Source organism: Marmota flaviventris, chromosome 10 (genome assembly GCF_047511675.1).
Source record: "Marmota flaviventris isolate mMarFla1 chromosome 10, mMarFla1.hap1, whole genome shotgun sequence".
NCBI lineage: Eukaryota > Metazoa > Chordata > Mammalia > Rodentia > Sciuridae > Marmota > Marmota flaviventris.
In genome coordinates this window covers 20,822,730-20,893,539 of record NC_092507.1, presented here as the reverse complement: position 1 = coordinate 20,893,539, position 70,810 = coordinate 20,822,730, and the positions used below count along the sequence as shown (strand labels likewise).

General features: G+C 41.8%; 3 protein-coding genes across 3 annotated transcripts; 1 reads left to right on the top strand and 2 right to left on the bottom strand.

Moving 5' to 3' along the window:
• Nucleotides 1-1,418: 1,418 nt before the first annotated feature.
• Sesn2 (sestrin 2) lies at nt 1,419-21,290 on the bottom strand. Its single transcript, XM_027937303.2, has 10 exons — nt 20,831-21,290; nt 12,928-12,990; nt 10,525-10,722; nt 9,959-10,141; nt 9,636-9,848; nt 8,450-8,600; nt 7,821-7,939; nt 7,255-7,445; nt 3,812-3,956; nt 1,419-3,259 (listed from the first exon to the last, which is right to left on the bottom strand). The coding sequence occupies exons 1-10, from the start codon at nt 20,918-20,920 to the stop codon at nt 3,173-3,175; spliced, it is 1,440 nt and encodes a 479-aa protein (XP_027793104.1). The 5' UTR covers nt 20,921-21,290; the 3' UTR covers nt 1,419-3,172.
• A 15,875-nt stretch (nt 21,291-37,165) lies between these two features.
• Atp5if1 (ATP synthase inhibitory factor subunit 1) lies at nt 37,166-40,392 on the bottom strand. The gene is made up of 3 exons (XM_027937332.2): nt 40,244-40,392; nt 40,060-40,151; nt 37,166-37,424 (listed from the first exon to the last, which is right to left on the bottom strand). Exons 1-3 carry the CDS (start codon nt 40,328-40,330, stop codon nt 37,283-37,285), a joined length of 321 nt encoding a protein of 106 aa, XP_027793133.2. The 5' UTR covers nt 40,331-40,392; the 3' UTR covers nt 37,166-37,282.
• Nucleotides 40,393-43,186: 2,794 nt separating this feature from the next.
• Dnajc8 (DnaJ heat shock protein family (Hsp40) member C8) lies at nt 43,187-65,407 on the top strand. The gene is made up of 9 exons (XM_027937529.2): nt 43,187-43,299; nt 45,712-45,813; nt 52,990-53,046; nt 56,013-56,079; nt 56,673-56,767; nt 58,401-58,472; nt 61,738-61,829; nt 62,705-62,780; nt 64,596-65,407. The coding sequence occupies exons 1-9, from the start codon at nt 43,222-43,224 to the stop codon at nt 64,716-64,718; spliced, it is 762 nt and encodes a 253-aa protein (XP_027793330.1). The 5' UTR covers nt 43,187-43,221; the 3' UTR covers nt 64,719-65,407.
• Nucleotides 65,408-70,810: the final 5,403 nt, after the last annotated feature.

The window sequence follows — 70,810 nt, the reverse complement described above, 5'->3', positions numbered from 1 at the left end:
GACAACGGTCTAAATTGTTGAGGTTGACCTTGTACTTGTGATCTTCCTGAGCCTCCTGAGCTGCTGGAATTACAGGTGTGTGACACTGCACCTGGTATGGCAAATTTCTTAATACTGAATTGCTCACCAGTACAAGGCAGAGATCCCTGAACTGTGCTAGGTGGCTTTCATGCATTAATTTTTACAACCTTCCTGTAATCCGAAATATAAATTCCTTTCCATACATAAGGAAATTTAGGAGAGAGACCTGAAGTAACTTGCTCACAGTCAAGGCATTGATGTCAAAGCTGGAATTGAACCTAGGTCTACCTGCTAAATTGATGTTCCCTAGATCTCATCTATGGTTCCATTTCCACATCTGTACAGTGGAAACACCACTCCTTTCTCAAAGGGCTGTTGTGAAGATTAAATGTGAAAACATTTGATAACAGCCACATTCCACAATGCTACCTAGAAAAGAAATGGAAATATTTTATTCCAATTTTTGTGGTTAAGGAGACTCGAAGCCCAGTGAAATTAATTAATAGCCTCCCCACCCAGGGATACAAGTGGCTAAGTCAGAGCCAGAATCCAAGCTTTGGACTCAAAGTCTGATTCACATTCTCTCACACTCTCAAATGACTCTAGAAGGAAAAGCCAATGTATAGATATACTGCAAAAATAAAAAGCTACCTCAAGGTAAAAGTGAACTTGAGAGTCAATTGGGGGAGGCTTCCAGTAAGGTCTAGTTTTCAGTTTATGACAGTAGTGTTCAGAGCAAATGGGAAGCCAGAATAAGCTTTAGCTTAGTCATGATGTGGTTTTCCTGATGAACTTCTTAGTTCCTGGTGCCCAGAGAAGTTAAGAAGCTTGACTAAGGTCACACAGCTATAAATGACATGGGCACAATTTAACTCCTTAAACCTGATTCTGTCTCCTTGGTGCCTCTAGAAAGGGAAGGATGAGAAGCAGATCATAATATGGTAGGGTGGGGGACCTCCAGTAGTACGAGAAAACAAAACAAGGTGAGATGCCAAGGCCTCAGTGTCAAACAGATGGATCCTGGCTTCTCCAAGGACTAGCTATGTGGCCTCAGCAATGTCATTTCACCTCCAAGTTAATTCCCTTGCAAGATTGTGGCAAATTCAGAGAAATGGCCGCCACATATCCACCCCAGGACGAGGCTTGGTTGAAAATGACGTGGTCATTGTTAGTTTACCATGCCAGATCAGCTAGATTTGGGTGGCAGGGCTGGACACCCAAGCCACAGAAGTTAAGACTTTCAATGTCAACAATTCCAACCCTGCAATCAATGACACAAGTAATCGGCAGGGCAGGGACTGTCAGGTCAGGTCCATGATGCAATCATAGCTCTCTGCTTGTGTTATGAGATGAACCCTGGCCTTCAGAAAATGGAAAAACAGTCCATTAACAATGAGTACAAAACAAAACCTTGGTGAACTTTTATTTCTTATCATACGTAACTGTTAACAAGGTCAAAGATTTCTGCACTTGAACACTGGATACCCTTCCCACCCAACCCAGGAGACAATAACAGAGGCATCATGTCCCCTCTAGAACTCAAACCCCCATGCTGGGCCCCTTTCCCTCTGGCCCACCTTCTTTGTGGGGAGGGCTTTCAGGCCTTAGGGGGTGCCCAGTTGCTTTCCCGTGCCTGCACGGGTATGAAATGTGGCACACTGGCAGGCTTATCTCCTGCCCTGCCCCAGGGAGGAGGGTCAGAAGCAGCAGCATTGTGGCCCCTGCCTTTCTCAGGTACCTCCAAACTGGATCAAGAGGAGGCACCTACTGCTAAGAAGGGCAAGAGAAGCCATAATTCACAGTTGTTTGCTACAGAAAGTGCCTGGGATTAGTCCTTGGCTGCTTCTGCCTCCAAGCAAACCTAAAATCTAGGAGAGGGGACAGATCAGATGCCAGGATGGGGGTGAGGGTCCTTGGAAGGCAGCCAGGAAAAAACAATTATAGGAATGGGGGTCCCCAGAGGACTTTGTAATATCTTGTAAGAAAAATCAGCTTGCTGTTGACAGGTTGGCCTGAGATCCCAGGGCAAAGCCTCAGACACTGGGGAAACTCAAACCCATCCCTCCGTCTGCAACTGTGGTGGTCAAGGTGGCCTGGCAATGTGGCATGGTCGCCCAATCAGTGGCAGGGCCCAAACGAGAACCCTGGTGTCTGCCTCTCTTACTGAGTCTCAGTGCCACCTCAGCCACCTAGAAAGGCCCCGCTTTTTGGCAAATATCCTTGGCAGAGCTCCAGCCTCTACAGGCAGCACAGCCTAGGGCGAAGAGGCTCCCTCTGCTCCTCCCAGATATCAACTGTGGCTCCAAGGGTGAGGCCGAGAAGAGGACTGACCTCAACCACAAAGGACCCAAACACAGAGAATCTATCATCAAATACTTCTTCTTCTTCAGAGGCAAAGTGACCAACAGTGGCTCCAAATCTCCAGAAACAGTTCACATCCAAAAGGTTGGGTCTGGCTTCTCTCCTGGGGTCTCCCACCTCAAATCACCGGAGAAAGGCATACAAGGGCAAAGAAGGTAAGAGAACTAAACTAGGATTCAGGCAACGAGGGTACCAGGGGGTCTCCATTCTGCCCAACAGAAAAGGCTTTTGGGGAACAGGGCACACAGGCCAGCTGTGACCCTGGCTTTCACATTAATGGGTGAACAGCAAGTGGGAGGTAATGAACTCTGAGAATGATGGGGGAAAGAAGGCAAAGCTGCCTGGAGTGTTAGTCCCTGGAGGTCTTTGGCCCTCTCTCACAGGGGCTAGCCAGGGACTTCCCAGTCCAGGAAGGCCACAGCACTTGTGGTGCCTGGGGCTCAGCCTGCTGGCACACAAGTCCGAGGTTGGCACATTTCCCTTCTATGCCTTCTGCCTCTGGGGGGCAGGGGAAGGAAAAATGCATAGCCCCTTGGGATCTCCTAATCCTCTTCCAGTTCCCAGGGACAGAGCTGGGATCCCAGAGTCAGTGCAGTGATCCTGTCCATTCCAGTGAGAAAAAAAGAGGGTGTGGCTCGGGGGCTGCACATCACACAAGCCCACCCACAGCAGGGTGGGGATGGGCATGGAACTGAAAGGGTCCCAGATCTGTCTCCAGATGGAATTCTTCCAGGGAGGAGGGTATCCCCAGGATCAGCTGCTCCAGGTATGGTTCCTACGTGGGAGGGAGTCAGGTCATGTAGCGGGTGATGGCACGGAGGGCGTACAGCAGGGCAGCTTGCATACGGGCCTCCAGGAGTAGCAAGTTCACATGTACCTGGGATACAGAGCAAGGCTTATTAATGGATCCTCTATCCTCCCAGACTACCACTATCCGTGACCACTCACCTCACCCTTCCCTTTTGCCACAGAGATGTCCTGACCTTTGATAGTGCTCTGAGCAATTTGGTACAATGACCACTGAAGAACTTCCAGTGCATTCTTCCTTATCATGATTAACTTCTTTATCCCACAGGGCTAAATAAGAGCTACCATTAACTGTGCAGGATCAAGGGTTTACAATACATCTTTTCATTTCATCTTCCCAACAACCTTGATGGTGGCAGAATTGATTCCCATTGTAAAGTGGGAAAGCTCAGAGAGGTGAAGAGACTTGCCTCAAGTCACAGTGTTATGATTTGAACTTATGTCTACCAGTCTGCCACTGAGGACACTGGGTGAAGCTGGTACCCGTGTTTCCATTTTACAGGTTTGTTAGCAGCTGAGGAGGATGTAAACTCAAGACAACATGCCCAGGTATCCCACCTCCCTGGCCTCTCCACTGGCTGGGCCCATCTACCTCCATCCTGCTCCTCCCCATGGGTCATACCTTCTCTGAGTGGCGGAAGTGCCTCCAGAAGTGGTTGTACATTCTTCGGGTGGTCTTCTCTGGATAGCAGGCTACTGTCTTGATATAGACCTTGAGGTTCCGTTCCAGGAGCTGGTTCACTTCCCCATAATCATAATCATCATATCTGGAAAGACCAACAGCATTGCTCATCCTCTGTTCCCAAAAGGAAAGCTCATTTCCCACCCCCACCCCATAGAAAGAGGAACAGAGAATGGAGAGAAAAGGCAGAAGGTAGGAAGCAACAAGAAGTCCATTTCCTCTTAGAAGAAGTTAATACCATATATCACAGGCCAACAAACTTGTGGGGGACCAGTCCAAGGAATGCACAGAGAATGAGCATGTTGAACTGAGTACCACCAATGTGCCATGTGACCAGGTATTCATGGAATTCTCAGAACTACTACACACTACTGTGATATACAGCTTTATATACAATACACTGTACTCATGAATCCCACTTTGCAGATGAGAAAATTGACACTCGAGGTGTCACTTTCTCTAAGTCAGACAGCAGGGAATGGGTTTCAAACCCAGCTCTGTCTGTCTCCAAGGCTGAAGTCACACTGAGTCACAGAGAAATTCAGAGAAAAATTTAGAAGCAACGACCATGTTGGAGAGTGAAGACTCCTAAACCTGAGGGCTGGGAAAAAACTACCTTTCCCACATTTTAAAATGCCATCTTGCCATCCCAGAGGTGGAACTCCATAATGATCAGCAAGAGGATGGCCCAGTAGGTATAGCTCATTCAATGAAATACGATTTATAGCTACACAGAAAAACAGTTTTTTTTAATATATATATATTTTTTAGTTGTCAATGAACCTTTATTTCCTTGACTTATTTATATGTGGTGCTGAGGATTGAACCCAGTCCTTCACACGTGTAAGGCAAGTGCTCTGCCACTGAGCTATAGCCCCAGCCCCAAGAAAAACAATTTTTTTACAAGCAACATGTACAGCAGAGCCTATTTTTTGTTGTTGTTGTTGTTGTTTTTTTTTTAAGTTGTAAATGGACACAATGCCTTTATGTGGTGCTGAGGATCAAACCCAGTACCTCACACATGCTAGGCAAGTGCTCTATCACTGAGCTACAACTGCAGCCTCTGGGAATAATTTTTTGATACTCAGTATAAACAATTGAATGAGAAAAGCAAGAAAAAAAATCATATGTTTACTGAACTACACTAATGTTTTTAATATGAGTAAAATATGTAAAAGGAGTAGGCAAGAAAATGGCAGCAGATCTTGTTTTTGTAAAATTATATATATCTTGGTTATTTGTGCATAGAAAAAAAAACATAAAGTATCTTATGGTAATAAAAGCTGGTGGTGTCATGGATATTTTTTTTTTTTTTCCTCCAGTGCTGGGAATTAAACCCTGAGCCTCACTCATGCTAAGCAAATGCTCTACCACTGAGCTACTTCCTGGGCCTTATGTTTTCTAAATTTTCTAAAAATCAAGGTTTTATTTCTCTTTACAAATACCCAGTATATTTTTTCAAGTGAAGTAGCCACTATAATTTGAACTATATAAAAGCAACTACATAAGAAAGAAAAAATAGCAAGAAAAACATCTTGGGATATGGATGAGGTTGAACTGGGGTAGCAGATTTTTGGGAAATTTCTTATTTCCTTAATTTTTTGTTGATTTTTTTTTTCATCATGCTATCAGAGTGACTTTTTGTTTGTTTCTTTTCTTGGCAGTACTAGGAATTAAACTCAGACTTTGAGCAGGCTAGGCAAGTGTTTTACACATTATAGGTGTGTGCCACAGCACTGGCTTTTTTTTTTTTTTTAAAATAACAAAATAATTGTTCTAGGTTTAAATCTGACAAGTAATATCCTATCTAGGATTTATCTACAAGAACTTGTGTAGCCAGGCGTGGTGGTTCACACCTGTAATCCCAGTGATTTGGGAGGCTGAGGCAGCAGGATCGAAAGTTTGGCGCCAGCTTCAACCTAGTGAGACCTTAAGCAATATAGTGAGACGCTGTCTCAAAGTAAAAAATGAAAAGGACTGGGGATGCGGCTTTGTGGTTGAGTGTCCCTGGGTTTGGTTTCTAATACCAAAAAAAAGAGCTTACTTATAAAGCCTAGTCAGTGCACATGGTATTTTTAACATTGAAAAACTGGAAACAGGGCTGGGGATGTAGCTCAGTTGGTAGAGTGCTTGCCTTGCATGACAAAGTCCTTGATTCAATCCCCGGCACCCGCAAAAAAGAAAAACTGCCAACAACCTAAATATCCAACAACAGGAAAATGAATGAATAATTATAATATATCCATAACAGAATACAATGCACTGGTTAAAAAACATTAAGAAATTTATTCATACTGATAAGAAATGTGGTTCACACTACATTATTAGATGTGAAAAAACCAAACTGCAGAACATATTGACTATTGTGCCATTCATTTAAAAACAACACCTACTCAAAAGTCAGAAAAGAGGACCAGAGATGTAGCTCAATGATAAAGCACTTGCCTAGTAGGCACAAGGCCTTGGGTTCAAAACCCAGCACCATTTAAAAAAAAAAAAAAATCAGGGCTGGGGATGTGGTTCAAGCAGTAGCGCGCTCTCCTGGCATGTGTGTGGCCCGGGTTCAAGCCTCAGCACCACATACAAACAAAGATGTTGTGTCCGCCAAAAACTAAAAAATAAATATTAAAAAAAATCTCTCTCTCTCTCCAAAAAAAAAAAATTTTTTTTTAAATCAGAAAATATTTAGAAACAACAAATGTCATTTAGCATGGTGTACTATACAGATAACCACTGTTAAATAACATTTTCCATGAACAAGTAAGCATTCAGAAAAAAAGGAACAAAAAGAAGATTTTGGTTGGTAAGCTTCTTTTCTTTCAAAACATTTTGAATGTTTTCCCATGGCAATATAAATATATCTCTATATTCATATTATAATATTATAATAGTTGCATATTTCTGTTTTTGTTTTGTTTTGTTGTTTTTTTCCCCCAGTGCTAGGGATTAAACCCAGGGCCTTACACCATTGGGTTTTATCCCCAACCCTTAATTGCTGCACAATATTTCACTAAATGGCCATATCATTATTTAAAGTCCCCTATTGATGGGTATTTATGTTGTCTTTATTCACTATGAGAAAATCTGCTATTCAGAATGGAAATATAAACTTAACTCTCTCTAGTGACATGGACATATATGTGTATGCTATATATGTAACATGTTTATGTATAGTTATCTCAGCAGGTAAGATTAAGAGTTTCATTTACAAGGTTCAAGAAAGAAAATGAGCACTCCTATTATCTCTTAAAATTAGTTAAGAAATAAACTGGGCTTTGAAAAATAGTAAGCAGAAAGGAAAGGCAACAATAACAAAAGCAATAAGAGTGAGCTCAGAGAGAAGACTTGTGTGTGCATGCCCTGACAGAAGGACGTGTGCTCACCTGATGCCGAAGACGCAGTGGATGTAGTTCCATATGGCCCTGCGGAGCATGGAGGTGTCCACGCCACTGTGCATGGCGATGGTGTTGTAGGTGAGGCTATAGGCTGCCTGGAATTTCTCATCCAGCAGCTGCCCACCCTCAGGATACAGCCGCTGGATCAGTGAGTAGCCATGGTCTTCCCAGGTATAATCCTGAGGAATATGGGAAGAGTTCAGTTGATAAGTGAGACTTTGGAGCACAATGTTGGCCAGAGACCCTGTCCTCTAGACCTCTAGAGCACACCTTGCCTCTCCATAATGTTTACTTCCTATGCCACAAACCTAACATGCTGCTTGCTCTAGGCCTGAGAAACCAAGGTGGATATACCTCAGTGTTGACTTTCTCCCTGTGATCAGGACTCCCTAAGCTTGGGGAATAGATGGGTCCCTCCAGGATACATGGGGTCCCCACTGCCTTTATGGGATCTTGAGGGGAGAATGTACTCAACTCTATAACCACTCAAACCCTCTGTCCCCTGCCTATTCATAATCTGAAGCAACAACCATGACCATTAGGGAGGGCATTACCTGAGCACGGAAGGTGGGTGGGGCCTGAGCCCCTCGCCGAGTGAAGTCTTCATATCCAAAAGTGGGGTCTTCCACAAAGCACAGCATGTCTGGGTGCGGAGAGGGCTCCAGGATGTCAGCTGAGGACCATGTCAGAAAGAAGTCACTGTGAGGTCGAGACATGGAGCACAAAGGGCTCCACTCCTGATTAATCATCAAAGGGGGGCATGGGGAGGCAGAGCAGAGAGCCAGAGAGAGTCCGTCGCTAGTGAGTGGGAGCAGGACTTCAGCTGGAGCCAGGCCTGGGGGAGGAAGAGGTAAGGCTCCCAGTAACACTAATGGTGGCAGTTCCATGGGGCTGCTCACCCTAGGCCAGGCTCTGGGCTTAGCACTTTGTTTCAGTTACTCTACACAACAAACCTGAAGACCGGCAACAGGAAGTGACTAGTCAGTGGTCACACAGAAAGGCTAAAGTGATGAGACTCAAAGGCAGGTCTGAGCCCAAGGCCCATTCTTGGAACCTCTTGGCAAGGAGGCTGAAGGATGGCAGCCTCTAGAGTTCAGAGAACATGATAAATGGAGGAGTCCATTCCCACCAGATGGTGAAAGAAGGGGCAGCCCATGGACCCTGGGCTACTGTGATCCTCTACCTGAGGGAGTCACCAGCAAGCTCTCCGACTTCTCCAGCTCAAAACGGCTCTCCATCTCCTCCTGGGAGGCTCCTTCATCCCGCAACAGGCTCTCCTGTAGCTGCCTCATGCGTTCCATTAGAGCTTCCACATCCCGGGCAGCCTCAAAACCCTGAAGATGGATCCAGTAGTCACCATTTCTCTTCCCTCGCCCTGTGGAAAACTACTCACCCTTCCCACATACCAGGACTGCCTGGATGATCATAATGACTAGGGCAGCCTCCCGCACCAGCCACTGAGCTAGACAACTCACGTGGTCTATGCTTCCCAAGGGAAAGTTTATGAAGCTACAGCAGAGACATGTATTTTCCCTAAGCAGCTACTTCCCTCAGAAGTAATTTTCAAAGCATCTGTTTTCTTCTTCTTCTTCTTCTTCTTCTTGTTGGTGATGCTGGAGATGGAACTCAGAGCCTCATGCATGCTACAACTGAGCTACATCCCCAGCCCTTCTTGATTTTAAGACAGAGTCTTGTTAAATTTCCAGGTTAGTCTTGAAATTGTAATCCTCCAGCCTCAGCTTCCCAAGTAGCTAGGATTACATGAGTGTACCACTATGCCTGGCTCAGGGTTTTTTGTTTTTTTTTTTTTTGGTGGTTCTGGGGACTGAACCCAGGGCCTCGTGCATGCAAGACAAGCACGCTACCAACTGAGCTATACCCTCAGCCCATCAAACTTTGTATTTTTAAAGTGTTAATACCCACAATAAAAGTCCAGTCACATGATATTTCACTGAATCCTCACAACCCACTGTAAGTAGGGGTCTTTATTCTCATTTAACAGACGAGGAAGCTGAGCTTCAAAGTCAAATAATTTGCTGGGCATGGTAGAACACACTTGTAATCACAGTGGCTTGCGAAGCTGAGGAAGGAGGATCATGAGTTCAAAGCCAGCCTCAGCAAAAATGAGGTGCTAAGCAACTCAGTGAGACCCTGTCTCTAAATAAAATACAAAGTAGGGCTAGGGATGTGGCTCAGTGGTTCAGTGTCCCTGAGTTCAATCCCAGGTAGCTCCCCCCACCAAAAAAAGGTCAAACAATAACTTTTCTGTGGCCTTTCAGCATGAGGACATAAGAAAGTTGTGGCTTCCGTTCAAGGACCAGAGGCCACAACAGCTTTTTGCCCCACTAAGACCCAGAACTGTAACTTACCCCAGAATTGTTCAGTGGGTCCCCACTTGGAGGGCTGCTTTGCTCACTGGGGGGTGATGGTGCCTGAGGGGCAGGACTTCCCTCTGGATCTCCCTCAGGAAGGATGCCACAGCCAAACACAAAGGAGGCCAGTGAGTGGCAGTGAGTGAGTAGGACTAGGGCTTGGATGAGTTCGGCCAGAGACCAGCTATGTTCCCCAGTCTTCAGCAAGGCCTGGAGGGGAAAGAAGGTCAGATCTGCTCAGTGTCTGCCCCTGGGTTTCCTGTCCAGCCCCAGCCTGGCCACTGGGCTCCCTCAGGGCCATGCCTCTCGGCCCACTGCACCTGGATGTGCTCCTTGGTGATGAGCCACGGCCGATGTGCCAGTAACTTGTTGATTTCGCTAAGTTTTCGCAGCTTCTCAGGGGCCCGATGGAGACCCAGCAGCCACTCAGGGTCACCACCAGTCTGCAGAAATTCAGCCATGTGGGAGCCCACCAGGTAAGAACACTGGTGGCGAGCAGCAGCCTGTGGAGAAGGTTGATAAAGTCTGGGTCACCCTTGTCCTTCTGGGCTGTACTCAAGGTGGGTCCCCCTTAGAAAGAGATAGTGTAGGGCTTATTGTTGCCTAAGAGGCAGGAAATTCAGGTCATGCTCTACCACCATCTTGCAAGTCACCTGACCCCTTTGTACCTCAGTTACTCAATCTACAGACACTAGTAGACGAAGTAGACACTAAAGATGTGTCTAAAGATGCATCTATTCAAAGCCTAAAGTGTATAGATAGTTGGACAAAGTGATATTTTCCCCCGTCATCTATGATATAAACTCAAGAAGTCCCCAGCAAAGAGATTCAAGTACAGAAGCCCCATGAGGACATCCCTACAAGCATCCAGCCCAGACAGGCTCACCATGATGGCAATGTAGTGGCGCCAGGAACTGGCCAGGGGCCCATCTGTGTGCAGCAGCAGATAGTGTAAGCGCCAAAAGCTGCTGAGGTAGTCAGGGTGCAGGCCCATCACCACCGCCAGGTTATCCACCCGCCCTGAGGACATCAGCGCCTCCAGTCCCAGGTGCTGCTCAAGGCTCTCAGCCCCCTCCCGAAGAACCTGCCAAACAAAGAGAACATGGTTTCCCTCCTGTCTTTCCCATCTGAGACCAACATATCCTTTGTGGTGCGTTTATAATAGCAAAAGACTGAAAACCACCATCATATCCAAAGAGGGAATGGGGAAGAAAAAATATTTAATTGATTAAATACTTATTTGGTACTTTATATAATAATAGACAAGACTTATAAAATGGTCATTATCTGCCAAGTACTATTGAAGTACTATGAACTTACTTAATCCTTACAGCAACTGGGCTGGAGGTGTAGCTCAGTGACAGAGTGCTTGCCTGGCATGCCTGAGGACTTGGGTTTGATCCCCAGTACCAAAAAATCTAAGATAAAATAATCCTCACAATAATGATAAAACTGAAGTTATATTTTCTCTTATTTTTGTGGTGCCAGGGATCAAACCCAGTACCTCAGACACGCTGGGAAAATGCTTTAACACGGAGAGCTACACACTAGCCCCTTCCCCATTTTTAAACAGGAAAACTCAGGAACAGAGATTACAAGTATGGTTTTGGAGGCGAGGTTGTAGCTAAGTGGCATGCACAAGGCACTGGGTTCCATCCCAGAACAATAGTCGTTTCTCCTGCCTTCATGGAGTTTCTGTCTGAACCTGGCAAATGTACCCAGCCAAGGGTGGAGACGTGCAAAATAGTTCACGTTTCCTGAGCACTCTGTCCATGCCAAGTCCAATTTGGAGCTTTCCCTGCATTATCTCTTCGAATTTTCAGAATATTTCTGTGAGGTGAATCCTATTATTTCCCCCCACTGACAGATGAGAAAATCAGAGAGGTTTTGTTTGTTGCTTGAAGTCACAGATCTGGTAAATGACAGAACCAGGATTCAAACCGAGATAAACTCCATAGCCTATTTTGTTCCTTTATTATAAAAGAGGCTACAGATATAAATAATCATTGTGTGGTTGCTCACCTTACATTTACAAAGGAGGGGGAAATACAGAACTTAGGGGTTTGTTAAAGGTCCTTAACCATTTGGCCCACACATTTGGGAGAGTAAGAGGACAGGAAATAAAAACTTATTCCTCTGTACTGAACGCTGAAGAAAAATGAGCAATCAATTTTTAAAATTTTCTGTGTGTTTTGAGGGTAATTCCACCACACATACACACTAGAATGTAAGCTCCGTGTAGACAGATTTTTGCCTATTTTATTTTCTAGCCACAGTTCGTAAGATGATGCATCACAGATTAATAATTCAACAGATATCTGTATATATAAATGAAAGGGTGGGGGCTGGGGTACAGTTCAGTGGTATAGTGTTTGTCTAGCATTCATGAGGCCCTAGGTTCAATCTCAACACTACAAATTAATAAGTATAAATAAAAAATGAATGAATGAACGAACTCTGTAGGTGAAAGATGTCTCTGTTGTATTATAAAGTGAAAAAACAAAACAAATGAAAAACAAACTGAAAGCTATGATCTTGGTTTTCTGTACAAAAGTAACTATCTGTATGGGAAAAAAAAAAAAAAAAAAAGCCTAAGCTGGATGGGGTGGCACATGCTTGTAATTTTAGTGACTAAGATGGCTGAGGTAAGATGATTTCAAGTTCAAGATAAGCCTCTACAACTTAGCAAGATCCTGTCTCAAAATAAAAAAGGGCAGGTCAGGGCTGGGGATATAACTCAGTTGGTAGAGTGCCTGCCTCACATGCACAAGGCCCTGGGTTCAATCCCAGCACCACAAAAGGCGGGGGGCAGTTCAGCAGTAGAGTACCCCTGAGTTCAATCCCCAATACTGGGGGAAAAAAAATCCAGAAAACAATAGCAAATGGTAAATGGTTAACAAATATAATGACTTGTGTTGGGGGTGTAATTACAAGACACTAGAGGTTTCTGACATACTGGAAGTTTTAAAATAATGAACATACATTACTTTAAAAACAAATCATTTTTTGTAATAGACATACAATCAAGGGTGAGAAGATACACAGAGGTAGTTCTATTTCATTAAGAAAATAGAAGCATTGATCTGGGACACTAAAGTATGAATAAGTTATATTACTTTCTCCAAGCCTACTCTTCCTCAGGAAAATGGTGTTGGTAGTGCCTGCTCCACAGAGCTGTTTTGTGTGTAGATTCAAAGCTGCAAGTTAAGGGATAGGAAAAGACCCTGATCCACAATGTCTCATGTCTTTTCTTTCCAGGTACCAGATTTCTAACCCCTTCCAAGCTTACCTCCTCCACTGGGATGAAGGCGCTGGGCCCTCGGCCTCGACGAGACCGGCTCTCCTTCTGTTCCTGGGAAGAAAAACATAGAGGTTAGCTGGAAAAAGGGAGGACAACGAAGAGGACTGTTATTTCTCAAACCTCCTCCTAAAACCATCTTTCTGGTCTACTCTGCATGGAGGAATCAGGTGGGAAATTTGTACCCATTTACTGGATGGTGAACAGGTAAACAGGAAAGAAGGCTCATCCCAGGCTGAATTGTTTAAGAACTGGACAGGGACCCAGGAGCCCTAGCATTGCTTGGTGGGAGGGATCCAGAGAAAAGAAATATACAACCACCATGTTGGACATCTCGGGACACCACCATCTTAGCAGCCCCAAGAACACATACAAAACTCCCCATAGTGTGTATCCCAAAGCCAGTAATCAAATACCCTTGATGCCTATGAAGCAGCTTCAGTCCCTCTCATGATCATTTGACTACTACCACCACCTCATATACAACTATCATCTACTATCACCCACAACCCCACCAATTGTCTCCTGACCTCCATAGCCCACCTGCCCCTAGTGATCCTCTGTTCAGCAGCTAGATTTTCTCTTTTTTTAAATATATATATTTTTAGTTGTTGATGGACCCTTATTTAATGAACTTATTAATATGCAGTGCTGAGAATCAAACCCAGTGCCTCACACATGCTAGGCAAGCGCTCTACCACTGAGCCACAACCCCAGCCCCAGACTAACTTTCTGAGTGTAAATCTGATCAATTATCTTCACCCCTTCCAAGGTCTTCTAAATCAGTTAGTGGGCCAGGCTCACCACCCTCCCTCTGGCTGTTCCTTTTGCAGAGCTTTTTTGGGAATACTAGGGATTGATCCCAGGAGTGCTTTACCACTGAGCTACACCCTAGCCCTTTTTAATTTTTATTTTATTTTTTAGGGTCTCACTAAATTGCTGAGAGACTCTCTAAATTGCAAAGGTTGACCTGGAACTTGCAATCCTCCTTCCTCAGCCTCCCAAATCACTGGGATTACAAACGTGCATGGCCCAGCTTACAGAGCTCTTTCATAGTCCTTCAGGGACTAGAAACATTTTTCTGACCTTCATCTGTGACCCCACAATCCCCAGTGCTTTTGCTTCTGAAAACACTGCCCTCTGATGATCTGTTTTAAGTTGTTCTTCTCCCAGATCATATTTTGTGGAAAGGAGTGCCAGGTCATTCACCCTGTTCTGTGAATGAAAACAGAAAAAGCAGAGAAGCATGGAGGGAATCAGGGCAGGTGATACAAGGCAGATGGTGGTACTATTCTGCTATGATGGTATTTGAGCCTCTGTAGAAACCACTAGAATCAGCCAGGCATGGTGGTGCACGCCTGTAATCCCAGCAACTCGGGAGGCTGAGGCAGGAGGATTGCAAATTCAAGGCCAGCCTGAGTAAGTTAGTGAGGATCTAAGCAACTCAGCAAGACCTTGTCTCAAAATAAAACATAAAAAGGGCCAGGGATGTAGCTTGGTGGCAAAGTGCCCCTGGGTTCAATCACTAGTATCAAAAAAAAAAAAAAAAGAAAGAAAGAAAAATAAGGCACCAGAATCACACACTCACTAAATCCGTTTCTCCTAGTCCTAGAGATGGGGTTCAGGAAGGATATTTATTTTGTTAATTTAAGGGGGACCCATCACTGGCTTTGGAAAAAATTTACCCAAATAAAAAGTAATGCCTTCATGGGCTGCGGTTGTGGCTCAGTGGTAGAGTGGTAGAGTGCTCACCTAGCATACATGAGGCACTGGGTTCCGTCCTCAGCACCACATAAAAATAAAATAAAGATATTGTGTCCACCTAAAACTAAAAAATAAATATTAAAAAAAAAAAGTTATGCCTTTATTGGAGAGGGAAAGTTCCCCAATCCTCCCTTCCCCATTAAGTTCTAGACTTAATATCTTAGGTGTCCAAGAACTAAAAACTCTACTTGAACCTTTTTTTTTTTTTAGTTGGTCAAAAGCCCCCTAAAGTCTGGAAAACCACAAAGGAGAAACACTATTAGACCAGGAAGTCCCAGATGTGGCCTCCAATTATGCCACTAATTTGCTGTATGGCTCTGGGAAAGTTGTGTACACTCTCTGGGCCTTAATCCTAAACAAAGAAAGGGGCTGAGTTGACTGTTCAGGTCCCTTTCAGCCCAACTTCTAGGAACTAATAGGCCAGGTGTCCAAGGCCAGCACACTGACTATCATCAACCCCAAGCACTCCCTTTCCAGCTTCCCTCCTCCCTCACCAGAGAGAAAAAGCCCAACAGCTCTGTCTGGGAGATAAGGACTGCTGACTCCACAAATTGAGCCTCCCCCTCAGGGAACCTGAGGAGAGACAGAGAACCGCAGAAGGGAGGGCAGAATTGAGATGGGGACATAGAGGGCCTCCAAGAGGTGCTGGGTAGAACCTGGGGAAACTCCAGATTTAACTAACTAACTCCAAATTCTGACAAGGAAGAAGGTTAACCCCTAGATCTTTAAATGATGGGTCCGGATCCATCAACATTTTTATGAATAATGATGATGATGATGGCAAAGATAGATAATGTACAGTATAGAGTACATGTAAAACTCAGGGGCTTTGGACATAAATTGCCAGAGCTCAAATGACAGTTTCATTTGTGAGCCTCAGTTTCCTCACCAAATAATAGCATTAGTACCTACTTTCACTATGTCACCATGGCAATTAAATGAGAGAATGCCGCAAGGCTTACCACAGCACCTCTATCACCATAAGCACTTAATAAAAATCAGATGTCATTAACCTCACTGCTATCCCAAACAAGGGTTTCTTAGTCCAAATAGTACATCAGAATCCCTTGAGAAGCTTTTTCAAAAATATCAAATGCCAAGGGGTTGGGGTTTTGGCTCAGTGGAAGAGTGCTCATCTGGCATATGTGCAGCTCTGGGTTCAATCTCCAGCATCACATGGATGGATGGATGGATGGATGGATGGATGGAAGGAAGGAAGGAAGGAAGGAAGGAAGGAAAGAATTATGTCCATCTCCAACTGAAAAAAAAAATTTTTTTAAATTATCAATGCCAAGGTCCCACCTCCAGCAGTTCTAATTGCATTGGTATGAGGTGGGATCCCAGCAAAATGTACAGCCAGGGTGCAGACCATTGTTTGCACCTTTTATTCATCAGTGTGTCAAGCATAAAGCACCATGCTAAGTGTTTTCCAGGTGGGACTGAAATTAATTTGTTCATATGACAAATAGTTTTGGTGACTATACTATAGGCAGCAAGAATACAGCAGTGAAAATACAAAGTCTCAGGCTTCATATAATTTTGAATCTCGTGGACAAATGAACAGATTTCGAATCAGAAACGTGAATGAAATCTTAGAACAATGATTGCAATGACAAGATGGGACAGTGTGGAATATTTTAGTCTAAGTAGGCAGAAAGAGCCACTGGGGAGGTGACCTTTGTGTTCATATCTAATCAATGAGAAGGCAGCAGGGCCTGTAAAGACACAAGGGACCAGCACTCCAGACAGAGGTGAAGCCCTTAAAGCAAGACGGAGAGATTGGGCTCTACAGCTCTAATCCCTGAAGGCCTCCCCAACTTTGACAGCAGGGGAAGGCCAAGGGACTCAGGCAGGACAGTGTTCACTGCCAAGAGATGACACCTCCAAATCAGCCCTCCATTCCCTGGAGTAGGGAGTCAATAATAATAATGATGATGATGAAGAAGAAGAATAGAAGGTAACAATACTGCTTGCCATTATTTAAGCATTGACTTCAGAGGCACTTCCTAGACATAAAACCACTTTTTTGGGTCCCCATTTTACAGAGTAAGAAGGCTCAGAGAGGACAAGTCACTTTTGGTCATTCAGTCAGGAAAGAGATCTGGCAAACAGACAGCTTCCTAAAGTACAGGAACAATATTCCCCATTCTCTAAATTTCTCAAGGTCTCAATAGTTACAAGACTTTTGCACTTGAGGTTCACTAAGAGAGAAAAGCTCCTTTTGTCTACCCCCAGACCCAGGGACAGGCTATCCCCAATCACAGCACCTGTCATAAAGTTTCTCACCTCAAGGCACATACTAGATCTAGTTCACTGTTGTTACCCCAGTGTGTGGCACAGAATAGGCCAATGGGATTTTCTGTGATGACCCAATGTTTTTGATGGAATGTATTACATCTGCATAAATAAACAGGGTAGCTAGTCACTGTGGCTGAGCATTCCAAACATGACTAGAACAAAAAGTCCTGAAATGTTTACTTTTATTTAAATTTAAATAACCACATATGGCTAGGGGCTTCCATACTTAAGAACACACATTCAGCACACCTGATAAGGGCATGATTCTACCTGCAATTTATAGATGGAGAAAGGGAAACCCAGTGGGGGCAGGTCACTTGCCCAAAGTAACACAGCCAATGTGTAACAGAAGGAGAACCAATAGGAGCTATTATAATTTATAGTTCTAACTCTGGCATCACAGGGGGCAGCAGGAACATTGAAGTCAAACAGCACTCTGGGAGACCACTCAACAGGAGGTCCTCAGACCAGTTGTGAAAAAGAGGATAATCAACTCAGACCTCAGTGCCTGGCTCCTATTGCAATCACTCACTAGATGTTAACTTCTGTATTTGTTCAGCTATGTATAATGCAGGTTCCATCTAATCTTCATCAATCTGAGGGTAAAGGGGACTTTATTTTGCACACAAGGAAAGATTAAAGGTCCAAATGTTAAGCACCAGAGGACAAATATTCAATCTGCAATGTGAACCCAAGTAATACCTATGGCATCAAAGGGCCTTTATATTCTACCATACAGCTCCTGGTAGTGGCCCCAGGCCTGGATATTTAAATGCAGCTCAGTCTGGCTTCCCAGGGTTCTATCCACTACCTGCATTGTCCTCTTGGAGTGGGCCAGCCTTTGTTCTTGGTATGCAGACCCTGGGAGCATTGAGATTCAGCTACAGATTCTTATATATGCTAAGTTTCTACCAGCAGGGAAGGGGCAAACACTCCCTCCCCACCCCCAAGTCAGTTGAAGTAAGATATTTCCCTCTGTTTACACCTGAGAGGAAGACAGCACAAGCAACCCAACCTCCATCCAGCTGTGGGGTGTGTGCATGAGTGGTGTCACACACTTGCACACCCACCCTGTTCTTGGTGCCAAGCTAAGTGTTTGACACACCTGAGCTCACGGATACCTCCCAAGCACCCAGAGGGAAAAAGATGTTCTTGTTTCTTCTTTAGAGACAGGTCACTGAGGCTCAGAAAGGTCCTCTCCCAGCTGGGTACAACTCAGATCTGACTTCAAAGCCTGAACAGTTCAAGAAGGTCAGCTAAGCCAACAAGGGGCAGATAATTGCAAGCATTTATGAGATGCACAGAGCAGGCTGGGGATGAGACCTGCAGTTATGAAACACTTAACTGTTCCACATAATTGCACCCAAAGCTCCTATAATGGAGAAGAGGACTGGAAAAGGCTGTGCAAAGGGACTTCATTTGGTGGGGGAGGAAAAGCTTCCTCAGAGGAAGTGATGTTTGAGGAAGTTATTCTAGAGCCTAACAGAGCTTTGTATTACTAGTATTAGAGTGCAGCACTGGGAAGTTTTTGGAGAGTCTTATATATGAAGGTCTTCGCATCCTGAAAAGGGAGTGTGTGGTGAAGTAAGTTAAGGGGCTGTTCCTTAGGCCTTGAGCATCAGGCTGCGTAAGATCAGCACACTGCTGTCTTCTAAAGATTCCACTAAAAACAGACACCTTCTCATGTCCTCTTTTCTCAAGGGAGAAGAATACATAGAAGCTGGGTGCTGTGGCACACACCTGTAATCCCAGCAGCTCAGGAGGCTGAGACAGGAGGATCAAAGCCAGCCTCAGCTAAGCAACTCAATGAGACCCTTTCTTTAAATAAAATATAAAATAGGGCTGGGGATGTGGCTCAGTGGTCAAGTGCCCCTGAGTTCAATCCCTGGTACACCCCCCCCCCAAAAAAAAAAAAAAAAAAAAACAACAACAAAAACTACAGGCATCAGCAGCTTTTCCCACTGCTGAAAAGTGATTTCCTCTAAAGGCCACTCCCTCAATGTCTACTCAGACTAAGAGTACCTAGGTACTCTTTCTTTTCTTCCTAGACCACTCTCTAAGCACTGTCCCAGAGAGCAATGGACTCATTCTCACCTCAGGCAGGAGGCAACAGGCTCAGGAAGCCCCTTACAAGTCACTCTGAAGAATGGGGAATGTGTGACCACATTCTGACAGTAGCCCAGGATTTGGGGTGCAGTTACTATGTTCAAGTACTATACTTGGTCCTTTGCTCATATTCTGAGTTAATTCTCCCAACAATCTCATATTCTGAGTTAATTTTCCCAACAACCTCTTAGAGATACCATCAATCCCCATGAGAAGAAACTGCAATCAGAGAGCCATCATTTGGCAAAAAGAACACAGAGAATTAAGTGGAGGGCTGGGACCAGACTGGACCATTCGGTTTTTTTGTTTGTTTGTTTGTTTTTTAAATTTTTTTAGTTGTAGATGGACACAATACATTCATTTTATTTATTTATCTATTTTTATGTGGTGCTGAGGATCAAACTCAGTGCCTCATTTGTGCAAGGCAAGGCAAGTACTCTGCCACTGAGCCACAAGCCCAGCCCATCAATGGCCCATTCTAGTACCCAGGTGATCTCAATAATAACATTATTTCCATTTTTTTCATGAACATTAAAGTAACTCAGCTGTGAAGAGGCAGAAGAGGTCATTCCTCTAAATGGGGCTCCTAAATCATGGTATGAAAGGGTAAGGTAACTAAAAAAAAAAAAAACGGTAGCAAACCATTCAGAAATCATGTTACACAGAGCAGAGATTTTCCCCAGGTTACCCCCTTTAAGACTAGAACTCTACCAACTCCCAGCAATACACCTCCATGATACCCCAGATTTGGAAACTGAAGAACCAAGCAAAATTCCCTGTAGTGCCGAGCCCACTCCAAAATCCTAGGCCAAAGAATGAGGTACTCTATGGGGTTAGTGAAAGAAGCCTCTCCTCAAGCCCCTTCTCACCCTGGAAAAAGGGGCTATAGTGTAGCTTGTTTTGCTGTATTAGAAGACTCAAAGCTTCAAGCCTGGCATCTAATAGGTGCTTAATAAATGATAACATGTTCATTATTTCCACTGCTGGTCGCGGGTGAGATGTTAAATTAGGTCTGACCTTATTCTTGCCTCCCTACAAAGCCCCTCCACGCTTTGTGGGGGTAGGAGGAGAGTCCCTGCTAAACAAACTTCGAGGACCCCAGACCACTTAGCAGGGAGCAGCCTAATTAGCACAGTCTTCTTCGGGAATCCTTCTCCCAGCTTGAGCTGCTGCTGCTGCCGCCGCCAGCCAACCCCCCAGAGCACCCGCACCCCGTTTCAAATCCGAGGTGTGATGAGGGCAAGGGGAAGGAAGTCGACCTTAGCCGGCCAGACCCAGGTGTCCCATTCCCCAAGGCTCGGAGCTAGGACATCCCAGAAAGTCCTCTGCTGGCCTGCCACCGCCGAGACAGGGAATCTGCGGAAGGGGGCGGGGAGGAGGAGTGGCGGGGCTGCAGCGGCAGGGATTTGCCTGGACTTGAAGACTCTCTCGACAAGAGCCCAAACCCGGGAGAGCCTCGAGAAGGCTTCCCTCTCATTGGCCAAGGAGTCCGATGAAGCCAGGGAGGGCTCCGCAGCCCCGGGGGGTAGGGGGAGTGGAGAAGGGAGGAAGGGAGGGACGACGGGAGGGGAGGGGAGGCCCAAGGCTGCCGGTTGATGCAACCCTAGTCCAGGTTTACACGCTCCACTCCCCCTTTTGAGCCCGGGGGGCGCACCGACTTAGCTCGGGCTAGCCTGAGGCTTGGACGCGGCTCAGGGAAGAGTGTCGTCGATCCAAGGCAGCTTACCTCTCCGGTCCCCGGGGCGCCTACGCCGCCCCGGGAGAACGGCAGATAGCCCTGGAGCTCCGTGCGGCACTCGGTGTCCGCAACGATCATGGTGTGTGCACCAGCACTCAGTCGCGGCTCGCAGAGATTAGAGCACGGGTGGGGTGTCTCGGACGGACGGACGGACGCACGCAGGAAGCTGGAGCTGGGAGTTGCTGGGGCCGGTTCGAGAACCCCAGGGTGTCTCTCGGGGTTCCAGAACGCTAGAGATCCGGAGACGGCTACTGCTGTGCTGGACTCTTCTCCCAGGCTGGCTTCTGGAACAGTGAATGGCCTTGGGGGCCTGGATTTGGTCGAGATGCAGGGGTTCTCACGGCCTGAGGTGCCTCGGAAGTCCGCAATAGCCAGCGCTGCTCGCGGACCCAGCGCTCCTCAGCATCCCCTCCGCGGAACTGCAAGCGCTCGCCTGGCTCTGACACCAGCAGCGCCTCTCAGCTCGCTGCGGTCCCCGGGGGAGGGCGGGGACACAAAAGCCCCGCGGCACAGCCAATCAGATGCCTGTTTCTCGGGAAGGCGGGGGCAACACCTCCCTCTGGAGCTAACTGTTCCTCCAATCGGCATCTGGCAGCGCCCAGGAACTCTGGGAGCTGTAGTCGGCCTCCGACGAATGCTGCAAACTTTTGCAAGAGGGGTTAGTCAGATCACTGGCAATACCAGACAAGACTGACAGCCAACAGAGTCATTAGGGTTGCATGATGAAACGGGACTTTACCGGGCTGGACCAGACAGCCAGGTGTGAAATCCTCTCAAATGAGTTCTTTAGCTTTTCAGTTCCTGGAGCGACGGGTTAGGGTTGGGAGAGGTTTGGCTCGTCGATTCCAGCGGTGCTAATTACAGCGTCGAATATCAGATATTTGGGGCCAAAGGACGCCACTCTCTTCCCCCAGACCCCGGGGAGGACTCCACCTCCAAGTGTACCAGACACAGGGAATCCACCTTATTCGTGGAGTCTCTGGAAAAGCCTTCATGCACTAAAATGCCACTGGCAACCTCACGTCTAATCTTGATCCCTATTGCTGCCATTTCCCCCCCTCTTCTCCTTTGGTGCCTCCAGTCCTGTATTCCACACTTGCCACCCTCTTTCTCGAAACTTTGTAACAAGGTGTTCTGCTGGGTTTATTCTCACTTCTCCCTTTGGCCACTCCTTCTCTGACTCCTCTTTATCTTCCCACTCCCTAAAACGTGGGTGCTCCCCTAGTTTCAGTTTTTATCACTCTTCTCTCCACACTTCTCTGATCTCATCCATTTCCTGGCTTTCAACTCTCCTTTTGCAAGGAAGTTGCCTCTACCAGCACCTTAGCACCTCAAGGCCAAATCTCCTATTCACTTTTCACAGTTTCTTCCTTCACTGTTTTCTTTTGAACCCTTCTCTTTATTTCAATTTTGAAAGCTCTTGTTTATTCGGACTGGGAATCCTGGCAGGGGCCAGAGTGAACTAGGCCTCCCAGGTCCCTTTAGGCTTATGATTCCAAGATGAGCTCTGATGTGTTCTCTTGATTCCAGCTTCTTGGGAGAAAGAAAATAATCTCACCTTCTCCTAAGCTCCCTCTGCACTTGGGTTGGGTCTCATCACTTTTCACACTCTACTTTGCATTGTAATTTTCTGTGTATATGTCTTATCTGACCTTTTAATTATAAGCTCTTGGAGGGCAGGGTCCACCTTTTTACATCTTTTTCTCCTGTTCTATGCCACCTAGCACAATGTCCTGCCAATAGTATGCCTGTAGTCACTGAATCTTCCTATGAATTAAGTACTGTGTGAGCTGAAGAGGTAGCCCAGTGGTAGAGAACTCCCTTAGAAGCAAAAGGCCCTGGGTTCCATTTCCAGCAAAAAAAAAAAAAAAAAACACACACACACACACAATCACTCTGTAATGTTAAATGTCCAGATCAAAAAGCTTCACTGGTTTCTCATCAGCTACAGAATAAAGACCCCCCCCCAAGATTGATATCAAGGCCTGCCAAGATATGCCTTACCTTACTTTTTCCGGCTTTCTCATCTGCCACACCCATGCTCCTTGTTTGGCCTTCAAACCTTTCTTTTAAGTACTTCTCTTTGCAAATCTCTGCCCATTGAAAGTGTATCTGGCATTCAATGCCTTCATTCCTGTTTGTGGCCTGAATGAAGCCTTTGTTCAAATGCCATTTCCTTGCTTCTTCAGCTCAGCTGAAAGTAGTCCACCCACTCCTCAACACCTTTTTCTATCTCTCTTTTTGTTTTCTTTTCTTTTGGTGGTAGTGCTGGGGATCAAACCCAGGGCATCCTGTATACTAGGCAAGTACTTTACCACTGAGCTAGATTCTCAGCCCATTTTTTCTAACTTTTTATACTGTTGGTCTCCAAACTTGACTCATTATCATGTCTATATGTCTTGCCCCTTTCCTTCAACTAACAATGGAATATCATTGACCATTTATACAAAGTGAGGGAACTTCAACTCAGCAAGGTAAAATTGCTTGTTTTGTTAAGTTCACGCAGTATCGACTTTTGACCGTACCAGGCTGTATTAGAATTCCTTTAAGATAGGAACTGTATTGAATTGTCTCTGTCTTTTAAGAGAGTGGTCCTTAACACTGCATGGTGATAGTATTTCACCACCTCACCACCACACCACCTCAATAGCATAAAGTGAGTTTTCTTTTTCTTTTTCTTGGTGGAACTGAAGGTTGAACCCAGGGCTGCTATACCACTGAGCTACATCCCCAGCCCTTTGTGTTTTTTATTTTGGGACAAATTCTCACTAAATTGCCCAGACTGGCCTCCAACTTGCAATCCTTCTGCTTAGCCTCCTGAATTGCTGGGATTACAGGCATGTGCCAGGCAGTGGTGCTGAGGATAAGACCAGGGACTCAAAAGCAAGCAAGCATTCTACCACTGGGCTATATCTGTAGCACCCCCAGTAAATATTTCTTAATATATGTGATTTACTCTTATAGAATCTGCAGGAAAAAGACTGAATTGTTCCCAAAGTTTTACTTTCAAAGTCAGTGATTTTGTGAAAAGGAAAAGCAACAGGATTGATATTCTAAATTCGGTGATGTTTTGTAATCCAGTCTCCAAGGAAGGACGGAGGAAGAGGCACAAGTATTAATATTTACTGAGCTTCAGTAAAAGTCCAGCATATATCCATTGTTCTATGTAACAAGGCATTATGTCCCCATTTGACAGATGAGGAAACTGAGCTCAAGAGGTATGTTGGTTAAGATCAGATAATTAATGTTGAGTAGGTATTCAAACTCAGGATGACTCTATAGCAGAAACTCCACCACACTGGTGATGACAGAAGACTGTGAATATGTAAGAAGCATGCTGGCACATGTAACTGATGCTTAAAGCAGATATATTAATTGAGAGTGAAAAACATAACTGTCAAGTAGCCTATAATTGATGGGCCAGCACATCCCTTTTCCAGAGAGTCTTCATGAGAAGCTAAGTTATCATCTGAAGATGGCCAGGGCAGCTGAAATCTAAGCAAAAGAACCAGCAAAAAGATGAATCACTGAACCGGCTCTACTCAGAGCAAACCTGCTCTTTCCCTCCCTCCTTTATTCAGTAAATATTTATTGACCATCTAGTGTGTACCAGGTGCTGTGCTGGGCTCTGGAAATCCAGCCTTGAATTTATCAGTTTGCTGGGGCTTGGAGAGGGGCTGGTGATAATGGCAGGGGCACATTCCTCCCCTCCCCCACGCCTTATATTTTTGGTTCACCCAAGATTTCCTCCTCTTGTTGCCATACTCTCTCAACTCTTGCATCAGCTATGTTAAGGCCACTGATTGGCCAAAGCTATTTTTATTCCTCAATCACATTTCAGTCCTGAAGCCACATCTAGATTAGATTTGAAATGTTTTTGAGATTTCTTCAGCTTCAGATCCTGTTTCAGATTATGAACCTAATGGGATTCTCATCTGTTCTGTATTTAGTTTTGCTGAATTAATTTTCTCTCTCCAATTCTGGCATTATAATGACCTTGTACTGCGACCATTCCAGGGGTGATGATTTATCACCCCAGAAGTCATTTTCTGAGCTCTTCGTATTGTTTTCCTTTCCCAGATTCCAATCTCAGAACACAATTTCTGCCCGGGGAGAGTTTTCAGAGAAAAAAACTCTACTCCAATGAGTTTGATAAAGCCAAAGGGGACACACCTGCCAAAGCTTAGTCAAACATTCATTCAATTACTCATTAAGCAGGCACTGTGTGAGGTGCTGAGTGAGGTCCTTCCTGCATGGAGATGACAGGTCCTGAGCTGTTAAGCCGACAACCAACATTGAAACTGTCCCTCAGAGTTGCACATCAGGAGGCAAGTCGTGGTTACAGACTCTAGGGAACAGAGCCAACTGTCTCTTAAAAGCACTTCTCAGGAGTCAAGCAACTCAAGTGTTAGTTTTCAGTCTTTTCGCCCAAAGCGATCCCCACCACCTCATCTTAGAGTCTGTTTATTCATCTGTAAAACAAAGGAACTGAAATGAGCACCAATCTTTAAGATCCACTGTGGAGAGGGCGGGTGTTGGGCCATGCATATAACTCGCTTTCTTCGATTGCATATCAAAGACAGAAATCTTCAAGTTTGGAAAAACTCAATCCTCTTAAGAAAGAAAATGTGAAAACTAACCCACTGGATGCTTTCAGGCAATTTGCTGAAAAGCTCAAGCTTAGTTTTGTCGGCGGAGTGAGCCCTTAGCGCCCCCTGCAGGCCTGACCCTGCTACAGCTTAGCCAGAATAGAAAAATAGTAGGGGGTGGGGGTGGGGGGCTGCAGCCCCAAACCGGTTTCAGTTTATACGTTTGTTAGGTCCCTTGTCAAGGTCTTCAGTTCTTGAAAAGAAGCCAGGCAATAGCTAAGAAAAGCTCGGGTGGTTACTGAAGAGTCTCCTGCTGCCAGCAAGGACCTCTCTATTGTCTTGGCATGTTACCGAGGAATATTGAACCCAGGGTGCTCTAACAATGAGCTACATCCCCAGAACCCTCCCTCACGCTTTGGTCTCGTTAAATTGCCGGGGCTGGCCTCGAACTTGCCATCCTCCTGCCTCAGCCTTCTGAGCCCTTGGAAATACTACCACCATGCAGTGTTAAGGACCACTCTCCTAAAAGACTGCAGCCTAAGCGGACTTCCCATTGTTTGGCTTACTCCCTCATCCTATAAGCAATAAGCCTCAGGTCCAGAGAGAAGGAAGAATTTGCCCCAGCTCCCAGAGAAACCTGCATGCAGGGCTGGGAATGTAGCTCAGTGGTAGACTACTTGCATTGCATCTATGAGGCCCTGACTTCAATCCCCAGCACTACAAAAAGGAAGAACGAAAGAAAAGTTGCCCACAGAGACGAGACTAGAATCTTGAGATCCAAGGGCACCTATGACTTAATAGGGTGCCCTAAGAACCTCACGTTTCCGGAAAGAACAACTTGTCCCTTGCTCTGTTGTCCCGCCCCTCCCCCCAGCCTCCACTCCCAAAAGCTCTAAACATCTCAATTCTCAGAGAGCAACCATGAGGCCTGTTCCTGGCTCTGGCTACAGAATGTTCCACTTCTCCTACCCCTCAAAAACTTCCGTATCTCGCCCCCACCGAAGGCTGGATTTGAAATCAAGGTATTGGAGTCTAAATTTTCCCGGTTCTAACCTGTTCTAGATGTGTGAACCTGGACAAGTCACTCCACCTCTCTGAACCTGTTTCCTGTTGTGTCAAACAGGGCGATAAAGTTTATCTCCACGGGGGTATTGTACGGATGAGAGCTAAGGTTTGACTCGGATTTAAGTGCTCCATAAGTCGTAATTATTATTTATAGTGTTGTGACTCTTTAAGGATCTAGCTCAGTGACTGACAACCAGTGGGTAGTCAAGATAACTATTAATATTTTAAAGTTTGGAGTATGGATCCTGGCATTTAGCAGGAGCTGAATAAACTTGTAGCTTTTTTGTTTCGTTTTGTTTTGACTCAAGGACGCCCAGCAGGTTTTCAGTCCTAATGTCTTCTCAACGAAAGCAACTGCACTTACTTTTTGCTCAGCAACAGGCTCCTCTTACGTAAACCGCGGGGGCCAATGAGGATGAAGGTGGGATGGGTTTTTCTAGCAGCCAATAGCAATCTTCAGCGATGCGCAGGATAGGCTCCAGCAGGGTTTCCAGGCTGCTTACTTACCCAAGCGATCTCTGTGGCTGTTTGAGGGACGGGGAGTGTCTCCAGCTTCTCCAGGGTCTGCCCATCAACCGGACTCTGATTGGTGCAGACCTTGGCGACTCGCCTCTCCCTGTCTTCCCAGCCCCGCCTCTGCAGGAAGCATCCAAGACTGCCCTTCAATTGAGGATTGCTTTTGTTTGTTTGTTGTTCTAATCAGTTATAAATGACAGCAGAATGCATTTCAACTCATTATGCACAAATGGAGCACAATTTCTCATTTCTCTGGCTGTACACGTAATAATACATAGGGTAATAATGTCTGACTCATTTCAAGACTACTTTAAAACAATTTTTTTAGTTATTTATATACACAAACCTTTATTTTGTTTATTTATTTTTATGTGGTGCTGAGAATTGAACCCAGTGCCTCAACACTTATTAGGCAAGTGCTCTACCACTGAGCCACAATCCCAGACCCCAAGACTTACTTTTTTTTTAATATTTATTTTTAAGTTTTGGTTAGACATAATATCTTTATTTCACATTTATGTGGTGCTGAGGATTGAACCCAGTGCCTCATACATGCTAAGCAAGCACTCTACCACTGAGCCACAACCCCAGCCCCCCAAGACTTACTTTTTAATTCTTACTTTGTTCTTCTTCTTTTAAGTAGATATTTGGTTTTAGCTTTATATTTCCCTTCCAAGTTGTAAATGACATAACTATTGCAGAAATCTTGGAAAATACAGAAATATGTAAAGATTAAAAACCCAAAATATTTCCCTTTTTTAATATTTTACATTTTAGTTGTAGTTGGACACAATACATTTATTTTACTTATTTGTTTTTATGTGGTACTGAGGATCGAACCCAGGGGGGTCCATCGCCGAGCCACAACCCCAACCCCCTTTTTTTTCTGTTTTTAATTTTTTTCTTTCAGGCTTTCTGCCCTTAGCTAATATTTATTGCTGTTCATTGCTCTATTATTGTAAATGTGAAGAACTGACAGTGACCAGAATGCTCATCAAAGGGGTATGGTTAGAGTGATAAATTGATTTATTACACAAAGAAATAGAAGGTAGCTGTATATAGACTGAAATAGAAAGTGTGCAGGATTTTTTTTTTTTTTTGTGGTACTGGAGATTGAACCCAGGGCCTTATGCATGCTAAACAAGCACTCCACCAATTGAGCTATACCCCCAGCTCAAGTGTGCAGGATTTAGTGTTAGGTTAAAAGGAAAAAAAGTTCCACAATGATTCATATAGGATGATTCCATTGATGTACATGTGGTTTACACAGAGGAAACAAATCTAGGAAAATGTGAAGTTTGCAGATGTTGTGGATTAAATTTGGAGCAGAGGGAAATGGAGAAGTTTCAAGACTATATACTTCTTTAATTTAAATAAGATTATTACTTTTTGGGGGGGTATCAGAGATTGAACTCAGAGGCACTCGACCACTGAGCCACATCCCCAGCCCTATTTTTTGTATTTTATTTGAAAACAGGGTCACACTGAGTTGTTAAGCATTTTGCTTTTGCAGAGGGTGGCTTTGAACTCGGGATCCTCCTCCTTCAGCTTCAGGAGCAGCTGGGATTACAGGTAAGTGCTGCCGCACTGGCTGATTATTATGATTTCTTTCTTTTTTTCTTTTTTTTAATATTTATTTTTCAGTTTTCGGCGGACACAACATCTTTGTATGTGGTGCTGAGGATGGAACCCGGGCTGCACGCATGCCAGGCGAGCGAGCTACCGCTTGAGCCACATCCCCAGCCCCTGATTATTATGATTTCTAAAATTTTTTTCTTAATTGTTGATAGACCTTTATTTTATTTATTGAACGCAGGGCCTCAATTATTTGCTCCTCCCCAGCCCCCTGACTCTTAATTTTTTAATGGTTCTCACTGGTGCTGAGAATTGAAACCAATGCCTCATACATGCCAGGCAAGTGTGCCACCGAGCCACAGTCCTGCCCCTGATTATTATGTTTTTAATTTAAAAAAAGAGAACATTTTTAACTGTGTGTGGGACCTTCAAATCTGTTTTTTAAAGCTGTAGGTAGGCACAATACCTTTATTTTATTTATTTTTATTTGGTGTTGAGGCCCCAACCCAGTGCTTCACATATATTAGGTGAGGGCTCTACCATTGAGCCATAGTCCTAGCCCCTATCATATCTTAATTTTACTACCAAGACAGAATCAATGTAATGGTTTTTGCTTCCCCCTCCCTCCTGTTCTTGTTCTGGGGATTGAACTCAGGAGTTATATACTACTGAGATTACTACTGAGCTACATGTCCAGACCTTTTAATTTTATTTTGAGATAGGGTCTTCAAAGGAAAGGAAGACCCACAGGAATGGGAATCCTGAGGGGTTTTGGTGGTGCTGGGGATTGAACTCAGGGCCTTGTGCACATGAGGCAAGCACTCTACCAATTGAGCTCTATCCCCAATCTTAAAATAGGGTCTTGATAAGTTGCATCTGACTCTTAATTTTTTTGGGGGGGGGATACCAAGGGTCACTCAACCACTGAGTCACATCCCCAGCCCTATTTTGTATTTTATTTAGAGATAGGCTCTCACTACTGAGTTGTTTAGTGCCTCACTGTTGCTGAGGCTGGCTTTGAACTCAGGATCCTCCCAATCTACTGACTCTTAATTTTTTAAAAAATATTTGTTTTTTAGTTATAGGTGGACACAATATCTTTATTTTATTTTTATGTGGTGCTGAGGATCGAACCTGGTACCTCTGAACCACAACCCTAGCCCCCTGACTCTTAATTTTTAATGGTTGTATAATGCTCATGTGCATTATAATATGTTCATTAATCTTTATTGCTAGATATTTAGATTTTTTTCTCCCAATTTTGTCATTATTTTACATAAAGATAAAATTCTTATATAAAAATATTATAATATATCCCTGATTAATTAAATTCCTATAAGTAAATTCATAAGTTGAATGCTATGCACAAATATATCCAAAACTGCTGATGGAAATTATAAAATTTTATTTTTATTTCTTTCAGTGCTTGGGATTTAATATGCTAAGCACCCTATCACTAAGCTATACCCCAATTCTGCTTATAAAACTTAAAAAAGTTTACTTCTGGGGACTTTATTAATGCCTCATATGGGTGCTTGGTGGATGTGGGGGAGGAGAGTATAGAGCTGAATCATGCTTGATATCTGACAGCCAAGATCAAACAGGCAAGGACACAGAAACAAATATAAATAGCTCAGGTATGCAAAGGCATCTGAAAATACTCTGACCAAGTAACTACCACACACAAACCTTTTTGCTTGTATTGTCCAGGTTGAAGTTGGACATGTAATGGATCATAATTTGGCCTGCTAACATATATTTTTTAGTCCTCTATGTTTAAAAAAAATTGAATAAGTTGTTAAGATTTAAAAATTGGGATACTTCATATTAAAATTCCTAATTCGTGAAGTCTCTTAGAAAACAGGAAGATCTGCCATCAGAGTTTGAGTACCACCAACCATCAGCCAAAATGAGTAAGTGGGCTTGTCTTCTCCAGTTCTCAGTTCCCACTGAGACTGGAATACTAGACTCATTTACATTACCTAGCTGGCCTCTGTAGGAACAACTATACAGGGGACTGGGCATGTACCTCAGTAGGTAGAGTGCTTGCCTCATATGCACAAGGCTCTGGGTTCAATCCCCAGTACTACTGAATAAAAAAGTGAAAATGAAGCACAAGACTATATTAAACCCCTCTAGTGGCTTGATTTTTTTTTTTTTTTTTTTTTTTTTTTTTTTTTTTTTTTGTGGTGCTGGGGATCGACCCCAGGGCCTTGTGCATGCAAAATAAGCACTCTACCAACTGAACTACATCCCAGTCCCTCACCTTTACTTTCTTGTACACTTTTTTTTTTTTTTTTTAATACTGGGAATTGAACCCAGAGGCACTCTTACTAACCACTGAGGCACATCTCCAGCCCTTTTTATTTTTTGAGACAGGGTCTCATTAAGTTGCTGAAGCTGGCTTTGAACTTTTAATCCTTTCTTGTGTGGCATTATGCCTGTCTCTGCTACACTTTTTTCTTTAATTTCTTTCCTTTTTTTTTTTTTTTCTTTTTTTGGTAGTTCTGGGAATCCAACTCAAGGCCTGGAACCTGTTAGGCAAGAGCTCTACCACTGAGGTACAACTCCAGTGCCAGCCCCCTACTTTCTTGGGCTCTTGCTCACCCTCTCTGACACACCCTTGTTCAAGGTCAAAGTGTAAAACCGTGGCAGAATGGGGAGTAGAACCAGCATTTCTGATCTTACTCTCAAGGCTCTTTTAACTACCTTATTTGGTAGTTAAAATAAACACTCATTAACTTTTTTCTTTCTTTCCTTTTTTTCCTGAAGAAACATGTCTAAACTCTAGGGCTCAAGGAATCCTCCTGCTTCAACGCCCCCCAGGTAGCTGGGAATATCAACTGGCTCCACTGCACCCAGCTCTAACACTCATTAACTTCAATGTTCTTTTTTCTGGATAAGACCAGGCCAAAGTCAGCTAGTTTGCATAAAACTAAATGGAATAGAATGTCCAGAAGTAGAAATTTTGCTACTAGTTATACAACCTCACATATAACTCTCACCATTTTTTTTTTTTTTTGTACTGGATAGAACCCAGGGTACTTTACCACTGGGCTACATCCACAGTCCTTTTTTTTTTTATCTATTTTGAGACAGGGTCTTGCTAAGTTGCTTAGGGACTTGCAAAGTTGCCAAGGCTGGCTTTGAACTCTGGATCCTCCCTCAGCCTCCTAAACTGCTAGGATTACAGGCATGTGCCACCACACTTGGTGCCATCCCCTTCTTTTTTTTTTTTTGGTACTGAGGATTAAACTCAGGGGCACTCGACCACTGAGCCACATCCCCAGCCCTTTTTCATATTTTATTCAAAGATAGGGTCTCACTGAGTTGCTTAGTGCCTCGCTGTTGCTGAGGCTGACTTTGAACTCAAGATCCTCCTGCCTCAGCCTCCAGAGCCACTGGGATTACAGGTGTGTGCCACTATGCCCAGCACCATCCCCTTCTTTTTTCCTTGGTCAGTTACATCTCTCCCACCATCAGGTTCCTTTGAGCCCCAGGTCTGGATACTGCATCTGCCCTGTGTCCTTCCCTGGTATTCCATATTTGTTTCCATTGGAGCACTTCTCACATTATTATTTAATTCTCTGTTTAATCATTTGTCTTTTCCAATAGGCTATGGATGCCATAAGGAAAGGAACTATAAATATTTTGTGATTGTATTCCTAGCGCATACCCAATGCCTGGCCTATAGTAGATGCTAAAAGTAAATTTATTGAATGTAATTTTAAAAAAACTGAAAATAAACTCTGTAGGATATGAAACAATGCATGTTCAAGAACAGGAGAATGACCTAAGGGTCCTGTATCTGAGAATTAGGCAAAATTGGACAAGCTGAAGAGATGCTACTCCTAAAATAGAGTATACTGCTTGGCCAGCAGTGTATAGACTGAATTTTAGTCTTTCCTGAACCCCTTTATTCTGGGGCCTTACAGGGTGAACAAACTGCTCAATGATATGCAGCTGAACAGTAGTTCTTTTTTTTTCTTAATATCTTTATTTTTATGTGGTGCTGAGGATCCAACCAAGGGCCTCGCACATGCTAGGCAAGCAGCTCTACCGCTGAGCCACAGCCATAGCCCCTGGATAGTAAGTAGTTCTTTTTTTTTTTTTTTAATAAATTTATTTATTTATTAGTTTTTTGTTTTTTTTTAGTGGACACAACATCTTTATTTTTTATTTTTATGTGGTGCTGAGGATCGAACCCATAGCCCTGCACATGCCAGGCAAGCGCGCTACCTCTTGAGCCATATCCCCAGCCCAACAGTAAGTAGTTCTTAACTCTGGTCACATATTGGGAAAACCTAGGATGCTTTTTGAAAATACCAACACCCAGGCCCCAATCTTGGAGATTTTTTTTATTGTACTAGGGATTGAACTTAGGAGGAACTCTACCACTGAGCTACATCCTGAGCTCTTTTTATTTTATATGATTAAACTAATGGAATTGTCATGGGAAAAGAGTTTATCTCTAGAAGAGGATCTTGAGAAGAGGCGGGAACTAGACTGAGGGGGTCCTTTTTCCACTTCTTCTTCTTCTTCTTTTTTTTTTTTTAATGCTTTTGAGTACTGGGAAGTGAACTCTGGACCCTTTACCACTGAACTACATCTCCGGCCCTTTTTTTGAGACAGTGTCTTGCTAAATTGCTAGGCCTGAACTGAAACTCCCAATCTTCCTGCCTCAGCCTCCCAAATTGCTGGGATTATAGGCATGTGCTCTTTTCTTCTAAAGGAAACTTGGGGAGAAGTATGGGAATATATATAAAGATGACATTAGTTTGTTGATCTCAAGATGGTTTATGGTGGTCTGGTTATTCTCAGGATCCTTAGGCTGAAGTGGATTATCTGATCAATAGATAATGCTGGAAAGTCCCCTAAATTATAAGTTTCTCAAAATATTGTATCTCGGGCTGGGGATGTAATTCACTGGTAGAATTCTTGCCTAGCATGTGTAGGACCCCTGGGTTCAGCTCCTATTTTTTTTTTTTTTATATTTATTTTTTAGTTATCGGCAGATACAACATCTTTGTTTGTATGTGGTGCTGAGGATCGAACCCGGGCCCCACGCATGCCAGGCGGGTGCGCTACCGCTTGAGCCACATCCCCAGCCCCTCAGCTCCTAATACAGAAAAAAAAATCATATCCTGTTTAACTGTTTAATATAGTTATTGGTGAGCTAATTAATAGCACAAAAGTTGGGTTTACAGATTTCCCAGAAAATTGGGAGTGACAGGTCTGGAAAAAAATATATGGTACTTTAAAATTTTATTTCCTTGTCCTTCCTTAAATCTCCTTTGAACCTATTTTTCTTTCCTTTGTCCTACCTTAAAATGTACATATTTCCCAAAAATATCTTGAGATTTAATGAGCAAATAATTGTAAAGTGCTCCATAAATATAAATTTCTGTGCAATTGTTAAATAACTTCATTGTGTAAAATTCCTTAGAATTCTTAAAAAAAAAGTATTCCAATGATTTTGACATAGATGGTTTAGAAACTTCTTAGAAGAATTTAGTCCTGTTGGTCACAGAAATACTCTGATCTCTGTCTTTACTGAGTCTGGTTTGTTCAAGTTTTGAGATTCTGTGAGATAATAGCCCCTATTCTTCCAATAAATAGTTTTTTCTCTCCTTCTTAAGCCAGCCAGTGCTGGGTTTTGTTACATGTAAATACAAAGGATTTTAACTAATGAAATAACCAGTATAGCCTTTCCTAGGTTTTATTACACACAATATTGTTTAAAATGTTAATATGTTTCATAGAACAATTTTGGCCATATTTTTATCTTTTTAATTTTAAAGTAGCATTGATATTAAGAACTAGTCTGGGGGCTGGGGCTGTGACTCAGTGGCAGAGCACTTGCCTAGTATGTGTGAGGCATTGGGTTTGATCCTTAGCACCACATAAAAATAAACAAATAATGGCATTCTGTTCATCTATAGTTACAAAATAAATAAATAGATAAATAAATAGTGAAAAAGAACTAGTCTGGTCATATCACCCTGAATGTGCTTGATCTCAGAAGTTAATTAGGGTTCTGGTTAGTATTTAAACGGGAGACTGCCTGGTAATACTGAATGCTATAGGCTTTAAAAATAATAAACATGTATAGTGTTGTTATTATTATACAGTCATCTTTCAGTATTGGGAGATTGGTTCCAGGGCCCAAAATCCTTGAATGCTCAAGTCCCTTATATAATGGTGTAGTATTTGTATATTGCCTATACACTCTTTCTTTCTCTCTCTCTCTTTTTTTTTTTTTTTGTGGTGCTGAGGATTGAACCCAGGGCCATGTGCACGTGAGGCAAGCACTACCAACTGAGGTATATCCCCAGCCTCTCTTTCCCTATTTTGGCATTGGGGATTGAACACAGGGGCACTTAACCACAGAGCCATATCCCTAGCTCATTTTATTTTGTATTTTGAGGCAGGGTCTCACTAAGTTGCTTAAGGTCTCACTAAATTGTTGAGAATGGCTTTGAACTTGCAATCTCCTGCCTCAGCCTCGAAACTACTGGCATTACATGCATGCACCACCATGCAGGGCTTGAGTTTGTTTTTTCCCTACAGTTGGTTGAATCCTGGAATGCAGAACCCATAGATATTGAGGACCAACTATACTTAGTAATCTGCATTTATAAAAATGTTGTTTGCCCAAGCATGTCAGCAGATTCTGTGAGAAATTGCCTGTACGACAATGATCCTCAAACATCAATGGCTATCAGAACTAACTGGAGGTTTGTTAAAACTAATTTCTGCTGGCTGGGGTTGTGGCTCAGTGGTAGAGCACTTGCCTAGCATGTGTGAAGCACTGGTGTTTGATTCTCAGCACCATATATAAATAAAATAAAGGTCCAATGACAACTAAAAATACATTTTTTAAGGGGCTGGGGTTGTGGCTCAGTGGTAGAGCACTTGCCTAGTATGTGAGAGGAACTGGGTTTGATCCTCGGCACCGCATAAAAATGGATAAACAAACATATAAAAAATGTTGTATCTGTTTAAAAAATAAATTTTTAAAAAGAACATTAAAAATAAAAAACTGATCTCTGGGTTCCCCTCTCCAGTTTGGGGTGGAGTTGGGGCTGAGAATTTGAATTTTTAACAAAGTCCCAGGTCAAGGTAATGCTGCTGGTTTCGGAAGGATTGCAATAGTGTTTTTCAATTTTGCTTGATTCTAAAGAATAACCTGGGGTGCTTCTGTATCCCAGGTGAATCTTATGACCTGTGCTGTGTTGTTTGGTTATTGGGCCATGTCACACAAATTATTTTAGGATTTTCACATGTATTGTTACTCAATATGTATATCTTACTTTTATTGCAACATGAGAAAAATTAAGCACAGGTATGTCATAATAAAAAGACAAGAGTTACCATTTTCAAAAGTTTAAGTATTTTAAAATTAGTCTGCTCTAAAATTACTATTTTCAACAATTCAAGTTATGTTCATCTTCACTTTAAAGTTCCAACTTTTCTTGCTTTGTCCAATCAACAATAGATTTTTTTTTTTTTTTTTTTTTTGGTGCTAGGGATTGAACCCAGGGTCTTGTGCATACAAGGCAAACACTCTACCAACTGAGCTATATCCCCAGGCCAATAGACTGATTTTTATCTAATATTTTAAACTTTTCGGTTTTGTAATGTTGTTAAAAAAATAAAAAGCACAATGTAGGAACTTAGGATTTTTTTTTTTTTTTTTCAGTGCTGGATTGAATTCAGGGCCTTGAGCATGCTAGGCAAGCACTTTACCCAACACTACATCCCCAATTTCAGTGTGATCATTTCTTGTGGTTCATCTTTGAGGTCATGTTATTGCTGGCATTCCCACATCCCAAGTATCTATAAACCTCCCATCAGCAGATTTCAGTGTTCATGTGCAAGTTTAAGTTTTGAAAACAACCATCTGATATCTTGTCTGAACAAGCTAGGTCAATGACTTTTCTTTTGCCATTTTATCACACAAATGGCCCCAAAGGTCTTTGTGTACTATCGTCTTGAAACAAGAAACTCATAATTCTGGGTAAATGATGCATTGAACTGGTAAACTGAAAATGTTTTACTAGTGGCCCAATGTCATCTCAATTTTTTTTTATTTAGATAAGTTACAAGTTTGTATATTTTCAGCCTTATGATCTAATTTGAGGGATGAAGCTTAGTGGTAGAGCTGAGCAAGTTCCTGGGTTTGATCCTCAATACCATAAAACAAACAAACAAAAAGTCTTGGAAAGGAGTCAAAAAAAAAAACTGGATACAAGTCTCAACTCCAAGGTACTAAGTGACTTCAGGCAATGCTGTACATGTTATTATTTTAGTTGTCTCCATTTGCAAAATTAGAATAAGAATGACTAGTTCATGAATCCTTTTAATCCATTTATAAATGCAGTATTCTATTACTGATGCTGCGTCTTTTGAAATAATCATCCTTCTCCATTCTCTACATTGCTTCTGACTTTTAAAGCTTCACATTTTCTGTGAGCTCCCTGTTGCAGGAGCCAATCTAATTCATTCATTTTAGGAGATACATGGAGTCTTTCCCTCTACCACGTGTCTCCTAGATAGAAGAAGGCATCAAACACAGTTCGATAATGACCATTTATTATCTACTGGCAACACACAGAACAATTAAGTAAACCAGAATTATGTTTATGTAGAAGTGGGCAATGATATATGCCATTCTATGGGGAACTGTGTGCACTTAATCATCATTGTGTAGATGTTTAATCTTCTGCTTATGCCGCTCAATTTCTTTCTGCAGACGTTCAATCTCCTTCTTATGATGACTGATCTCATCTTCATGATGTTTCTTCAAGATTGCCAGTTGTTCTCTAGTCTTCTCTCTGTGAGGACACAGTGGCTTCAGGTGTGATTCCAATTTTTTACCCCAAAGAGATTTCTAAGCATAACCTTTAATACCTAAGGTAAAAAACCAGGTGTCCCAGCTGGACATAGGGGTGTGCACCTGTACACCCTCCCAGTGGCTTGGGAGGCAGGAGGATGGCAAATTCGAAACCAGCTTCAACAACTTAGCAAGACCCTGTCTCAAAATAAAAAGGGTTGGGGATGTAGATCAGTGATAAAGCATCCCTGGGTTTAATCCCCAGTACAAAACAAAACAACAAAAAACAAAGACAGGCATCCCAATCCCATAGGAGTCGACTTGACCATCCTCTTTTACCCATAACCCCCACTAGTCAAAGAATACCCCATCCTAAATTAAGGTACATCCACCTTAAGGAGGATCATCAAAATGATTCAATTTTCCTGGTGCTAATGCCTAAAACTCCATCATTATGAACTATTCTTTTCAAATTATTTGTTAACTAGAGAATTCTAGAAAGATATAACATTAGTTTCTGATACCTTATCAGAAAAACAACCCTGAGAGTCAGAAGCCCTTTTTGCCCCCCTTCTTGTGGTACTGGGGATCATACCCAGGATCCTACCACATGGAAGGCAAGCACTCTACCCCTGAGCTATATCCCCCCCATGCTTTTAAATTATAATTTGTTTTTATTTATTTATTTTTATGTGGTGCTGAGGATCAATCCCAGGCCTTATATATGAGAGGCAAGCGCTCTACCTCTGAGCTTCAATCCCAGGCCTTAAATTATATTCTGAATCAGGGTTGCCAAGACTGTCCTCCAACTTTCTATCCTCATGCCTCAGTCTACCCAGTAGCTGGGATTATATTATTATAGGTGTGGGCTAGTTTGCCCAGGAGGAATAAAAGGAGCAAAAGGAGGGTGACAAAGAAGGTATAAATATCCATTAACTATCCCAATTTGACTAGAGAATGCATGGCTCACTGTAAAGTCCAAAAAAGAGGGGATCTCTTGCATGTTTAAGTGTTTAGCAGTTCAATTAGTTCTCAAGAAGGGAGAATATAAAAATGTTGGTATGGCCACATTTAGGCCTGTTTTCCTTAACTGTAGAATGCAGAGGCCCAGGGTTGGGGCTGTAGCTCAGTGATAGAACATTTGCCTCACAGGTTCGATCCTCAGCACCTCATAAAAATAAACAAACAAATACATAAATAAAGATACTGTGTCCATCTACAACTAAAATAAATAAATAAATAAATAAGAATGTAGAGGCCAATTAAATGGTCTCTAAGGGCTGGACCCTGGCTTTCTAGTATGGTGTTGTGATTATTCTACTCATTTTTGGTATCGGGGCTTGAACTCAGGGGCCCTCCGCCACTGAGCCACATCCCCAGCCCTTTTGTGTATTTTATTCAGAAACAGGGTCTCACTGAGTTGCTTAGTGCCTCGCTTTTGCTGAGGCTGGCTCTGAATTCATGATCTTCCTGTCTCAGACTCTGCAGCTGCTGGGATTACAGGCGAGCACCACCACACCTAGCTGGTCTCCAATTTTCCATCCTTCTGCCTCAGCCTCCCAAATTGCTGGGATGACAAGGCATGTGCCACGGTGCCCGGCCCCATGATAACTTTTTAATACCTTTATTTTTTTAACCTTTATTTTATTCATTTTTATATGGTGTTGGATCGAACCCAGGGCGCTGTACATGCTAGGCGAATGCTCTACTGCAGAGCCACAACCCCAGCCCTAATTCCTTTATTTTGTTTATTTATTTTTATGTATTGCTAAGGATCGAACACAGGGCCTCACATACGCGAGGCAAGCGCTCTGTCACTGAGCCACAACCCCAAACTCTAAATGATAATTTTTAAGACAAGGCACAGACCTAACAGAAAAAGAAGCAAGATTAATTCCTTGCTGCTTCTCCCCAGTGTGAACAGACGTCAAAGATAACGCAGGGGCTGGGAAAGAAAGTAGCTTAGCCCAGTACACTCCTTACTCCTAATTTCCAGCCCAGGGTCTGGCCTGGGCTGAGAAGGGCAAAAATCTGCAGCATGGGTGAGCCCAACCATGAGCAGGTGCTACCAATTCCTAAAACCCTCTCAATCAGGCGCAGATAGAGACGCACAGGGTCTAGAAATGGCTGAGTGGGACTGAAGGTTCAGAGAACCCATAAGGGTTTGCAAAGCTAAGGCGTTTAGAGGAGGGGGAGAGGGGATGAAAAGTGGGTGAAGCCTGAAGTGACTGAGTCAGCTCAGAGAGTCTACAAGTAATAAACAGTAGGATCTCGACACCGCGCTAAGAATCTGGAGGCGTTTCGCACCACACGGGGTAAGGAGGATCACCGCAGGCAAGGAGATGGTAAATGGCAAAAGAGGAGTTGAGCCGCGGGCTAGGAATTCTGGAGACCCGTTGGGAAAGGCTTGGGCTTGGGGCCCTGGTGCTGTGGCGAGAGGTCCTCGGAGCGCGCTCTAGATGGCAAAAGTCCGGACCTCAACTGTCACGGTGTAATGAATTGGGGGTCCGGGTTTTCTGCTGAAGGATGGGGCACCCCAAGGCACCAGGTAGGGATGAGTGGGGTGACTGAGGCTTAAGAAGGATGGGAAGGCTCTGGGATTGTTAGCGCTGGACTTGGGACCCGGTGGGCCTCACCGGAAGTATCGTTCCTCTTCAGCCCGCTCTCTCTTCCCGAAGGCCCCACCGGCTTCCCGGATCGCTCCAGCGCTTCTGTCAACATCCTCGGACTGCGGAGAGAGACCCGGATATTGGTAAAGATGTAGAAAGGAAGAGACGATCCGCCCACAGGGATAGGGCAGCAGAAACTGCCGCAGCGTACCTGGTCCGAACCAAAGCCTCGGGTTTGCATGGCTCTTATTCCGAGTACCCCGAGCCGCGCCCTGGCCGCCAGCGCCGTGCCTGCCATTGTTACTAGCGCCGCACCTCTCTGCTCACTGGCTTGGCCGCTTCTCTCTACGCGCTAAGCTCGAGGATGCTCAAACAGCCAATCTATTCGGTGACGGGGCGGGAGGAACATAGGAGTAACGAATCAGGAGAGAGAGGAGGCGGGGCTCCTGAAAGAGAAACCGCAAATCCAGAGAGAGGCTGGTCTATTTTTAGCCAACCTCTAACAAGGGTTGAGATGCCAAAGGGCTGGAGAACACTGATAGAGCAGGTTGGATAAGAGGGTAATAGTGACTAAAGCCGAAATTTCGGTTCTTGGACCCAATGGACTAAGGCGTGGCATTTGCCCTTACCACGTACTTTCAGTCCTAAAGTCGATATTACTGAAAACTCGAAGCGTCCTTTTCCTCTTTTCCTGCTGGCATCGATAAAATGGGGATCAGGAGCGTTTGGAACCTATTTCTAGGATGCTGAGGTCCAGTACACCGATCTCCAACACGCCCCGATTTAATACACAAGAAATCATGTTTATCTCGTAGGAGGTTTCAGTGTTCTCTTGTTGCATTGACATTTCAGTCACAAGTCCCAGCTTAAATTTCACCTTCTTGGAAATCTTTCCTGACCTCCTCAGTCATTCTATGACCAGCGATTCTATCACATCCCCCTATTTTGTGCTCTCTGTCTCTTTCTATTTTCACATTTAAACTTGTGAAGTCATCAGGGCCTTAAGTAGGTAGTGAATTAATATTTGTGAACTGTGTTAATATGCTGTTGAACAGGCTTGATAACTAAACTTTTTGGTAATGTGGTTCAAGAATAGAAAAGAACATTAATATGAGTCTAAAGAAGGCTTTGCCTTGACTTTCCTTCCATCTAATAATGTGAACAAGACAACAGGAGTCTTTACCTTCATGAAGTTCACAGCCTTTGCCTATGTCGTTTTCTATCTCTGGGCCAAGTTTCTTTTTCCTTTAGAAGAAGAGAAAAATGAAAGTGTCAGGTCAGATTATCTATCTTATTCATTATTGTGAAAAAACCTGTTTTCTATGAAATAGAACTGGTTTTTATTGAAAACAATAGCCCTGGTTTGTGTGCCTTCAATGGGAAGAAATAGCTGCTGGGCATATTTTCAAGTGTATATTACAGATAATTTAAGAAAACATGCAGAGAAGGAAGGTTGGAAATAATAATGTGTGTGTGTGTGGGGGGGGGGGCTGGGAATCTTTCTGCCTCAGTCTCCCCAGAAGCTGGGGATTACAGGTGTATACCACTGCTCCTGGTGGAAAAAACAACTTGTGAGACCACTATCTAGTTATAATAATAATTGTGTGTGTTTCTAGATGAGTGTCATGTGTCATTCCAGTTCAGAACTCTCTAGTTCTCAGATACCGTTTTTTTTTTTTTTTGGTACAGGGAATTAAACTCAGGAGCACTTGACCACTGAGACACATCCCCAGCCCTATTTTGTATTTTATTTAGAGACAGGGTCTCACTGAGTTGCCCATTGCTTGCTGTTGCTGAGGCTGGCTTTGAACTCGTGATCCTCCTGCCTTAGCCTCCGGAGCTGCTGGGATTACAGGCATGTGCCACTGTGCCTGGTGATACTGCTGCTTTTTGATCATCTCCTAGGCTGAACGTCCAATGGAAGATCTTGCTGAGCTTGTGCAAAAGATCCATCTAGGCACTGGGATGCCATAATAAAGGATATATAAAGGAAAATAACAACTGTTGGTGAGAAGGTGGAGAAATTGGAACTCTCATACATTGCTGGTGGGAATGTAAAATGGACCAGCTGCTGTGGAAAAGCTCTTAGTGGTGGCTCAAAAAATTAAACATAAAATTATCAGGCTGGGATGTGGCTCAGTGGTAGAGTGCTTGCCTAGCATGCATGAGGCCATGGGTTAAATCCCTGGGATATAGCTCAGTTGGTAGAGTGCTTGCCTCACATGTATCAGGTCCTGGGATAAATCCCCAGCATCACAAGAAATAAAAAAAAAAAAATCCCCAGCACTACAAAAATATAGAGTTATATAACTGAACAATTTCCTTCTAGGTATATATCCACCCCCTAATTGAAAATAAGTACACAGCCTACTGTGGTGGTGCATGTCTGTAATCTCAGGAAGCTGGGGCAGGAGGATCAGTAGAGGCCGGCCTGGTCAACTTAGTAAGACCCTGTCTCAAAATTTCTCAAAATTAGAAAGGGATGGCTGGGGGTGAAGCTCACTAGTAGAACACCCCTGGATTCAATCCCCCAACCAAAAAAAAAAAAAAAAAAAAAGACAGACAAGTGCTCAAATAGTGTACATACCTGTTTAAAGCAGCAATATTTTACGAGAGCCAAAAGGTGGGAACATCCAAATGTCCATGAACTGGTGAACAGATAAACAAACTGCGGTATAAAAATGCTATAGTGGAATATGATGCAGCCATAAATGGAACTCTGATACATAACAGACTTTGAATAAACTTTGAAAATATTATGCTAAATGAAAGGAACATATACAGAGCAGTCACATATTGTATGATTCCCATCTATGTGAAATATCCAGAATAAGTAAATTCATGGAGACAGAACACATCAGTTGCAGTCAAGAACTGGGGAGGAGGGGAATGGAGAGTAACTGCTTTATGGATACCAAATCTCCTTTTGAGGTGATTATTTTGAAAGTAGATAGAGGTGGTGGTTGCATAACACTGTCAATGTACTAACACCCACGGAAATGTTCACTTAAAAATAGCCGACTATATGCTGTGTGTGTTTCACCGCAATTCAAACAATGCGCACTTAAGGGCTGGAGCCCTTTAAGGATCGCGACTGGGTGGAGGAGGTGGGGCCAGAGAGGCGGGCTTGTGAGAATCACTTGAGGCAGCGCCTGCGCAGAAGGGTCACGTGGTGGCTGGGCCGGGGAAATGGCGGCTTCAGGAGAGAGCGGGGCTTCGGCCGGCGGAGGCAGCACAGAGGAAGCATTTATGACCTTTTACAGTGAGGTGAACACAGAATGAGGAATACTGGAGCCTGGAGATCCCACTCTGGCCTTTTTTCGCAGTGAACGGAGGCAGTGGATCTCCTGGCTTGGACCGTTGGCCGGCTCCTCCTGTCCGGCCTTTGGGGCAGCGGGGTCTGGGGGTGTGTGCGCGCCTCTGGCAGCTATAGCTGCTGGGGGAATCCCCTTGCATTGTATGAGTGATGGGTGCCCGACGTTTGGAGGGAGAATACAAATGTGGCCAGCGGGGTGCCTGAGCGCGGGCACAGTGCCCTAAGACTGGAGGCTTGGGCTGGCAGAGGTTGGGCCCTTAGTGGGGGTGACTTAGCTGTCTTATTCTAAACAGAAGCCATGACTCCTCTGTAATGAGTTGTATTAGTGATTATTTCTGTGGTTCACCAACACTAGGCACTGCATCATGACAGGTAGGCATTACAGTCTCCCCCCCATTTTGCAGATAACAAACCTGAGGTGTAGGGAGGTGAAGTAATTTGTTCGGGATCTTATAGCAGGTAACAACTTGGTGTCAGGACGGGAGCATGCTTGGTCCGAGCTTTATTTACTATTGCATCTCCAGCGCCTAGGGTACAGTAGATGCTTGCTAAGTATTTGTTGAGTAAATGAATGAATATATGAAAGAAAAGCATACCGTTTGGACTCAAAGGCCCTCAGGTTGAAGTTTTGCAAGGCAATTAACTTGATTTGGGTTGAATTCTTTCAGGGCCTTAATCTTGACGGTCATCAGTTTACATGACTATAAAACAAGGAAATTAATATTAAAGCAAGAATTTTCATTAGAATTAAGGGAGTTAACATATAAGAAAGGGTTTTACAAAATATAAAGCACAAGAATCTTTCCCAGAATTAAAGTGAAGCTGAAGATGGGATCTCTGTAAGAGGGTATGGATATGAGGAAATAGTTGTGAGCTAATTAAAATTGTGGACCATGCCTCATTTATCTTTTATATCTGGTATTTGTAAACTTTTTTTTTTCCCTTGTGGTGCTGGAAATCGAATCCAGGGCCTTGAGTGCTATGCAAGAGCTCTACCACTGAGCTACATCCCAGCTAACTCTGGGATTTGTAAGGACACTTGTTACATAGTATCTTCTTCATAGTATTACATTTAAAACCATGAATTAGCACATCCTTTTTAATCTGTCCTTTTGAAATACTTCACTTGAGTGTAAATATATACAGGTCCATGCCCTGATACTAAAGTTTATTGACTTCTAGTGACTCAGCAATTATATTGGGACTTGTTTTACTTACCATCTCTTAATTTAAAAAAGTAGCAACCTTTGTTTATTTAAATCCAATGGGAGAAAGTGCCTAAGGAAAGTCTTCAGTCATTAACCACTATATAATGAGCACTTACCATGCACTACTGTTCTGTTTAGGTTCTGGGAATATGGTAGTGAATTACAGGAAAAGATCCTGTCTTCATAAAGCTTGCATTCTGTAGAGAAGGACCATAGACATATACAGTGTAATATGTAAGTAGGAATAAGGGTTATGAGTATAAGTATTGTGAGGAAAATAAGTCTGGGAAAGAGGATTAGAGAGTATGACAGGAGTGATCCTTCTGTTTTAAAGTGAAGAGAGAAGATGGTGAGAAGGAATCGCTTTTTTATGTTATTGAAATTCTTTCCAACCTTGTTTTGACCATAGATGTTATAAAACATACTAGAGATTCATTCTAGCCAGCATTCCAACCCTGACAGTGGCACCTAGGATATTTCCTCAGGACTACCTAGTGTTTGTTCTCCTTGGCATTGTCTCCCCAGACAGGGATTTTTGCTAATTCTGTTAGAGATATGTGGGAGGAGTTATTTGCTCCTTCCCTTATAGTTCATGATTCATGGTAACCATTATATATATTTTTTTAAATAAAAAGTTGTAAATTAAGTGTAAACATATACAAGTGAATCTTCCATCATTAGAGTGGAAACTGAGGGTGGTGGTCATGACTTATTTATCTTCAAATCCTTTTTTTGGGTAGGGGGGAAGGCAGTGCTTGGGATTGAACTCAGTGTCTTACTCTTTGAATCTTTTTTTTTTTTTTTTTTAAAGGGAAAAAGAAGTTTGATTCCTGTTCTAGAGTCAAACTGCTGGGATAAAAATTCTACTTTTACAAAGTTAGGAAAAAGTTGGTTAACCTTTTTAAGTCTATTTTCTTATCTGCAAAATGGGGATAATAGTAATACCTATCAAGTAGGATTATTTAGATTAATAAATACATGTAAAATTATTATGTTATTGAAATTCAATAAATAGTAGCTGTTGTAATTATTCCTCAGTGTTTAGTAAAATATCTAGATGTATAAATAATTGTTTGCTGAACATGTTACTGAGTATTATGTTAAGATAATTTTGAGCTTATTATTGAGGTTAATGAATTGTTTAATCCTCTTTAGGTGAAACAAATAGAGAAGAGAGATTCAGTTCTGACGTCCAAAAATCAGATTGAAAGATTGACCCGTCCTGGTTCCTCTTATTTCAACTTGAACCCATTTGAGGTGAGCTGATTGATGTTGCCATGGTCTCTCTGATATCTGCAGGCAGACTTATGTCAGAACACACAGTTAATTTGTATCTGTTGGGATTCAGAAAATTCTGTAGTAAAGAACTTTATGCAGTAGGTAGGTTGTCTTTGAACTTGAGTAGTTTTACTGTGAGCACAGTTAGGCAGCATGTTAAAGAAAATGAGATGGTCTTTGCCTTCGAAATGTTCTCCATTATCTTTTTTAAAAAAATTTTTTCAGGTGTAGATGGATACAATACCTTTGTTTATTTACCTTTTTTTAATCTGGTGCTGGGGATCGAATCCAGTGCCTCACACATGCTAGGCATGTGCTATACTGCTGAGCCACGGCCCTATCCCCTCCATTATCTATTAGCAACCAAAATATACAATATTTTCAGATGTAAAGGGGTAGCTAGCCTTAAAAATTTAGGATCCTTGATTTAAACTACTCGTAAAACAAGGTGTGTAATTCCAGTGAGTAGGGAGGCTAAGGCAGGAGCATCACAAGTTTGAGGCCAGCCTTGACAAATATAGGCAAAAAATAGAACAAACAAGAATAAATAACTGTGTTTAATCCCATCTAAGAGATATAGTCACTCCTGTTAAACTGTTTTATTTAAAAATAGTATCATACACTTCATAGTATTTTTTGGAGGGAGCTGGAGGAGCTGAGAATTGAATTCAGGTCCTTGGTAATGCACTTCGTCACTGACCTATAGTCCTAGCCCCAACTTTATGCTATATTATATTGTTATAAAAATATTTTCTTACAACATTTTTTTTTTTGAGAATTTTTTAATATTTATTTTTAGTTATCGGCGGACACAACATCTTTGTTTGTATGTGGTGCTGAGGATCCAACCCGGGCCGCACGCAGGCCAGGCGAGCGCGCTACCGCTTGAGCCACATCCCCAGCCCTCTTACAACATTTTTAAAAAGTTTATTATATTTAATAATTTCTTTATTGTGACAGGTTCAAACTAGCTTCTAACTGTTGACATTTATATATAATTTTGAAGTGAATATTGTTATATTCATAACAATATTGAGGTGAGCTGATTGATGTTGCCATGGTGGAAAAGTGAATATTGTTATATTCATAATATTCATAGAGGGAAAATCTGAGATACGTAATGGGGTGATGTTTACATTTAACCTATTCACATTCTCTGTACTGTAGTATATATGCTATTTAAGTGGTCATTATACTATATTGTTTAGGGGATAATGACAGGAAAAAGTCTTTATGTTTAATATAGATGCAGTTTTATTCTGAATGTTGTGTGTTGTTGTTGTTTTTTAAATATTTTCTTAGTTGCCAATGGACCTTTATTTTATTTACTTATTTACATATGGTGCTGAGATTTGAACCCAGTGCCTCATACATGCTAGGCAAGCTGCAACCCCAGCTGTTTTTCTAAATGTTTTTGATCCATATAGTTGATTGAATCTATAGATGTAGAACCTGTGACTACAGAGGGCTAATTGTCATTGGCATTTTCATCTGATTGATGAAAAGTGACAGATTATTGGGGACCAATGTAAAGGCTAGAATTTTAGTGCACTAGTAGTTGATATCATTCTAGAAGTGGAACCAACTGCCTCATAGCTCTTGTTCTGAGCATAGTAAGTAGTTCTGAATATGTGAAGATAGATATGTTAAAGTTGCATCCTCAGGAAGGTGTGAAGTTATGTTTAGGCAAGATTCTATGACTGTCCTTTAGAACTATTGTCTGTTATGTTTCATATGAACATGTCAGCTACTTTGTATATGTGTTAGTATATGTGATTGCCTTACAAAGTTGCTTTTTTTTTGGGGGGGGGGGGATGTTGCTGTTGATTGAAATCACTGAGTTATAGCTTCCCAGCCCTAAAGTTACTTTTTGATTCAGAATTATGTGTTATTAGCCCATTAGAAAAATCTGTGACTTCTGTTTTTTAATGTAGTACCTCTTGAGACATTGAATGAATCAGATCTTCTACAAAGGTATGCATACTGGTCTTTTTTTTAGTTAGAGGAGACACTGCAGTGATGGCTGTCCTCAAACTTTTTTTTTGAGTTGATACTGGGGATTGAACCCAGGGGTGCTAACCACTGAGCCACATCCCTAGACTCTTTTTTTTTTTTTTTTTTAATTTTTGAGACAGGGTCTTACTAAGTTGCCTAGGGTCTTGTTAAGTTGCTGAGGCTGGCTGTGTGAACTTGCCATCCTCCAATAGTCCTTACTGAGCAACAGATAGAAACTGGGAAAGTTAGATTGGAAGTCTGAGAGTTTTACTGCAGAAATCTCTATCTAGGGAGTATTGTTCATGTGTTTTTCTTTCCTTCCTGCCATTTCTTTCTTTCTTTCTTTTTTTTTTTTTAACATGGTACTGAGGAACCAACCCAGTGCCTCACTCATGCTAGGCGAGCACTGTACTACTGAGCCATAACCCCACCCCCTCCTTCCTACCATTTCTTTATTTGGACACATTTCTTTAAGCCATTATGTAAGCATCTTTCTTAGGAATTCTATAGTTGTTACTATTATTATTTTCATTACTGGGGATTGAGCCTAGGGATACTTTGCCACTTAACTACATCCCCGGCCTTTAAAAAAAATTGTTTTGAGACATGGTCTTGCTAAATTGTGGAGGCTGGCCTCCAATTTGTGATCTTCCTGCCTTAGTCTCAACTCACGGGGATAACAGGTGTGCCTGGCTCTACAATTATTCTTTTTTTTAAAAAATTTGGTACTGGAGATTGAATCCAGGCGTGCTTAACCATTGAGCCACATCCCCAGCTCTTTTTATTTTTTATTTTGAGACAGGATTTCACTAAGTTGCTGAGACTAGTTGTGAACTCAAGATCCTCCTGCCTCAGCCTCCCCAGTAGCTGGGATTATAGGTATGCCACAAGCCCAGTTTCTGTGATTATTCTTAATCTAAAGGCCCTTAAGGTTAGATGTACTCTGTCCTTTGATGCTACTTTTGAAATTGTAAGGATCCACCAGCCAGATCCACAGACCTTTTCTGTTTATCCTGTTCAGTATTAGGATTTCAAGGTATTTATTTTACAAGACTCCAGAACTTACACATTATTAGCAGGTCAGGGAGTTCAGGTGTGAACTAAGACCACATTCCTGACGATCCCAAAGGAGACTACTGTAATTGAGTTCAGGAATTTATCTGAATGCCACAGTAAAGTCTTCTTCCTGCCCCACAGTGTGATGATTTATTAGTTCTTTGAGGTTCAATACATTGCATCTCTCTCATTACTATATCTCCAAAGCCTGAAGCACAATGGAGTTACAATAAACCTTTGCAGAGTTGGAACACACAAAAAAATTGTTTGCTTTTTTTTAATCCCAGGGATGGGGATTGAACCCAGGGTTCCACATATGCTAGGCAAATACTCTACCACTGAATTACATCCCCAGCCTTATTTTTATTTGAGACAGTCTCAATAAGTTTCCCAGGCTGACCTTGAACTTTTGATTTTCCTGCCTCAGTCTCCCAAGTAGCTAGGATTACAGGTTTCATCTCTGCTCCTAGCACCTCTTTGTTTTCTTAGAGCCATACTGGCAACCTGGTGTTACTCATTATTGTCAGGATTACTTTTTATGTTCTACTCTAGAATCTTATGTTCTACTCTATCTAGCCGTCTTCAGTGCTTCTGAAGTTTGTACTGAATATAGAAAATTGATTTCAAAGAGGTTTGGGTGACAGGTGTAAAACATTTATTTTCACTATTTAATGGCTACTTTCAACTCTTCAAGACTGAGGGTTGAATTAGTTTTGTGTGCTTTTGGTGCTGGGGTTTGAACTCAGGGGCACTCTACCCAGCCCTCTTTATTTTTTGAGACTGGGTCTCATTCTTTATTTTTTGAGCTGGTCTCAAACTTGCAGTCCTGCCTTAGTCTCCTAAGTCACTGGGATTTCAGACATGTGCCACTGTGCCCATTGTGAGTTGATTAGTTTTGAAGGCAATTGGTGAATATTTGTTGCCAGTGATTAGTGCATATATGATTAAAGTTGGAAAAATAACTTTTTTGTGTGTTTGTGGGGTCTTTTTTCTTCTTCTTCTTTTTTTTTTTTTTTTACCATATGTGTGAAAGCAAGCGGTACATATTCTAACACTTCATTACTAAATACCTTAGCATGCATCCCAAAACAAGAACACTTGGGCTGGGTTGTGGGTCAGTGGTAGAGTGCCTGCCTAACTATGTGAGGCACTGGGTTCGATCCTTAGCACCACATAAAAATAAATAAATAAAAGTGAAGGTATTGTGTTCATCTACAATTAAAACAAAAACCAATAATACTGTCCCATATAACCACAATACTATTACCACACATAAAAAACATTGATTAAATTATATCATCAGGCATGTATGGTGCAGTGTGCCTGTAATTCTAGTGATTTGGGAGCCTGAAGCAGGAGGATCACAAGTTCAAGGCCAGCCTCAGCAACTTAGCAAGGCTCTAAGGAACTTAGTAAGACCCTGTCTCAAAATAAAACCTTTAAAAAGGGGCTAAGGAAGAATATAGCTCAGTGTTACAGCATCCCTGGTTTCAATCCCAGTATCATTAAAAATAAATAAATAAAAGACATCATCCAGCATATAATCCACACTCAAATGGCCCCAGTTGTCCCCCAGATCTCCTGTATAGCAATTTTATGCTTTTAACTGACCCATTATAGTAATCGTTTTTCTCTCTGTGTGTATCCCATGACATGCTACAAATCTCAAATATACACCATAATATATATTTTTTAAAAGAACCTACCAAGATTTATGGAGTACATTTGGCATGATTAGTTCTAAACTGTAATTTTTTTTTTAGAGACCTTTTTGTGAAGATGAGAGAATTTCCATTTTTTATCATTCACTTTGGACACCTTTTAGGGTCCTTAAGCTTTTTCCCTAAAACCAATGGTTCTCCTTTGAATATTTTTGTATGTAAAGTTAACCTCCCCTTGTTGGTAATCTTAAATGGCTTTGCTCTTCCCATTGAGTGACTCCCAATTATGTGTGTGTGTGTGTGTGTGTGTGTGTGTGTGGTGTGGTGTGGTGTTGGGGATTAGAACCCAGGTCCTTGTGCATGCAAGCAAGCACTCTACCAACTGAGCTGTATCCCCAGCCCCCAAATCTTTTTCCCTTGGGAAGATATCAGTGGGTACACTGACTCTTGAAAATTTTTGTTTTGAAGTAGTTGGTCTCACTTCTCCCTTATCCTTGATTGTGTGCCTAGTATTTGAGAATGGGTATGCTCCTGTTATACCCTTTAAAAGTCTGTTAATTTAAAAGCCAGGTGTGGTAGTGTGCACCTGTAATCCCAGAGACTCAGGAAGCTGAGGCAGGAGAATTACAAGTTTGAAGTCAGCCTTGGCAACTTGGTAAAACTCTGTCTCAAAAACAAAGAGCTAGGACTACATAGCTCAATGGTAGAGTGCCTCTGGATTCCATCCCCAGGATTAGGAAAAAATAGTTTATTAATGCAATAATGATTATTCTGCTTCATTGCCTACTAGTTGCTATGGCTGTTGGTGGACTATATATTTTAAAATCTTTATATTACTTGTTGCCAGGTATTTCTAAGACCCTGCAAGTGTTTGACTAAACTTAGAAGACCTTTTTTCAGTTTTGATTTTTCTGTTCTGTATTTTTATTTCAAGACTTATTTTCATTTTTTCTCTTTGCTTTCCTTATTAACCAATCCTCATTTCTACTAACTTTGGAATGTACTTATTTCTACCTCAGTCATCGTTCCTTATGGCTCTGTCTCAAACTCTACTATGATACAGATCATATGGGACTCTTGTTAAAATGTTTGTTATAATTTATTCAGGCCGAAGTGGGGCCTATTCTTCAGTATTTCTAACATTCTTTTTAACCTCTGCTTTTTTGGCACCATCCTCAGGCCCTAAATACCAAATAAACATGCTATGTGAAACCCATGGACTGCACTACGAACTCATCTACTTATACCACCCTCTTCTGTAAAAAGCACTTACTATAGCAGTTAAAATATGTGCCCCTGCTAGGTGAAGTGGCACATGCCTATAGTTCCAGCAACTTGGGAGGTTGAGGCAAGAGGATTGCAAATTTGAAACCAGCCTCAGCAACTAAGCAAGACCCTGTCTCAAAAATGAAAAAAGGACTAGTGGTAGAGTGCCCCTGAGTTCAATCTGTACCACCAAAAACAAAAATAAAAAAGTTCCCCCTATTTATTTTTGCATTTCTAGTACATATGAATATATTCAGGTAGTAGTTATAAGATAAACATTTGAATGAATGAGTATATTTGTGGTGATGGGGTCAGAGTCCTTGATAGGGAATGTCAACACCAGAACGCATCAGGTTAGAGAAGAGTGATGAAATTTGTTTTTTTTGAAACAGTGTTGCTCAAAAAATATAGATGTCCCTGTCATTTGTCTGTACTCTACCTCTACAGAGTTGGAATCAGACTTTCCTAAAGTGGGTCCCATGTATTGCTCACAGGTTTCCACAGTGATTCTCATGTTCACTCAGGGTTGAGAGTCATTGGGCTATGTAAACAAAGTGACCTTTTCTTACTGAGATGAAAATCAGGTAGGGTGTAATTTTTTTCTCTGAGTTGCTGTGCTTTATTTACATTTGTAAAGAATAAGGGGAGGTGGGATGGCTGGTACTTAACAAATGAAGGAGAAATATATTTTCTCATGATATAGAAATATGTCTCTAAGGCTATGGAGTAGCTCAGGGGTTGAGTGATTGCCTTGAAAATAGATTCTACTTTCCAGCACCTCAAAAACAAAACAAAATATGTCTCTGGGTGTAAGGTAAATAATTTTCTGATGGAAAGTTAGCATTATTTAATTGAGAACCTTAAATCAATATAGCTTTTATTCTGTTACTGACTTGATCATTTGTATTTCTTGAGCAATTTTTAGAATTATGTGCCAGTCAGTGTTCTAGAACAAAGGGTACAGTTCTAAATGCTGATTATAGTTTTACTGTGTGTGTGTGTGTGTGTGTGTGTGTGTGTGTGTTGCTGGAGATTGAACTCAGGGCCTTGTGCATGCTGGGCAAGTGCTCTATCACTGACTGAGCTATATATCCCAGCTCTATTAAATGTAATTATTGGCTACCTCTCAAATATAAATTATTTAATCTTTTTACAATTTTGATTTTGACTCTTGCAGGTTCTTCAGATAGACCCGGAAGTGACAGATGAAGAAATAAAAAAGAGGTTTCGGCAGGTACAATACTATTTTCCTGTAATAGAGTTTGAATCTTTTGAAAAATCTGTAAAACATATGATTCAAACTGATACTTTTGGGCCAAAGTTTAAACTTTTTTTCCCCCAACTTAAGACTAGATAACTGTTCTTTAAAAAACTCATAAAAATATTAAATAATTTAATGACTTTAGCTTACCTGTGAATAGAATGAATTTTATGTCCAAAGAAAATCTCTCCAGCCCCTTAATTTAAGAATAGACTAGTAGAATTTATATGGAGTCATGCTTACTAAATCCCCTGTCTTCTAGGAGAGAACACATTAAAGTGATTCATAACACCTTTTTATCTTTAAGACTTCGATCTTCAATAATTTTTTTTTAAAGAGACAAGGATCTGCCTATGTTACCCAGGCAGACCTTGAACTCTCTGGTGATCTTCCTGTTTCAGCATCCTGAGTTGCTGAGTTGCGGGTGTGTACCATGGTGCCTGTCTTATTTTTCAATTTTATCTCCCAACTTACATAGATACCTAAGAAATACCTGGTTTAACATTGAGAGTGCTTTTAACTGGAGATGGGGTCTCTTTGTGTTGCCCAGGCTAACCTTGAACTTGTGATCTTCCTGCCTCATCCTCCCATGTAGCTTGAAATTAGAGGTATACATTACCTTGCCTGACTTAAAGTTCTTTTTGAAAATTCCCCAGGAAAGTAGATCTACCAGCCTCTGATTCTTGGCCATTCTTATGTTTAATGACTTGAACTACAAAGTTTTATAGTAACTTTTTTGAAAACAGTCTCGGTTTTCACAGCTGAATAACCTAGGAGTTGAATGATGATATTCCTTATAATTTATCTTTGCAAATAGGGTTTTCTATTTTATTACATTTATTTTTAAAAATACATTAATCATATTTTAATTTCATGCCAAGGATACTTCAAAGTTAAAATCAGTCATTTTGCGAAGATATTTGCAATGTTATCTGAAACTGAATTCATTAACTATTCCTGAAAAAAAATGCCTGGATTTCTTTTTTCTTTTTTCCCCCACATATTTGGGCTTTCTGTTTTATACTTTATGGTAACCTTCCCTAACTTCTTTGATATATTTCATATTTTAATAGTACCTAACCAGTGCTGAATGTAATACTTCAGTTTTGTATGATATGCTTGTTAATATTCAGTATTATGTTTGCTTCTTCAGTGAATTTTCTCCATATTGCTGACTCATAGTCATCTTTTGATCTACTGTTAAGCCAAAATTGTTTTTATCTTTGCCTGCTCAGTCATTTCCCATTATATAACTCTATAACTTTTTTTTTCTGAGCTCTACTCTGCACTTAAATTTGACTTTTTTTCCTTTTCCAAAAATCTTGTTTCCTCATATAATGCATTAGTAGTCTTTTCCAATTTAATAAGCAAGCATTCAAGTCCTTAATCTAAACAGCTTTTTATGTATTTAAGAACTCATTAAGAGTCAAGAATTTTTATTGAATTATTATATGGCCTTACAAGAGAGGCAATGGAGCTGTATGACTTTAGTTTAAATCTTGACTGTACCACCCACAAGCAGTATGAGTGAACTTGGGCAAGTTTCTTTAAACCTTTATGCCTGTTACTTTCTTTGTAAAATTCATGAATAAGTATTTAAAGCACTTAGAATGTCTTGGTGTTTATCATGTCCTCTTATATACTAACTATTGTCAATATTTACTAGTATGCTAATTTCTTTACTTATATTAATCTCATTCATACAACAACCCACTTAGATATAGGTACCTAATATTCTTCCATTTCTAGAGCAGGAAACTGAGGCAGATAGAGGTTAGATGAGTGACTCAAGGTCTCATACTAGTAAGTGATTTAAGTTGGAAATTAGACCACAGGATTATGGCTCTAGTAATGCTCAATTTAGCTTTATATTCCCCTCCCCCCCTTTTGTATAATGGCCTAATTTCCTATTTGTTTTTGTTCCTTAACACAGTTCCTTTGTTTGAAAAAGTTGGGTTTTGTCTGTCAATAACATTATGTCAGGTATCTTAATTACAGATGTCTGGAAGAATCATCTGTGTAAGTTTTCTTTATTTTTTTCACTTTCTTATTATGAATTTTTTTTCCAAATATTTTTTTAGTTGTTGATGGACCTTTATTTCATTTATTTACTTATATGAGGTGCTGAGAATTGAGCCCAGTGCCTCACACATGCTAGGCAAGTGCTCTACCACTGAGCCACAACTCCAATCCTTATTATGAAAATTTTATATTTTAAAAAGAAAGAACAAAAATACTCATATACCCAACATCTATGTCTAGCATTCACTTCATTAACTGTATATCTTTGAATCATTTGTAAATTGCAGACACCATGATGCTTCACCCCTAAATACTTCAGTATATATCCCCCCAAAATAAAGGACATTCTCTTGTACAACTACTTATCTCATCTAACAAAATTAACAATAATTCTTTATTATTATCTGAAACCTGTTGTAATAGAGGTTTACGAAGTCCAGGTGCCAGATATTCAGGTCAGAGGGTGGAAAGTAGACATCTGTATTTTTGAAAAGATGTTTGTCGTGTAACTGGATCTGAGACCCACTATTTTATATTAGGGGTTCTTTTAGGAAAAGTTTCTTTTAGGAAAGATGATTTCCCAGACGTGCTTTGTCCCCCTCAGTGCTCAGCATAAGGATCAAAATAGTACTTTTTGATTTCCTTCTTCCCCTGAATTTTTATAACATCTTCATATTAGCCTTCCATTTGGTCTCAGATTTGCGTAAATGTTTCCCACTTGTGCATTTACTTTTTGAATTTTGTTAAAGACCAATATTTTAGGGCATTTGATGAGATTTGTCAAAATTTTAAAAATGCTTCCTACTGAGCCTTTTTTGGTCATAGTATCTTAAGCATTTTGTGTAGTAAGGGGAATGTAATGCATTCCAAGAGTTACTAAATGTTTCTCTTATTGATGATCCTAACTTTTCTTGTAGTTGTCCATATTGGTGCATCCTGACAAAAATCAAGATGATGCTGATAGAGCACAAAAGGCTTTTGAAGGTATTTGTAAATTTACCTGCTTCTGAGTAATATATTTTCAATGCTAGGAGCTAACTGTTCCTTGTTCTGAAAAAAGAATGTTATAGTTTTATTTTCTGGTCATGAAAAGGCTGTGGATTTCAGTAAAACAGTTGTTTAATGTTGCTGTTTAAGCAGCAGACTTTGGGGGTTGGGAATGTGGCTTAGTGGTAGAGTGCTTGCCTATCATGCATGAGGCCCTGGGTTTGATCTCCAGCACTGCAAAAAAAGAAAAAGTAGACCTTAATATTGTTAAAACTTTTATGTGCCAACAAGACTGTTATTGCTTAGGATATTTTTTTTCTTTGAATATAAAAAAATAGGAAATATTTTATCTCTGAGTTTTAATCTAGATCTGGTGTATTTAGCCTTGAAGGTGTGCTAAATTTTTTCAAAGGCTTTCAAGGTTATTGTTATAGATCAGTGCTTTTAAAAAAAATTTAGTTTAACAAGTAAATAATTTAACAAAGTAGGGAATGCTTTTAGACAGCACAAGTCCATTTACACTGCCTGAGTATAGTTCAGATTTTCAGAGGGTGTTTGCAGAAACAGTTAATTTCAATGTTTTGCATTAGCTGTGGACAAAGCTTACAAGTTGCTACTGGATCAGGAACAAAAGAAGAGGGCCCTGGATGTAATTCAGGCAGGAAAAGAATACGTGGAACACACTGTAAGTATTTATAGTGCTGCTGTGTTTATAGGAAGTATCAGCAAGCCTTGGGCATCACGTAGGAGGGTAAATGTAACATAGTAGTGCCTACCAGCATTACTCTGACTACTTATGTGGTCTCCACCACAGATCTGTTGTAGTCAAGAATAGTGTGTGCCTAAAGCTAAAATTCACCCCAAGAGAAAAGCTCAGGATAAGGAATGTCTAGGATACTGCTCCTCTCTTTCCCAAACAGTCCTGTGTTGTGGACAGAGCTGCTCATTACATGTTGCCACATTTCCACTCATAGTAGAAAAGTGATTCAGCTGTGTGATATGATGCTTGATTCTCGATTTTTGTTCTTGTCCCTGTGAAGGGCTTGGAACGTGGACTTGAGAAGTGCTGGCTAGGGGATCTAAGTAAAATTTTTTGTTTTTTTTTTTAAAGAAGGTACATATTCATGTTAATAACAGAGTTGGAAAGGACTCAGTTGAAAGAAATTCAGATATGGCTGGTGTTTTTTGTTTTTGTTTTTTGCTTTTGGGGAATTTTATAAATCTTATAAGTGATGGGAAGAGGCATGCTTGAGGTAAGAAAGGTCTTTAATGTTTTACTTGCTGGAGCAAGAATCTCAAGGCTGTTATAAGAGCTGTTTCAATGGTGAGTGAATGTGGAATGTGACCTGCCTTTTGAAGAGCTTTGGAGTCTGAAATAGAACTTTAATAATAATAATAATAATAATAATAAAGAAGAAGAAGAATTTAATTTAGATGAATAAAGTAAATTTAAAGAAGAGATGAAGGACCATAACTGCATCCCACTGGTCATGTGTTGGAAATGGCACCTGTAGGTCCAATCCTAGTAGATATCAGAAAAGTGCATGACTTTTTCTCCTTAAGTCGTTGTAGTAGTTAAGGAACCCTTCCTTTTTGTATTTTACCTGTAAGAAAGTCACCCTTAGACTTCTTTACCACAAGGTGGCAGTAGGGCCTTTCAGAGCTTGGAATGCACTTGACTTTTGGATGATATAATAGGTTATTTAATGCAATGGTATCAATCTTGTGTGAATAGGTATATTTGATTTATTTTTTAAGACTCAGTGGTGGCTAAAGTGATAAAAATATAAGTTAATGTGATGTGAAAATTATTGGTTTCAGGGAGTTTCACAGTGAAAAGGAATAAGAATGTAGTTGTAGAAGTGCTAAAAAAAAATCCTACTTACACTTATGCCACAATTTTGTAGCTTCTTCTAAAACGTGACAAGCAGTGTTTTTGTTGTTGTTGTAGTTTTTATTTCTGTAACTGTATAACCACAAGTCAAGAAAAGTAAACAGGTAATCTATTCAGCGTAGCAAAGGCTATGTGGATCTGACTCAGTCTTAGGAGTTGCTGATCCTCCAGATCCTCTCTCATCCTTTCTGGTAGATTGGATTTTAGATGAGGTTAGAGAAAGGACCTAATGTTCCTAGTTTTCCTTAGTTGCATTGCTAAGTTTTTTGTTTGTTTGTTTTGGTGAGGAGAGGCTTGCTGTTTCTTACTGTAAGCTTCCTGTTATGTCTATATCTACAGAAAAGTGTACACATCAGATGTGTGCAGCTCATTGGTAGTCTCAAAGTGTGGGTGCTCATCTTCTGATGAAAAAAATTCTTTTTAGGTAAAAGAGCGGAAAAAACAATTAAAGAAGGAAGGAAAACCTACAAATGTAGAGGAAGATGATCCTGAGCTGGTAAGTTAGATATGAGAAAAGCCACTCTATCTTGTTTGATTGGGTGCACTGATTGGTGGGTTTAAAGAGAGGGAGGCCTGAAAAAGATGCATATGTGCTGTAAACATTTTAACTTAAAATGTTATAATTGTACACTGAAACATAATTTTACATTCATTCACCTTACTCTGATGAAGGACTGTCACTACTACTTTGGGTGTACATCTTTTGCCTGGAGTTTGCAGTTGACTATTGTATAAGCCACGCACACCAAATATTATCTACTTTTAATTTCTTTTGAAGTATACTGTAAACTTGGATTCTTTTTGAAGCAATCCAAGAAATGTGATTCATTTTTTAGTCTTTTCCAGATTTCTTGTATGTAATTCACCAGCAATTACTTTTTAGAACTCAAGTGCAATGGATCTTTCAAAGAAATAAGCATTTATTTTATAACTATATTCATCAATTTCTGAGATTTAAATCCCTGTAGCTATTATAATAATTAATAGCTGGCGTAGAAAGCTTTGGGAAGAATATAGCCAACCCTTGGTAACAGATGTCTGTCTGTTGGTCCTGGGTGTTCATGGTGCTTCAGGTGATGCTTTGCAGAGAAAATAGTGGGTTTTAGATAACCCATGGATTATTTAGTGGACATTGGTTAAGGGAGATTCTACTTTTTTCTGGGGAGGGGGTGTTACTGGGGATTGAACCTTGGGGTTCTTGACCACTGAACTATAGCTGTTTTTATTTTTTATTTTGAAACAGGGCCTCATTAACTTTTTGGAGCTGGCCTTGAATTTGCAATCCTCTTGGCTCAGCCTCCCAAGTCACTGAGATTACAAGCTGCACCACTGCATCTGGCTTTTTATTTATTTATTTATTTTTGTGGTACTGGAGATTGAACCAGTTGCTGGGATTACAGGTGTGGGCCATTGCATGCAGTTATTCTTAAGAACTCCTGAAACTAAAGAATTAAAAGCTGGTGGAAATCTGGGTATGGTAACATCCCTGTAATCCCAGTGGCTCGGGAGGTTGAGGCAGGAGGATCATGAGTTCAAAGCCCGCTTTAGCAATTTAGTGAGACCCTAAGAGATTCAGTGAGATCCTGTCTCAAAATTTAGGAAAAAAAAAAAAAAAAAGGCTAGGGATGTGGCTCAGTGGTTAAGCGCTCCTGGGTTTAAGCTGGGGTGGTGCATGCCTGTAATCCCAGTGGCTGAGGCAGGAGTTCAAAGACAGCCTCAGCAATTTAGCAAGATCCTGAGCAATTTAGACCCTCTCTCAAAAAAAATAAAAAATAAAAAAAAATAAAGCTAGTGGGGAGGGAATTGTGTGTTGTTTTTATTTTTGTTTTTTAATACTTTTTAGTTGTAGATGGACACAACACCCCAATTTTACTTTACTCCTATGTGGTGAGGATTGAACTCACTGCCTCACCCATGCCAGGCAAGTGCTCTACCCTTGAGCCACAACCCCAGCCCCGGGACTAAGGTTTTATTAATAACTTTGTGTGATAAGGGCTAGGTCACTTACTTTCACTTATTTCTCTGTAATTTTTATAAATTCTTTAAGGCTGTTATATAATTCACTTAAAATTAAAAAAAAATATATTTATTTTTTATTAATTCTTTGGTGCTAGAGTGCCAGTGGTGCTTCACCATTGAATCACATCCCCAGGCCTTTTTCTGTTTTTATTTTGAGACAGAGTCTTACTATTGCTTAGGGCCTTGCTAAATTGCTGAAGTTGGCTTTGAACTTGCAATCACTTATTTCTCTGTAATTTTTATAAATTCTTTAAGGCTGTTATATAATTCAGTTAAATTTTTTTAAAAAAATTATTTTTTATTAATTCTTTGGTGCTAGAGTGCCAGGGGTGCTTCACCGTTGAATCATATCCCCAGGCCTTTTTCTGTTTTTATTTTGAGACAGAGTCTTACTATTGCTTAGGGCCTTGCTAAATTGCTGAAGTTGGCTTTGAACTTGCGATCCTGCTGCCTCAGCCTCCTGAGCTGCTGGGATTACAGGCATTATCCACTGTACCTGGCTTATAATACACTTTTTAAAAAGGCTCTTTGTGGGCTGGGAGTGAGGTAGAGCACCTGTGTACCAGGTATCAGACCTTAGGTTTGATCCTCAGCATCAGAAACAACAACTACCACTCCTGTGTATTTTCCCAAATGCTGTATTATCAGTTTTGTCACTGTGTTAGGTGCATACAACTGAGATACAAAATGGTGGTAGTTTGAACAAGATAGAGATTTGTTGTCTCTCCTGTATGATAGTGTTGGGGAGGGTGGCTGCTGGTGTGGCAGCTCTATACTGTGTGTCATCCATGGTCTTGGACTACTCTGTTCTTTGGCTTTATAAACAAGGATGTTGCCCCATCCTCATAGTTCAGGATGTCTGTCTCATCAGCTTACCCATGTGCCAAACAGGAGAATAGAGGAAAGGGGGAAGAACCTCAAAAAGCATTCCAGAAGTTGTATATATCCCTTTTCCTTGCATCCCATAGACTAACTAATACTTAAGTTATAGGGCCATACCTAGCTACCAGGAAACCTGGGGAATACGGACTCTTCTTTTTTTGGTTACTTGGGATTTAATCCAAGGGTATTTTACCACTGAACAAGCCACATCTCCAGCCCTTTTTATTTTTGAGACAGAGTCTTACTAAATTGCTTAGGGTCTCCTTATGTTGCTGTGACTGGCTTTGTATTTGCCATCTTCCTGCCTCAGTTTCCCAAATTGAGGGATTACAGGCATATGCCACAGTGCTTGGTGGAAATACGGATTTTTATGTTGGGTGACTTTGTCCCTTAGGGGATTATAGTGGAGGGGTAACAAGTAGCTCTGCCTTATTAGTAGACCCTTGAGACTTATCAGTTTCATAGCAACCAGCTTACTGCCCAGCTTTGGTCTGGCTGAGTAGATAATTGTAAAATATTTGTGAAAAAAAAAATAAAAATTATTTTTACAAGTTCTTTGGAGGAGAGTACCCTCTAAAACATCAAGTGGTGGTAATAGAGTGTAGAATTCTTTTAAGAGCTTTTTGCCAGAGCCAGATTCCTGGTGCCATCTGTGTGTGTGGTAGAAGATGAAAGATCTCTTAGGTTGACAGATGATTTATCTTCTAAGAGCAGCATTGTTGACTGGTTCTCTCTGAAGAATCTTTTTTCATTGCTGGGTTTAATCTGCTTTTTGTCTTGGGCTCCAAATGCAGGTACTTGATTCAAAGTTGTTGTAAAATACTTAATTTTATTTTCTTTTGTCCTTAATTTTCTTGTAGTTCAAACAAGCAGTATATAAACAGACCATGAAACTCTTTGCTGAGCTGGAAATTAAAAGAAAAGAGAGAGAAGCCAAAGAGATGCATGAAAGGTACACATCTGTACATTCCTTTGAGCTATATCTAATGCCTAAATTAATTAACTTTGGTCTCTTGGTATTTTCCTAATGAAGGAATTGGGTAGTACATCATTTAAGAGGCTGTCTAAAATAGTTATCTGAAATTGCCAAGATTTTGAATTACCGTGGTAAGAAGTGTTGTTTGACTTTTGGGAAATACTAAATTGACCTGTCCTTTAGGGATTTTAGTTTTACTCAGAAGTATTGTGTGTTTCTTCCTGACTTTCTGGAATAAAATAGGCACGGTAATTAAGGCCATTGTTACTGAGGCCAGAACCTTTTATGGGACTTGTAGCTGCAACTTTGGTGAGTATATAATATTGTATAATGTAATCATTTATACTAATATATGATTTCACTTAGTCATCAGAAATATGGAGGCTAGTTTGGTTCCTGTATTTTGTATTGTTGGTTGGAGTTCAGCAGTAACTAGATTTTGCTAGTTGAGGTTGTGTGATATGTTATTTTAGAATTGGGTGTTGTCCAGAGATCTTTTTGATAAAGAAACTCATTTCTCTGAAATAAGGTGGTCTGTGTTCTCAACATAACTTTGTTGCTGGCTAAACCAAACATTTTAGATTACTAAAGGCCAGGTTTGATTACCTTATCTTTCTTTATAACAGGGATGGCTATGTCCTTCCCAAACCCCTGCCCACAGTCTCATTTGCATGTTTAGAATGAGACCTTCACAAAAATGTTTTGAGCCCTTTCCAGACAGCCATCTTTATAAATTTCTAAGGAATTGATTGACTTTATATGTTTGCTTCTATAGGGACATACCTTAAATTTTATAGTTAACACAATTTGTAAATATCACATAAATATTTTTTTTATGTCTTTTCCACTAGGAAACGACAAAGGGAAGAGGAGATTGAAGCTCAAGAAAAAGCCAAACGAGAAAGGGAATGGCAGAAAAACTTTGAGGTAAACTGCTAAAGTGGCTAGGGATTCTTATTTCAGGATAAGGAAACTTGGTTCCTGGGGCATTCCCAGGACCGACTAGGGTAAACAGAGGGAAATGGGGGATGTGGGGAAGAGTAGGAGCTGTAGAGGTTGAGTCTGGTCTGACTCAACCTCATAAGCTCTGTAGTTTTGGCAGGGGCAATGAGGATCCCCAAGTGATTTTTTAGAGATTGTAGTAGGCAAAGCTGCAAAGTGGGCCTAAGAAAAATAGATTGTGCATTTAATTTAAGGGGGTAAACATAGTGTAGTACCCTACCTAGAGGACTGTTAGTAGAAACTGAGGTCCTTGTGACCCCTGTGTCTTTCCTGCTGAGATTTGAGGTTTTTGAACTTGACTTTTCTTTGATATTCTTGGTTATATACTTAAACTGCTTGGTCAGTTTCTGGGTTGTAGCATCATTTGATCTTCCTTCTTTGTCTTTTTTTAAATTCTTTTAGTGCTAAGACTTGAACCCAGGGTCTGTGACTTGCTAGGGAAGCATTTTTACCACTGATCTATAGCTCCACCCACTGGTCTTTCTTTTATACAGTTTAGGACTCAGGGTTGGTTTGTGGGAGGCATTCTCGCTGAATGACTGGCATTCTCCTTCCTGTGATCGCAACAGACTCTGTTAGTCACTTTCATAGTGACCTGGATATTGCCCCGCTCCTCAAAGTAGCAGAATGTGTCTTTCCTGTAGCCCCATGGATTGAGCTACGATCACCTGTTCCTTTGTGATATTACCCCTTTGCCCTGTTGGGATAGAATGTTCCATGGAAATGCCCTTTGTGTGTCCCCTGCTCTTGCTCTGCCTTTGGGTGTGGCCTTCTTAGATGTCAGTCAATCTGCTGACAGGATACATCACAAAGCTAGACTCACACTCCTGAAACCTGACCCCTTGCCTCATTTGAATGGCTTTACCTCAATAAAAGGGTTCAGTACTCACTCTCTCTTTCTGTGGACCCTTAAGGTCAGAGGAGTCGTCACAGGACCCCCAAAGAAAAAGGTATCTGTGTCTCTTGTGTGGTTATTTTGTACAGCCCAGTTCCCCTGGAGTGACCCTGAGTGTTTTTGTCGCAAGGAATGCTACATTGGTTAACTAGAATTGATGACTTTGTTTCTGTCCCATGTATGAAAAGAAAGAAAAGAGCATGTCCCTTGATAATAAGATATAGATTCTGTGGCCCTCTCAGCACAGCTGGCTTTGGTGCCTTCATCCAAGTTCAGGAGAACAATAGGAAGGTGTAGTGGAAAGAATGGCTGGGACTGCTGGCTAGCTGTGTGACTTTGAGAAAACAATTTAACCTTTCTGAAATCCAGAGAAATTTGTGAAATGCTAGTTGCAGTACACACTGTAGTAAAGGTTAAAAATAACATATGCTAGGGTTGGGGATGTAGCTCAGTGGTAGAGCACTTGCCTAGCATGTCCCATGTCCCAGGCCCTGGCTTCTATACCTAGCTCTGAAAAGAAAAAAAAAGGAGAACGTGTGCTGACCACTTAGCCCAGAGGTCTCCAACAAATGAGGACCTCATTATTGTGATGAGTATTACTCATTGTGCCCTTCTCTTCCAACCTGTGACTCACTCTGCTTCTGGGAGGTGGTATTAGACTCCTGGGCCCCTGGAAGTGGGAGAAAGCTTGGCTCTGTTCTATTCTTGTATTATTCTAGAGGGCTGAACTGGGCTGAGCTACAGAGGGTGGGCAGATGGCAAGGCAGGGTCAGGCCCTTCCTCTTATTAACTAGTGTCCTCACCTCAAACTTGTTTTGTTCTTCTTCTTTTTTCTTTCTTCTTAGGAAAGTCGAGATGGTCGGGTGGACAGCTGGCGAAACTTCCAAGCAAATACAAAGGGGAAGAAAGAGAAGAAAAATCGGACCTTCCTGAGACCACCGAAAGTAAAAATGGAGCAGCGTGAGTGACCCTCCTGGGTCACAGCCACAGAAGCTTCCCCCAGCTCTCTCCTTCCTGCTCTGAAGGACTCATTCTTTTCCTCCCACCTCCACCCCAACATAGAATAGTTTTGCTTTTTAGTCCATTTTGTTTTCAATACAATTTAATATCGATCAGAATAATTCTTTTGTACATTGAAACGAGGGGCTCTGTTTAAAAAAGACTCCCCCCACCCGTTACCCTTAGAACAACCAGGATTGGAAGGTGCCACCATTGGTGCTGCCTTCTTTCCCACAGCCTGTAACTTAATGTTTTGTACTTCACTGAATTGTGATGGTTAGAAACTCCATAGTTTGTGGAAATCATCCAATTAAACATATTGCTTACAGTGGTGTTGCTGTGACTTCAGAGACAAGACTGGGCTGCATTAGGAAGCCCCTTTGCCTCAGTTCTTGTTTCTGGGTGTGCCATCTCTTGAAGCCCCGGATCAGAAAAGGAAGGCAGTGTGGGCATACAGAGCAGTCGCTTGATGCCCTGAAGTCCTCTTGTATTTGGCATGTGCCCTTCTGTCTGACTGACCAATCAGCATGAAGCACTGAGCCACTTATAAACCTGTTCCAAAGAGCTAGCCATCTTCCATCCAGTACCATTGTGTCCTAGCCTGTCTGCATTCGTTAGTGGTAATATTCTTTATGTATAATAAATTTTTATACCCAAACCACTGATGTACTCTCCCTCGGATGTTATTCCAAAGATGGGTCCCTTGTCTAGCTTGCTCTAGTCCTGAAATTGGGGTTGAACATACATAGCTCCCTACCAATTTCTTCACCTGCAAAAGGAGAGCTGGGGATGTAGCTCAGTGCTTGCCTAGCATGTGTGAGCCCCTAGGCTTAATCCCCAGTACCTCACACACAAAGACTGTGGCTTCTCTTAGGGAAGTTTATCCTTGGTGTGTTTAGAATAGCTACCATAGTGCAAATCGGTGTTGCCAGTGTACTATTTTTTTCTGTGTAAAATGAGAATACTGATTTTTTTGGTTTTTTTTTTGTCATTTTTTTTTTCTTTTTGATACTGGGGATTGAACCCAGGGGTACTTAACCACTGAGCCACATACCCATCCCTTTTGTTGTATTTTATTTAAAGACAGTGTCCCGCTGAGTTGCTAAATGCCTCACTAAGTTGTGAGGCTGGCTTTGAACTAGTCATCCTCCTGCCTCAGCCTCCCGAGTTGATGGTTGTCATTTTTTCCTTTTTTTTGAGATCAGGGGTCTCACTGTGTTGCCCAGGCAGGTCTCAAACTCCTGGGCTCAAGTAATCCTCCACCTTGGCCTCCCTGTAGCCACAGGACTTTAGGCATGTACCACTGCATCCAAGCCTGAGATACTGATCATTTCGAGGATTAAATAAAACAATGGATGAAAGCATCCAGCTTATAGTATATCCTCAGACATTCTGCTTGCTATGAGAGTGGATCAGCCCTCAGGAGGGGCATAAAGGGAGAAGTGAAGAAGATATGTGAAGGTGTGAGAAGCTGGGTGATTCAAAACAAGACTTTTTCCTTTTGTAGTATCAAAAGATGAGTAAACAAAATGATCATGAAAGGCATGATGTCTGCTGATATCAAGATATAACAATTTTAATTTGCTTCTTTGCACAAGAAAATAGAAAGTTGGTTATCTTACTGTCCTTTCAAGTACAGCTGAGCATGTCCAAACCTTTTATGAATGGGTGGGTGTGACTCTGACTAGTACCAGATTAAGGTAGAAAGAGGTTGTGTTCAGTCACCCTACCTGGCTGATAAGTGTCATGAGGTAGTGCAGTCTGCAGGGAGCAGCATTTGATGGGTTTTAGGCAGGCAAAGTGACACCCTTCCAGCATGTTGGTGCTGTTAAATCTACTCCTTCCTTAGAGGTCAACCATGGTTATTAGCTTAGCAGGCCTGAAGAGCACAGCTTTACCATCAGTTGTGCTAGAGTTTTAATTTTTTTTTTCCTAATTTTTTTTTTTTGGCAGTACTGTGGTTTGAATCCAGGGGCACTTTACCACTGAACTACATTATTTATTTTATTTATTAATTTTTTTAAGTGGACACAATATTTTTATTTTTACATTTAATAAAATGTATTATTTTAGTAATATAAATTAATATACTCTATCACTGAGCCACAACCCCAGCCCACATTATTTATTTTAAATTTGAGGCTGAGTCTTAACTAAGCAATTGAGGTTAGCTTCAAACTTGCCATCATCCTGTCTCAGCCTCCCAAGTCACTGGTATTACAGGTGTGTGCCACTGTACCTGGCAAATTGTTTTACATTTAGACGAGTTCCTGATTTGATTGAAGACTGCTGGATTTTTTGTGTGTGTGTGTGTGTGTGTGTGTGTGTTGCTGAGGACTGAACCCAGGGCCTTGCTCCTTGGAAGTCAGGTGCTCTACTAATGAGCCACATCCTCAGCCAGAAGGCTGTGCTAGGAATCAGCTACAGGTGTGCATATTCCTTCAACAGATACTCTAGAAATAAAATGGTGAGCATCACGGAGACCCTGCTGTCTTCTTCACAGTTGGGGCACACAGATCAGGAGAGACATAGGCATCCACCGCTCCAGAGGGAGCTCTTAATCTTAGCAGTCACAGAATGCTTCCTGGAGAAAGTGACCCATTTTAAAAATTGGAACCCAGAAGCAGATGCTGGTCTGTTAGGAATATTTTAGGAGAATGTTTCACTTGACATTAAAGCAGATGGTTTCAGGTATTTTTCATAAATTCAACAATGTCACCAAGTAAATAGGTTCTTACTGTGTTTCTTCATCCTCTTGGGAGGGCTTGTCCTCTCAGTTGCAGGAAGGTTGTGTCAGCTCCATATCTTATAATAGCTATTAAGCAGAAGTCATCAGGGAAGCAGTTTTCCCAGTGGCCAGCAAATGGGTCCCCTGAACACTTCTAATGGAAAGTCTGGCTGAGAACATAGCAAAGGAATAAGGCAGGCCATAGACTGAACTTTGTTCCTTGGGACTGAGCACCTACTGTTTCCAATGAAGTCAAGTTTTGTCATCAAGGAGGAAAGGATGAATGTCTGCCAGGAGCAGCTTAGTTCCTGGCACAGGTGGAGAGGACCTGACAGAAGATGTTTCAAGACAGAGGGAACAGATAGGCAAAGGTCTGGAGATCAGAGCATAGCCCCATTCATAGACTAGAAAATCCTTTGCTGTGCCTGGAGCTTAGAAGTGAGGGAAGGTGAGGCAAAACACACATGTTAAGGGATTTGGGTTGCAGTGAGGATAGCCTATATTTTTGCCTTCCCATTTCCTTTCTGGCATATTTTGGCCACAGAACTACCTGGAAGATCAGCAGAGGTCCTAGCCCTGAATTCTGCTCAGAGCAGTCTTTTTTTTTTTTAATAGTACTAGGGATTGAAGCCAGGACCATTCCACCTCTGAGCTACATCCTTAGCCCTTTATTTTTTAAAAATTTTGAGACAGTGTTTCACTAAATTGCCCAGGCTGGCCTTGAACTTGCAATTCTCCTACCTCAGCCTCTGGAGTTGCTGGGATTACAGGTGTATGCCACCATGCCTGGCACTCAGAGCAGTCATTTTAGTAATGACCTGGCTAGGGAGAGTGGTGTGTGTTGAGCACTGAGTTGAGGTAGCTTAGGCCAGATTTGCTTCCAGAGGGCCGTGGCAGCTCTGTATCCCCTTTACCCATGAAGAGGTTAACAGGAAAGGCTACTTGAAGGAATGACTGACCCAGAGAAAATGAGAAGCTAGAGGTGCCACACCACTATTCTTCCTGTGGTTTGCTATGAGTAATGGAACAAAGTCACTATTCCACACCTCCCACTGTGCAGGCAACTGCTGCCAAGGTGCCCCTGGGCAGAGGTGAAGTGGAAGGAGCCGGTCAGGTAGGGTGAGAATCTTGGCATTTGGACCAGTGATGACATAAGCTCAGCTTCAACTTCCTTGTGTGTAAAGTGGGAATTGTACCTTTAAAATAAAGTATAATTACAGAAAAAATCACTCATTGCCTTTGGTGGTCCAGACACCTGGACCCTTCTTCCCCCATGCCTTCGGCCCCTCAGTTGCTTCTTAGGGCAGCCACAACCAGACTGTGACCCTTCTGGCCCCTCTCACCTCCCAGTGGAGGTAGAAGGAAGTGTGTAGGAGGTTGATGATGGGTCTGAGCCTGCTTGGAGGGTGGAACCTCAGAGAAACAGGATTTGCCTCTTTCCATTTCCTCCCAATCCCATCCTAGCACATCTGGTTCATGGACCCTTTGCTGGAGTTATCAGTACTTATCATTGGAATTGGGGGCTCAGGGCTCCACAGGTATTGAGAAAAGAGCACAGAGGGGCTTGGAGTCACCCTCTGAAGTATCTGCTTTGTCACTCATTTAGCTTCGTGACCCTGGCAATTCATTTCTTCTGGCTGGACTTTAGCTGCCTCGTCTTTGACAAAATGAAGGTAACAACCCCTCCTGACTCTGTCCTGTGAACTCTAGTGAGATTCCATTTATTGGCAAAAGAACAAACCTCAGACGAGTTTTTGTTTTAACAGTGCTGGGTATCAAACCCAGCTTCTTACCTGTGCTAGGCATGTGTTCTACTACTGAGCCACAGCCTCAGCCCTGTTTTTTGTTTGTTTGTTCACTTTTGAAATGGAGTCTTGCTCTGCTGTCCAGGCTGTCCTCACACTCCTGGACTCAAGTGATCCTCCGCCTCCCTTCCCCTAGTAGCTGGGGAAGTACATGTGTACCACTGCAGACTGGAGCTTGAATCTGCTACAGTATGAACTAAGATTCCTTATGCAAGCCTTGAAACTTGAGTTTCAGCCTCCTCATCTCTTACATATGTTGCCCTGAGGACTGAGAAGATCAGGGAAACCAGGTGCCGGGCACAGCAGGGTACACAGTGGCTGCCTCACTTCCCCAGTGTGGTGTGTCTTTCCAAGAATTAGATGAAAGAGCTGGTGACTGAGGATATCAGGACACTTGTTAAAAGGTCATTCTGTGGTTTCCCTGAATATTCTGGCTCAGGATTCAGGATGTGTGTGTGTGTATGTGTGTGTGTGTATGTGCATTGGGGGTGGGGGGATACAACTGAATCTTTAACAAGCTCCCAGATTAACTCAGCCGGGTTGGAACTACCGGGCAAGGTCAGACAACTCTTCACAAAATAGGATGTTGGGAGAGCTCTAGGTTCCCTCAGAGATGTCAATATCTTCATAGCTGTGGTGTAGACATACTCCAGGTGGGAGATAGGTAAGTGGAGCTAGCAAGGTAGAATCCCCGCATGATATAACTCTTCTTCCCCAATCCCAGACTTTCTCTGAGTCCCACCAATTCTGCTCTGTGCCATAGACTGAGACCTTGGAATCCTCCAGGTGCTTGATAAAATTTCATTTCCTGGGGGCATTGTGGGATCAGAATGTTCAGAAATGGAATCTGAAAAACTGCCTTTGTGTGTGTGTGTGTGTGTGTGTGTGTGTGCGCTTGTGTTGTGGATTGAACCTAGGGCCTTGTATATACTAAGCTGTGCCCCAAGCCTAACCTTCAGTTTTAAGAAGTTCTTCAGCTGAGTCTGATGTGGGGAAAGTAGTTGACCTCTGATGCTGCCGTGCAAGGGAGGAGCTTAGGTAAATTAAGTGATTTTTTTTTTTGGTGGTGGTGCTGGGGATTGAACCCAGGGTCTTTTGCATGCAAGGCAAGAACTCTACAATCTGAGCTATATCCCCAGCCTGAATTAAGAAATTTTCATTGACTAAATCCCTGTCATGCACCAAGCATCATGCTGGGTATGATATAGGGAATATGAATCACTGTTATAGACCCAGGAAACAGAAGCTCAGAGATATTCATTGTAGAACTCAATCTGAGAACAAGAGGTGGCAATCAAATCTCAATCTAGTGGATTCTTAGACTGGTATTTAAGAATGTCCACTGTGCCATGGCCCAGTTTCCCTTCCTCTATGCCTCCACCTCTGCTCCCTGCTAAGTTCAGTCAGATATTTTGGTGAGGAGATGGTGGAAGTAGAGATAGGCGGTAGCTTTCAGGGCAGAACAGGTATAAAGTTGGAATTCTGAATCAGTCCTAGGCTTTTGTCAGAACTAGGAATATTTTTTTGC

What these genes read in the sequence shown, in the direction of transcription:
- Atp5if1 (XM_027937332.2), bottom strand. Translation starts at nt 40,330, where the DNA reads ATGGCAGGCACGGCGCTGGCGGCCAGGGCGCGGCTCGGGGTACTCGGA. An exon ending in GAGGCTTTGGTTCGGACCAG is followed by an intron (nt 40,152 to 40,243) that starts GTACGCTGCGGC and finishes CTCTCTCCGCAG; the next exon opens with TCCGAGGATGTTGACAGAAG. An exon ending in GAAGAGGAACGATACTTCCG is followed by an intron (nt 37,425 to 40,059) that starts GTGAGGCCCACC and finishes GTGTCCTCACAG; the next exon opens with AGAGAAGACTAGAGAACAAC.
- Dnajc8 (XM_027937529.2), top strand. Translation starts at nt 43,222, where the DNA reads ATGGCGGCTTCAGGAGAGAGCGGGGCTTCGGCCGGCGGAGGCAGCACA. An exon ending in TCAACTTGAACCCATTTGAG is followed by an intron (nt 45,814 to 52,989) that starts GTGAGCTGATTG and finishes TGACTCTTGCAG; the next exon opens with GTTCTTCAGATAGACCCGGA. An exon ending in AATGGCAGAAAAACTTTGAG is followed by an intron (nt 62,781 to 64,595) that starts GTAAACTGCTAA and finishes CTTTCTTCTTAG; the next exon opens with GAAAGTCGAGATGGTCGGGT.
- Sesn2 (XM_027937303.2), bottom strand. Translation starts at nt 20,920, where the DNA reads ATGATCGTTGCGGACACCGAGTGCCGCACGGAGCTCCAGGGCTATCTG. An exon ending in ACCCACTGAACAATTCTGGG is followed by an intron (nt 8,601 to 9,635) that starts GTAAGTTACAGT and finishes ATCCATCTTCAG; the next exon opens with GGTTTTGAGGCTGCCCGGGA. An exon ending in ACTTCCGCCACTCAGAGAAG is followed by an intron (nt 3,260 to 3,811) that starts GTATGACCCATG and finishes TCTGTATCCCAG; the next exon opens with GTACATGTGAACTTGCTACT.